The sequence below is a fragment of the Schistocerca nitens genome, chromosome 10, assembly GCF_023898315.1.
Source record: "Schistocerca nitens isolate TAMUIC-IGC-003100 chromosome 10, iqSchNite1.1, whole genome shotgun sequence".
NCBI lineage: Eukaryota > Metazoa > Arthropoda > Insecta > Orthoptera > Acrididae > Schistocerca > Schistocerca nitens.
The window spans coordinates 72,560,078-72,629,289 of record NC_064623.1 but is presented as its reverse complement, the minus strand read 5'-3'; the positions used below and the strand labels follow the sequence as shown (position 1 = coordinate 72,629,289).

At 40.7% G+C, this 69,212-nt stretch overlaps 1 protein-coding gene across 1 annotated transcript; it reads left to right on the top strand.

Annotated features, from left to right (window-relative positions):
- Positions 1-20,702: 20,702 nt before the first annotated feature.
- Positions 20,703-36,500, top strand: LOC126210169 (glutaredoxin-related protein 5, mitochondrial). Its single transcript, XM_049939326.1, has 2 exons — positions 20,703-21,099; positions 35,779-36,500. Exons 1-2 carry the CDS (start codon positions 20,850-20,852, stop codon positions 35,988-35,990), a joined length of 462 nt encoding a protein of 153 aa, XP_049795283.1. The 5' UTR covers positions 20,703-20,849; the 3' UTR covers positions 35,991-36,500.
- The last annotated feature ends 32,712 nt before the right edge of the window (positions 36,501-69,212 follow it).

Genomic DNA, 69,212 nt, shown 5'->3' with positions numbered 1-69,212 from the left:
AATGTTTTACATGTTTAACGACAGATATTTAACATATTAGCTAATTTGTGGAGTAATCAGACATTCGCGCCTGTTTTAGACATAGGAGTTCGATGCTTTAAGAAATCGTTGATCGTTGATGGTGGACAGTGAGCGGAACGGCTGGGCGGTAGGTGGGGGGGGGGGGGGCGGGGGCGGAATTCACACTCACTGTTGGGAAACCGTGATTGGCGGAGTCTTGCGCTATTTTTCAACTGATCGCGTTTTAGTTCACAGATGACTCACGATGAACACTGGTTCTAAATGGCGGAAACACCCTCTATAGTCGGCATGGAGACACGGAAGGACTGAGATGACCTAGTAGCAAAATACTGTGGGTTGGTATTAATGACTACGCGTGAAGAATACAAATCTTCCATGGTCGCCAGAATATGACGCAGACTGTGGCTCGTGTGTGTGCATTTTATGACCAGGTAGTGTCCATCTCGGATAATTTCTCAATCAACCCTAATTCCTCGTCCATCCAAGTGCTACTGTTTTTCGTTCGTCTTTCACGAAAGACGGAGATCATTGACAATTCCAACATAGCCCTAAGTCCCAGCTTTCTCCCTGAGTAACCTGAATCTGAGTCCTGGTGGGGATAATTACGCAGCGGTGTCATTTCCGTTCCCACAGTGGAACTATTTACATAGTTTACGCTAGAGAATCACGAACAAAATACAAAAAAAAAAACAGCCAACTATATCAAACTGAAACGGTGGGAATTCCAAAATTCATCCAGTTGCGTGTATTTCTCCACACTGATGATCAGTATTTGCACACCTGAGCTACATCCCATACCCTTACACCTCTGATCTACACCTCTCCTTTGATAGCTCTGTTTCAATTAGCGCGCAACCATGCCATATCAGTGTCTACTTATTTACATGAGTTCTATGTAGAACTATATGAAAAAATGTAAATTGGTTACAAACTACGGCGCGTACACACTTTAGTCAACATGTAAATGTCGCTACAGATATTCGGATTTAGGTTATGACATGTTAGATATGTCACAGCTCAGCAGCGCTTTTGAGGTTATTGCTGTACACCTTGTCTTTAATATAGCCCCACAAAAAGGAGTCGCTTGTGTTCAGATCCATGTCAGCGGCTTCTGGACACCCCAGAGACAGAATGCGGTCTCCAAAGTGCTCCTCTAAGACATCAAACACTCCCCTGCTTCGATGTGGTCAAGCTCCGTCTTGCATGACCCACATCTTGTCAAAATCAGATCACTTTGAATAATGGGGATGAACTCATCTTCCAAAACATTCACTGTTCCATCAAGGAAAAAAGCACCGATTATTCCGTGACTGAATTTGCGATACCACACAGTCATCCGTTGAGGATGAAAAGACTTCTCGATCGCAAAATGCGGATTCTCAGTCCCCCAAATGCGCCAGTTCTGCTTACTGCTGGCCGAAGTGGCCGCGCGGTTCTAGGCGCTGCAGTCTGGAACCGCGAGACCGCTACGGTCGCAGGTTCGAATCCTGCCTCGGACATGGATGTGTGTGATGTCCTTGGGTTAGTTAAGTTTAACTAGTTCTAAGTTCTAGGGGACTGAGCTGTAGGGGAAGGAGTAGAAGAAAAGGTTACAGGAGAATATGGGCTTGGGACAAGGAGGAGGAGGTATACTTGGAAAAGGCCGGGAGATACGGGAAGATTTCAATTAGATTATATCATGGTCAGACAGAGATTCCGAAATCAGATACTGGATTGTAAGGCGTACCCAGGAGCAGATATAGACTCAGATCACAATATAGTAGTGATGAAGAGTAGGTTGAAGTTCAAGACATTAGTCAGGAAGAATCAATACGCAAAGAAGTGCGATACGGAAGTACTAAGGAATGACGAGATACGTTTGAAGTTCTCTAACGCTATAGATACAGCAATAAGGAATAGCACAGTAGGCAGTACAGTTGAAGAGGAATGGACATCTCTAAAAAGTGCCATCACAGAAGTTGGGAAGGAAAACATAGGTACAAAGAAGGTAGCTGCGAAGAAACCATTGGTAACAGAAGAAATACTTCAGTTGATTGATGAAAGGAGGAAGTACAAACATGTTCCGGGAAGATCAGGAATACAGAAATACAAGTCGCTGAGGAATGAAATAAATAGGAAGTGCAGGGAAGCTAAGACGAAATGGCTGCAGGAAAAATGTGAAGACATCGAAAAAGATATGATTGTCGGAAGGACAGACTCAGCATACAGGAAAGTCAAAAAAACCTTTGGTGACATTAAAAGCAACGGTGGTAACATTAAGAGTGCAACGGGAATCCCACTGTTAAATGCAGAGGAGGGAGCAGATAGGTGGAAAGAATACATTGAAAGCCTCTATGAGGGTGAAGATTTGTCTGATGTGATAGAAGAAGAAACAGGAGTCGATTTAGAAGAGATAGGGGATCCAGTATTAGAATCGGAATTTAAAAGAGCTTTGGAGGACTTACGGTCAAATAAGGCAGAAGGGATAGATAACATTCCATCAGAATTTCTAAAATCATTGGGGGAAGTGGCAACAAAACGACTATTCACGTTGGTGTGTAGAATATATGAGTCTGACGAAATACCATCTGACTTTCGGAAAAGCATCATCCACACAATTCCGAAGACGGCAAGAGCTGACAAGTGCGAGAATTATCGCACACTCAGCTTAACAGCTCATGCATCGAAGCTGCTTACAAGAATAATATACAGAAGAATGGAAAAGAAAATTGAGAATGCGCTAGGTGACAATCAGTTTGGCTTTAGGAAAAGTAAAGGGACGAGAGAGGTAATTCTGACGTTACGGCTAATAATGGAAGCAAGGCTAAAGAAAAACCAAGACACTTTCATAGGATTTGTCGACCTGGAAAAAGCGTTCGACAATATAAAATGGTGCAAGCTGTTCGAGATTCTGAAAAAAGTAGGGGTAAGCTATAGAGAGAGACGGGTCATATACAATATGTACAACAACCAAGAGGGAATAATAAGAGTGGACGATCAAGAACGAAGTGCTCGTATTAAGAAGGGTGTAAGACAAGGCTGTAGCCTTTCGCCCCTACTCTTCAATCTGAACATCGAGGAAGCAATGATGGAAATAAAAGAAAGGTTCAGGAGTGGAATTAAAATACAAGGTGAAAGGATATCAATGATACGATTCGCTGATGACATTGCTGTCCTGAGTGAAAGTGAAGAAGAATTAAATGATCTGCTGAACAGTCTAATGAGTACAAATTATGGTTTGAGAGTAAATCAGAGAAAGACGAAGGTAATGAGAAGTAGTAGAAATGAGAACAGCGAGAAACTTAACATCAGGATTGATGGTCACGAAGTCAATGAAGTTAAGGAATTCTGCTACCTAGGCAGTAAAATAACCAATTACGGACGGAGCAAGGAGGACATCAAAAACAGACTCGCTATGGCAAAAAAGGCATTTCTGGCCAAGAGAAGTCTACTAATACCAAATACCGGCCTTAATTTGAGGAAGAAATTTCTGAGGATGTACGTCTGGAGTACAGCATTGTATGGTAGTGAAACATGGACTGTGGGAAAACCGGAACAGAAGAGAATCGAAGCATTTGAGATGTGGTGCTATAGACGAGTGTTGAAAATTAGGTGGACTGATAAGGTAAGGAATGAGGAAGTTCTACGCAGAATCGGAGAGGAAAGGAATATGTGGAAAACACTGATAAGGAGAAGGGACAGAATGATAGGACATCTGCTAAGACATGAGGGACTGACTTCCATGGTACTAGAAGGAGCTGTAGAGGGCAAAAACTGTAGAGGAAGACAGAGATTGGAAAACGTCAAGCAAATAATTGTGGACGTAGGTTGCAAGTGCTACTCTGAGATGAAGAGGTTAGCACAGGAAAGGAATTCGTGGCGGGCCGCATCAAACCAGCCAGTAGACTGATGACAAAAAAAAAAGGGGGACTAATAACCTCAGAAGTTGAGTCCCATAGTGCTCAGGGCCATTTGAACCATTTTTTTCTGCTTACTGACGAACCTATCCAAATGAAAGTGGGCTTTGTCGCTAAAGCAAACCGTAGTGTGCATGGTGATCCCCATCATTCCCCGCGGCCAACTGTGCAGTTTGAACGTCCCAACGCAAACCGTTCAGAAGTTATGACGATTTTATCTCATATAGTTCAATAATTGTGACCCTGTGAGATGCCTCACTTACTCACACACACACACACACACACACACAAGTAACTACTTCTTAGTGTCAAAGCTAGTTGGTTATAACTTCATATAAATTATACAATATAATCTAAACTATTCCAAATCCCTCTTAAAGTAAATTATTTTAAACTCACTTCGCTATTGATTTATTGTAGTCATACACTGAAGCAACGTGCTGTTCAGAAGAGATCTCCACCCAGTCGTAGTCTTATGGAGTTATGGACAGCCCTGCAGGATTCATGGTCTCAGTTCCTTCCAGCACTACTTCAGACATTAGTCGAGTCCATGCCACGTCGTGTTGCGGCACTTCTGCGTGCTCGCGGGGGCCCTACACGATATTAGGTAGGTGTACCAGTTTCTTTGGCTCTTCAGTATATTATCACATGCCCACAAAACTCTTTTCAGTCAGCACATTTGTTGAAAGAGTTGGAGGTAAGGAAAATATGTGCTCAAGAAGGAAGCTACGCAATGCCTTTCTGGCATCCGCGTAACGAAACCACGTGAGCAGCGTGGTTACCCATCAGCCGCTTCGCATGTGCATGTGCAAACACGCTGCCGGCAGTTTCCATACTCTATATCACGCGGTTTCACTCGGTATCAAGGCACAAAGGAATTACGGACGTTAGCTGCCAATGGGCATTGAGTTATATCAATGGGGCGTGTGCCGGACCAGAATTCGAGCCCAGGTCCCCTGCTTAGTAGGCAGATATGCTGACCACTACGCTCTGTGAACACAGTGGTTACCGTAACTGCACAGACTCCTGATGGACGCCTACCGTCAGACCCAAATCCACTAGTTCTATCATACACTGCTAACGTAGTGGCCCTAACCCACTATTATCATTACCTGTGCATGTCACCAATCCCCATAAGGGTTCCATTGGCAATGTCGTCACGGGACGCTCAAGTTTCACGCACCTTCAGACAGTACGCGTGTTTGTAATAGGGCCCACAGGCGAAAGCCGACTTACGCGCTGTATTTTGGTTGCAAGCAGCCAATCAACGTTCATCTGCCGAGATCTGATTGATAATACACTCCTGGAAATTGAAATAAGAACACCGTGAATTCATTGTCCCAGGAAGGGGAAACTTTATTGACACATTCCTGGGGTCAGATACATCACATGATCACACTGACAGAACCACAGGCACATAGACACAGGCAACAGAGCATGCACAATGTCGGCACTAGTACAGTGTATATCCACCTTTCGCAGCAATGCAGGCTGCTATTCTCCCATGGAGACGATCGTAGAGATGCTGGATGTAGTCCTGTGGAACGGCTTGCCATGCCATTTCCACCTGGCGCCTCAGTTGGACCAGCGTTCGTGCTGGACGTGCAGACCGCGTGAGACGACGCTTCATCCAGTCCCAAACATGCTCAATGGGGGACAGATCCGGAGATCTTGCTGGCCAGGGTAGTTGACTTACACCCTCTAGAGCACGTTGGGTGGCACGGGATACATGCGGACGTGCATTGTCCTGTTGGAACAGCAAGTTCCCTTGCCGGTCTAGGAATGGTAGAACGATGGTTTCGATGACGGTTTGGATGTACCGTGCACTATTCAGTGTCCCCTCGACGATCACCAGTGGTGTACGGCCAGTGTAGGAGATCGCTCCCCACACCATGATGCCGGGTGTTGGCCCTGTGTGCCTCGGTCGTATGCAGTCCTGATTGTGGCGCTCACCTGCACGGCGCCAAACACGCATACGACCATCATTGGCACCAAGGCAGAAGAGACTCTCATCGCTGAAGACGACACGTCTCCATTCGTCCCTCCATTCACGCCTGTCGCGACACCACTGGAGGCGGGCTGCACGATGTTGGGGCGTGAGCGGAAGACGGCCTAACGGTGTGCGGGACCGTAGCCCAGCTTCACGGAGACGGTTGCGAATGGTCCTCGCCGATACCCCAGGAGCAACAGTGTCCCTAATTTGCTGGGAAGTGGCGGTGCGGTCCCCTACGGCACTGCGTAGGATCCTACGGTCTTGGCGTGCATCCGTGCGTCGCTGCGGTCCGGTCCCAGGTCGACGGGCACGTGCACCTTCCGCCGACCACTGGCGACAACATCGATGTACTGTGGAGACCTCACGCCCCACGTGTTGAGCAATTCGGCGGTACGTCCACCCGGCCTCCCGCATGCCCACTATACGCCCTCGATCAAAGTCCGTCAACTGCACATACGGTTCACGTCCACGCTGTCGCGGCATGCTACCAGTGTTAAAGACTGCGATGGAGCTCCGTATGCCACGGCAAACTGGCTGACACTGACGGCGGCGGTGCACAAATGCTGCGCAGCTAGCGCCATTCGACGGCCAACACCGCGGTTCCTGGTGTGTCCGCTGTGCCGTGCGTGTGATCATTGCTTGTACAGCCCTCTCGCAGTGTCCGGAGCAAGTATGGTGGGTCTGACACACCGGTGTCACTGTGTTCTTTTTTCCATTTCCAGGAGTGTATAAACTTGCAGGTTATCGATACTCGACCTCTGTTAGTAGATGCGTTTGAAACTTCTTTGACGTCCGTGTCTCGCAGATTTGCGCATTTCGAGCTTAACAGCGCATGGAAGAACGCTCGTGTCTGGCTCAATGTTTCGAGAGTTTACGAACCTTCACGAAACATCGGACTATGCCCAAGAATGTCAAGATAAATCAAAACATCGAACATTTACAGTTGGCAGATCCCACTGAACGTGAATGTGACGACCCTGCAGAATTACTTGTCGGAGCGGAATAATGGACGACGCAGCACCAATACGCATTTCTCCGCCTCATGTATCACTTCTTGTGATAACGTTCCCAAACTAATGGGTAGGAAAAGTAGATTAGCGTCCATAAAGAAAATAACACTTACTAGCTTGAACTGCTAGCAACACTAACAGGTGCCGGAATATTACACTACTGAAATGATAAGTAAATGAAGACCCTAAGCTGCCGATAGGTGTTGATGTACATCAACTGGGACAGTTGAAAATGTGTTCCCCAACCGGGACTCGAACCCGGGATCTCCTGCTTACATGGCAGACACTCTATCCATCCGAGCCACCGAGGGCACAGAGGACACCGCGACTGTAGGGATTTATCCGTTGCACGCTCCCCGTGAGACCCACATTCCCAACTTAATGTTCACACACTACATTCGCAGTGCCCCTGCCAATTACACTCATTGCTCGCTGCAGACAATCTTACCGAGTCCCCGCAATGCGTGTGCATCCGCACAGAAGAAGGTCAATGGCCGGTTAGCCTTAACTATATGAAGATGGCATCTTCATATATTCATATATTACACTACCGTCGCCGGAATATTACACTACTATCGCGAAGTGACAACTTCTAACCTTAGCAGAACGATACTTTGGATTAATTCTGTTGTTATCCTTGGATGGATAAACCGTGATCCCGCCATTGGAAAACGTTTGTATGTAACGGAGTGACAGAAACACAAACACTCACCACACCTTCTGAGTGGAGACTCTTTCAGGGCAAAGACAACTCAGCAAATTTGGTTTCAAGAGGAGACACATCTCAGACGTTGCAAACGCTGAACATCTGGTAGAGTATTCGACTATGAACTGTGACGTCGTCATAGTCACGGTGATCCAATCATCACGCATCTACTACTCCTGAAAATTTTTTGGAAGCTAGGAAGTTTGAAAGTTTGTCGAGTCTGAATGAGTAAAGTCTGATTAGATTTATCTCTCATAGACGTAAACAGATTCAGCTCTTACCGGAAACTGTTACGAACCAGTGCTTCAGAAAAAAGCCTTCACTGCAGAAGAGTTATCAGATGCTCGTCTTTATTGGATAAAAAGATAAAAACTGCAGCAAGAAAGATTCTCCTCGTGATAGGTTGTAACATTTGCGACATAGTATTTGAGTTACTTCTTTAGTCGTTATTCTCCTTATCAGCGCCAGTTTCCTCTGACACCATAGCCAGAGCTTCTGATTTTCACTACAGTGATACCTGTGCTGCAGTCTATCCATGTCACAGATGTTGCATTTGTCGGTGTCTGTCAGTTTCACTCTGTGAAGCTTTTCCTCCGAGGCAGTTATTTAATTCATGACCCTATACCAAGTGAATCTGACTTCCGTATCCAGAAACTTATTGTTTACGTTTTTCCATACTGTAGGCCACCGTATATGTGGATACTTGGTTTGCGTCCTCTTCTCACATTGTCATTCATATACGAATACAACTCTACAGTGGTTATATTTCCTAAAGTGTTGGCCTGCGTACGAAGGATATCGCTGAGCTATTGAGGGATGTTAGCCACATTGATAGGGGTCTGTAAACTAATCGGTCTGTAGACATTTATAAACGCGCTATGTGGGTGTTCGTGATAAAATTTATGTGTCCTTCTGATCAAGAGCGCTCTGAATTTTGTGCCGACATCAACCACTTAACGTCCTGTTTTACTGAGTGGCAGTGTCGTTACATTTATTCCTGCTCCAAAGGTTCCCCCTTGCCAAAGGTTCCACCCCACAGCCCCCATCACTCTGCTTGCTATTTTGTCGATTATCGATAGGATGCGGCGTACATACCACATTTCTCATAAGATTTTACTTTTGATGAAATTTACTTTTTCTATTAAAATTTTTAGCCAGCTGTTGTTCTGATGCAGGCACGCTCTTGTCACTGTTAAAATATTCTTCCAGGCTGCAGCCGTTCTTTTCAGAGCACAGTTATACATGGTTATATTAAGGGGCTCAGGGTGTCAGTTGGATACTATTCTTCGTGCTCATGGGTGACGAATCCTTTCCGTAGTGGTATTAATTCTTTCCTGTATACATAGTCTTGATCCCGACGCTTGTTCAGGCGTATCCTACAACCTTCGCGTCACTTAGGTCCTGTGCAGAATTAAGCGCTACATCCACATCGTCGGCATAAGCAATGAATTTGATGGGACTGCCATTTATATTTATTCCAGGGAGTTTTTGTTTATACCTCCTCACTAGTGGTTCTGACAAGAACAAAAAGCGTCAGGGACATTGGACAGCCTTGACGAACAGATTTCTCTATATGAACTGGTTTTGTGAGATATTCATTTACGCTGATCTTCGATGTAGCTTTCTGGAATAGATTTTTAATCATCTGCACGAATTTGTCCCCAAATTGTAGATAGGTGATTACTTCAAACAGGTAATAGTGCCTGATCCTGTCGAAGGCCTTGTTAAGATGTGGCGTCAAGTGCTATGTTCACTGACTGTGGACAGAAAAAGGAAGTTCCAAGTCACTTACAAGGGTTTTATTACAAGTCAAATTGCGAACCAAAACGATTCTTCAGACACACATAGTCATCGTTCTACTAGCCACTTCTGAGGCCCACAATAAAGCAATTAAGTAAAAAAATTGTTCCAGTTGAAATACGAGTTACGCAAGACGGAAATTTGACATTTCCGTAAGAATCAACAAAACAGTTACTCGAGTAAGCCTGGATGGGCACCGTTTCGATGTCGTTGACGTGAAGACTTCCAGGGGGTCGACGTGACGGCGCCTCGGCTGCTACCAGAAGCGGCTCACACGATGTGAACACTTCCCGTGCCTCGGCGCCGGCCTATATCGTACACTCACTTCAAGATGCATTGCTGACTACGCCCCGTTACGTGGTGTGCGGAAGAAAGTAGGACCTTAGATATCGCGACCTCTGCTGAGGCACGTGAGACCGCCTAGTGGCCGCCGATGAGAGTTTGCGTACACCGGGGGAGCGGCAAAGCTAACCCCTGCTCGGTCCGGGACCCACTTTACAGGCCCGTTCCGCGGGTGGCGGGCGTTGCAGGCGCTCGGCGTAGACACGTTACTGAGAGTGCTGCTTCTTCACTTCCGGCAGAGCAGAAGCCTATAATGTCTCTGTAGTCGGTCAAGCTTTTAAGGGTCGTGCGTCCGGGAATCGCCGCTGTCTGCCTAGTGCGTGTTATTTTATGAAGCACTTGTTTGATTCTTGCTGCCATGATGCACACTACAATTTCGCAGTCTGTGTTGAACAAGGAATTGGGACGGATTTTGTTCAAGTCATTAGAGGGGTATGTTTTGGGACGAAGACTATGATGTCTTGCTTAAAACTGTCATTGTGTCCTTTTTTAACTTTGTCACATGTTTCGAGGAAACACGTTTCCAATAAGTATCAAAACTAAAATTCTATTGGACGTCCATCCACTCCAGGTGATTTATTTCCCTGCGTAGCTTCGATCGCTGTTCTGATTTCTTGTGGGGTTACCTCCGGCACATCCCGTATGTCCAGTCTCTCAGGTGGGCTACTTTGCATCTGTACCAGTATAACAGACTCTGCATCGCTGGGTTACAAGGCACGGGGCTTTTTGTAGTATTCTGCTACACACGTCTTTATTTCTCCTCGATCATCCACCTAATCCTCTGTTTGGATCACGAATCAATCTGCGCTGTGCGTGGCGCTTCTCTTTCTCGAGTTGCTATACCAAAGACGTTTCTTCTGCCATGCTGTGATGGACTCCTGAGCGGGTTACAATACACGCTATTGTTCCCTAATTTCGCTTTGACTGTTTTTAATTTTTTTTAACGGTTTTCTGATGGCTAATTAGTGCTGTCATATAGTTCCCGCAGGCAACGTAAGTAAAACTCGAACACATACTTTTCGTCACTGTTTCATTCATAGCAGTACCTTTTTAGGCAGCTGACTATTTTGGGTTTCACAGCTTTATGCCACCACGGGCACCTTCTATTTCTGTATTGTGCTAGGGTAGTTTCGGCGGCATCTGCTGCAGGTATCCCACGGGTCTTCCACTTGCGTTCTCAGACTATCGTCTTTAAGAACCGTTAAATTGAGTTTCCACGTATTTCTAATATGAAAGACATTTTGTCTGGTCATTTTCAGTAGACAGTGAGAAGCCAGGTGATCAGAGAAATACACAGGCCATGTTTTCAGTACCGCTAACATTTGCATTTAAGAATTGCACGACATCAATCCTATCAAGTCTACTAGATGATGTCGAGGTGTGGAATGTAAGATGTCGATATTCTCCGTTAATAAGTTCTTATGTATCAACCAATCGCACCTCTCGTACTGTGCGGTCCAACTCCGCGCTTTTGTTAAAATTGCGGACTTGATCTTTTGGTTTGAGCACGGAATTAAAATCTCCAGCCCAAAAATATTTGGTCTCTGGCCCTTCGTATTAAATAGAATAAGTCGCGGTCGTAAAAATGAGAACATCCGTGCCCATTTTGGCGTCCTGAAGAGGCGTAGATTTTTTTCAAATGTTATCCCACTGATTAAACAAGACATTCTACGGCCATTTTACATCCGTTGAATGTTAGATGCTATGATTCCATCCTTAATTAACATTGTGGTGCCAGATGCGCCACTTAACGTTGTGCTTAAGATCGATTCATAACGAGTGATATATGTCTGTAGCCCACTGTCAACCTGTTGTAACATAGCGATATCAGCCTCAGCAATGTGTGTATAATTTCTTAGACTATCAACCTTCTGTTTCGACGTGATTTTATTTATGTTTAAAGTTAGATATAGTGGGAATTAGTGAAGTTCGGTGGCAGGAGGTGGTGGTGGTGGTGGTGGTGGTTAGTGTTTAACGTCCCGTCGACAACGAGGTCATTAGAGACGGAGCGCAAGCTCGGGTTACGGAAGGATTGGGAAGGAAATCGGCCGTGCCCTTTCAAAGGAACCATCCCGGCATTTGCCTGAAACGATTTAGGGAAATCACGGAAAACCTAAATCAGGATGACCGGAGACGGGATTGAACCGTCGTCCTCCCGAATGCGAGTCCAGTGTGCTAACCACTGCGCCACCTCGCTCGGTGTGTCAGGAGGAACAAGACTTCTGGTCAGGTGACCACAGGGTTATAAACACAAAGTCAAATAGGGGTAATGCAGGAGTAGGTTTAATAATGAATAGGAAAATAGGAACGCGGGTAAGCTACTACAAACAGCTTAGTGAACGCATTATTGTGGCCAAGATAGATACGAAGCCCACACCTACTACAGTAGTACAAGTTTATATGCCAACTAGCTCTGCAGATGACGAAGAAATTGAAGAAATGTATGATGAAATAAAAGAAATTATTCAGATAGTGAAGGGAGACGAAAATTTAATAGTCATGGGTGACTGGAATTCGAGTGTAGGAAAAGGGAGAGAAGGAAACGTAGTAGGTGAATATGGATTGGGGCTAAGAAATGAAAGAGGAAGCCGCCTGGTAGAATTTTGCACAGAGCATGACTTAATCATAGCTAACACTTGGTTTAAGAATCATGATAGAATGTTGTATACATGGAAGAACCCTGGAGATACTAAAAGGTATCAGATAGATTATATAATGGTAAGACAGAGATTTAGGAACCAGGTTTTAAATTGTAAGACATTTCCAGGGGCAGATGTGCACTCTGACCACAATCTATTGGTTATGACCTGTAGATTAAAACTGAAGAAACTGCAAAAAGGTGGGAATTTAAGGGGATGGGACCTGGATAAACTGAAAGAACCAAAGGTTGTACAGAGTTTCAGGGAAAGCATAAGGGAACAATTGACAGGAATGGGGGAAAGAAATACAGTAGAAGAAGAATGGGTAGCTTTGAGGGATGAAGTAGTGAAGGCAGCAGAGGATCAAGTAGGTAAAAAGACGAGGGCTAGTAGAAATCCTTGGGTAACAGAAGAAATATTGAATTTAATTGATGAAAGGAGAAAATATAAAAATGCAGTAAATGAAGCAGGCAAAAAGGAATACAAACGTCTCAAAAATGAGATCGACAGGAAGTGTAAAATGGCTAAGCAGGGATGGCTAGAGGGCAAATGTAAGGATGTAGAGGCTTGTCTCACTAGGGGTAAGATAGATACCGCCTACAGGAAAATTAAAGAGACCTTTGGAGAGAAGAGAACCACTTGTATGAATATCGAGAGCTCAGATGCCAAACCAGTTCTAAGCAAAGAAGGGAAGGCAGAAAGGTGGAAGGAGTATATAGAGATCTATACAAGGGCGATGTACTTGAGGACAATATTATGGAAATGGAAGAGGATGTAGATGAAGATGAAATGGGAGATACGATACTGCGCGAAGAGTTTGACAGAGCACTGAAAGACCTGAGTCGAAACAAGGCCCCCGGAGTAGACAACATTCCATTGGAACTACTGACGGCCTTGGGAGAGCCAGTCCTGACAAAACTCTACCATCTGGTGAGCAAGATGTATGAGACAGGCGAAATACCCACATTCTTCAAGAAGAATATAATAATTCCAATCCCAAAGAAAGCAGGTGTTGACAGATGTGAGAATTACCGAACAATCAGTTTAATAAGCCACAGCTGCAAAATACTAACACGAATTCTTTACAGACGAATGGAAAAACTAGTAGAAGCCGACCTCGGGGAAGATCAGTTTGGATTCCGTAGAAATACTGGAACATGTGAGGCAATACTGACCTTACGACTTATCTTAGAAGAAAGATTAAGGCAAGGCAAACCTACGTTTCTAGCATTTGTAGACTTAGAGAAAGCTTTTGACAATGTTGACTGGAATACTCTCTTTCAAATTCTAAAGGTGGCAGGGGTAAAATACAGGGAGCAACAGGCTATTTACAATTTGTACAGAAACCAGATGGCAGTTATAAGAGTCGAGGGACATGAAAGGGAAGCAGTGGTTGGGAAGGGAGTAAGACAGGGTTGTAGCCTCTCCCCGATGTTATTCAATCTGTATATTGAGCAAGCAGTAAAGGAAACAAAAGAAAAATTCGGAGTAGGTATTAAAATCCATGGAGAAGAAATAAAAACTTTGAGGTTCGCCGATGACATTGTAATTCTGTCAGAGACAGCAAAGGACTTGAGAGAGCAGTTGAACCGAATGGATGGTGTCTTGAAGGGAGGATATAAGATGAACATCAACAAAAGCAAAACGAGGATAATGGAATGTAGTCGAATTAAGTTGGGTGACATTGAGGGTATTAGATTAGGAAATGAGACACTTAAAGTAGTAAAGGAGTTTTGCTATTTGGGGAGCAAAATAACTGATGATAGTCGAAGTAGAGAGGATATAAAATGTAGACTGGCAATGGCAAGGAAAGCGTTTCTGAAGAAGAGAAATTTGTTAACGTCGAGTATAAATTTAAGTGTCAGGAAGTCATTTCTGAAAGTATTTGTATGGAGTGTAGCCATGTATGGAAGTGAAACATGGACGATAACCAGTTTGGACAAGAAGAGAATAGAAGCTTTCGAAATGTGGTGCTACAGAAGAATGCTGAAGATAAGGTGGGTAGATCACGTAACTAATGAGGAGGTATTGAATAGGATTGGGGAGAAGAGAAGTTTGTGGCACAACTTGACTAGAAGAAGGGATCGGATGATAGGACATGTTTTGAGGCATCAAGGGATCACAAATTTAGCATTGGAGGGCAGCGTGGAGGGTAAAAATCGTAGAGGGAGACCAAGAGATCAATACACTAAGCAGATTCAGAAGGGTGTAGGTTGCAATAGGTACTGGGAGATGAAGCTTGCACAGGATAGAGTAGCATGGAGAGCTGCATCAAACCAGTCTCAGGACTGAAGACCACAACAACAACAACAACAACATGGGTAAATTTGGAGAGGATATGGAGGCCAACAGGAACGGGAAACAACTCTTGGATTTCTGTGCCAGTATGGGCTTAGTAATCACAAACTCCTTTTTTAAACATAAGAACATTCACTGGTATACTTGGGAAGGCAGGGGAACCAGATCTGTCATTGACTATATATTAAAAGATCAGGAATTCAGGAAGGCTGTGAGGGACACACGTGTATTCAGGGGATTCTTTGATGACACTGATCATTATTTAATCTGCAGTGAAATTGGGATTGTGAGGCCGAAAGTGTAGGAGGTCAGGTCCATATGTAGGAGGATAAGAGTGGAGAAACTTCAGAATAAGGAAATCAGGCACAAGTACATAACAGCGATCTCAGAAAGGTACCAGTTAGTTGAATGTAGTCAATTACAGTCATTGGAAAAGGAATGGACAAGGTACAGGGACACAGTGCTAGAAGTGGCTAAAGAATGTCTTGGAACAGTAGTGTGTAAACGTAGGATGAAGCAGTGAAGGCAGCCTGTAAAAGGAAAAAGAAGGCTACATATTAGAACTAAGTTATGTTGAAGAAAGAAACAAAGCCAAACAGATAATTGCAGCATCCAAGAAGAAATCTTGGGAAGACTTTGGAAACAGGTTGGAGACTATAGGTCAAGCTGCTGGAAAACCATTCTGGAGTGTAATTAGCAGTCTTCGAAAGGGAGGTAAGAAGGAAATGAAAAGTATTTTGGACAGGTCAGGAAAACTGCTGGTGAATCCTGTGGATGCCTTGGACAGATGGAGGGAATATTTTGAAGAGTTGATCAATGTAGGTGGAAATACGATCAGTAATGTTTCAGATTTCGAGGTACAATGGGATAGGAATGATGATGGAAATAGGATCACATTTGAGGAAGTGGAGAAAATGGTCAATAGATTGCAGTGCAATAAAGCAGCTGGGGTGGATGAAATTAAGTCGGAACTCATCAAATACAGTGGAATGTCAGGTCTTAAATGGCTACACAGGATAATTGAAATGGCCTGGGAGTCGGGACAGGTTCCATCAGACTGGACAAAAGCAGTAATCACACCAATCTTTAAACATGGAAACAGAAAATATTGTAGCAACTGCAGAGGTATCTCTTTAATCAGCGCTGTGGGTAAAATCTTCTCTGGTATTGTTGAAAGGAAAGTGCGAGTGTTAGTTGAGGACCAATTGGATGAAAATCAGTGTGGGTTTAGGCCTCTTAGAGGTTGTCAGGACCAGCTCTTTAGCTTACAGCAAATAATGGAGAAGTGTTATGAGTGGAACAGGGAATTGTATCTATGCTTTATAGATCTAGAAAAGGCATATGACCGGGTTCCTAGGAGGAAGTTATTGTCTGTTCTACGAGATTATGGAATAGGAGGCAAACTTTTACAAGCAATTAAAAGTCTTTACATGGATAGTCAGGCAGCAGTTAGAGTTGACAGTAAATTGAGTTCATGGTTCAGAGTAGTTTCAGGAGTAAGACAAGGCTGCAACCTGTCTCCACTGTTGTTCATATTATTTATGGATCATATGTTGAAAACAATAGACTGTCTGGGTGAGATTAAGATATGTGAACACAAAATAAGCAGTTTTGCATATGCGGATGACTTAGTTGTGATGGCAGATTCGATTGAAAGTTTGCAAAGTAATATTTCAGAGCTAGATCAGAAATGTAAGGACTATGGTATGAAGATTAGCATCTCCAAAACGAAAGTAATGTCAGTGGGAAAGAAATATAAACGGATTGAGTGCCAAATAGGAGGAACAAAGTTAGAACAGGTGGACGGTTTCAAGTACTTATGATGTATATTCTCACAGGATGGCAACATAGTGAAAGAACTGGAAGCAAGGTGTAGCAAAGCTAATGCAGTGAGCGCTCAGCTACGATCTACTCTCTTCTGCAAGAAGAAAGTCAGTATCAAGACTAAGTTATCTATGCACTGTTCAATCTTTCGACCAACTTTGTTGTATGGGAGCGAAAGCTGGGTGGATTCAGTTTACCTTATCATTAAGGTTGAGGTTACGGATATGAAAGTAGCTAGGATGATTGCAGGTACTAGTAGATGGGAACAATGGCAGGAGGGTGTCCACAATGAGGAAATCAAAGAAAAACTGGGAATGAACTCTATAGATGTAGCAGTCAGGGCGAACAGACTTAGATGGTGGGGTCATGTTACACGCATGGGAGAAGCAAGGTTACCCAAGAGACTCATGGGTTCAGCAGTAGAGGGTAGGAGGAGTTGGGGCAGACCAAGGAGAAGGTACCTGGATTCGGTTAAGAATGATTTTGAAGTAATAGGTTTAACATCAGAAGAGGCACCAATGTTAGCACTGAACAGGGGATCATGGAGGAATTTTATAAGGGGGCTATGCTCCAGACTGAACGCTGAAAGGCATAATCAGTCTTAAATGATAATGATGATGAATGATGATGATCTTGTCTCGAGTATATCTTGTGACACTCTCCCTGTACATTTTCATCATATTCGCATAGTCGATCGTTCCTTCTCTTGTTTGTGACATAATTTCCTAATAACTGTAACATGACATTATTTTTAGGACGAGAAAGTAACTTCTTCCAAGAATGTTGTAACGTTCTTAAAGGAAAATCTTCTTTGTAATTCATTGAATGAATGTCTGAACTGGAATTGCATACAAAACTGGAGTTATCGTGTACCATATTGTAACTGCAAGCGGTGTACTTACTCTGTGTTAATGTTAGCAAAACCTTTATATGTACTGACTGGGCAATGCAACTCCCAATACCAATAAAGAAATACGGTCACTGCAAAATACATTCCACCCCTTAAGCACTGAGTCCTCTGGCCCTGTTCAAAACTGACAACTTCAGTCCCTGTGCACATAACAAATAAATTAAATTGTCTTACCTCTAAAGTAGCAATAGTGGATTGCGATATATTCTGCTGTCTCATGAATAAGAATGACATATACTAGCTACAGGCTCAGTGGTGTGCAATCCTGGCCATATTACTTTGAAATGTACATGAAATTTCTTCGGCTGATAAATGAAAACATTTAGGAAAAATTCAATGTCTTTGAAACATATATGACCTGGACAGGGAGGTGGGATACTGAATTGGGTGAATTACTAAGACTGACATTTTCAGCAGTGAAATTGAATTCGAAGTATGGCTTTCCAAAACATCTGGCTATTGAAATTACATTACTCAGGAAAATTACAACCTTTTTCCTAACTGAGTCATGAACAGTGACATTTATACAGCAAGTATTATCTAAGCTCACTAAAAAAAAAAAAAGCATAAAGACAACTCATCAAGTTACATATACCTGCGTTAACAAATCTGAGGAGCATTACAAAAGGGAAATATCTAACTAGCCTTTACATCAAATCCGTTTAGGTTCATTCTGGGGTTACTCAACAATTGCCAATTATCAGCCGACTCTTCTACACTAAAATGCTGGCAAAACGAGAGTCATAAATATTTAACATCTTTACCTTACTTGTGGGAAGACTTCTGCTTCCACATTTGTATTTCCAATAATACATGTACTCATAATTCCTACATTATAATCCAACACTTGGTGGCTTCACAGAGCACACCACAAAAATTGCCTACTCGATCCTCCATCGCTCACAGCCAACTATCCACTGCTATGAGCCAAGTGCTCTCTTACTCCAACACTGCAACCTTAGACCAGAAACAGAATCTTTGGCTCTGCGGTCGTGCACAGTCAGCGATCCACTTTATAGAGACCATCAGAGACATACATCACTTATAATTAATAGTTTCATTTCAGTTTACATTAGTGTCATTACAATATTGAGGCGCCACATATAAGTGTATGTCACTAGACTCCTTTCGATGTTAAGTTATTTAAGCTGATTTCCCTTCTGTTGCTTCTCTTGAGGAATGTAGCACGTTTCTTCACTGTGTTCCACATATCTCAAAAGCACTTACAAGTGAAATTATGAGTTAACATATCAATTGCATTGCATTTGGGACAAGTAGCAGTGTCAAGCCTATTGACTGCAGCTTCCCAATAGTACTAACTATATTATTTATAAGATGGTACTGTGCCACTTTAACATCCATAAAAAGTAATTTGTTAGTTATATCCCTCCATATGAATTTCCAGTTTTTGCTTGGATACTTGATCTCCACCTTATTTCGGTTATCTTTTGATTTCAGTGCATCCATAAGCTATCTGCTGTCCCTTCTGTTTTTTCCTCTATAATAATTTCTAAGTAACTTAAGTCTACGAAAATGTGCTAACGTGTTTGAACTTATAACTTTCTCTGTTTACATTTGCGGGTGATACTATACTTTCAGGTTTAACTATTTCGAAAATTTCTGCTGTTATACTATCCTGATCAATCACATGGGTAGATGGCTTAATAAATAAGGCTGCACTTTTGCTATGAATGTCAGTGACACCGAGACCTCTGTATTCAGGTAGTAAAGTAGCTCTACTCGCTGCCGCTCTAAAAGTTTGCCCTTACCTGATATATCTGCAAATTTAACTGATGATACTTCTATTTCTTATGGGCGTGTGTCCTACATATACTGGTCTAGACAGAACTGCTCAGCTTATAATTTCAATCTTTTGCGTGATGTTCAGATTAAGAGTTTGATATAGTGTTGATGCCCCTGTAATTTGCTTCAACATTATCATCCAGTGGAAGGTGACTGTATTAAGTGGGAATCTATAGAACATCACTCATAATGATATACTTGAAAAAAGAGACAGCATTGGTCGTATATTTTTTTTTTATGGTGGTCCACATTATTTGCCCATTCCAATTGTGCATCCCTGAAGCCACTGAAGCTTAAGAAGGAACTCTTCATCTCGTTTATTTGAGTACCTGTCGCACTTCAGTAGAGTCATCCAGTTGTAAGCCATCGAATGTCTTCCTCACTTCTTATAACAACTCCTACATCCTCAGTATACGCAATGGTCACTCTACTGGCCCCAGAAAATGCCCTCTAATTTTCAGTAGCAGTTCCAGTGCAGTTATACAAAGTAACATTGATAATGGGTCTCCTTGTGGGATACCGTAGTTAATATCAGCCGGTCGGGCATATTGCCCATTTATTAATATTCTTGTTTTGATGAGTAACGTTCAATTAATTACTATTGAACTTCTAACTTGTTCGAAGCTTCTGGTTTCCAGTACAGTAGCGGTTTCTGGCCACAGATTCCGAGTCATATCCCTGTTATTATATTTCTTATCCTTACGATGCCACAAACTCTCTCTTTTTAGTAGTCAACTTAAAAATTTATCACAGTTCACTTTTCGTTTGCGGGAACGTCACCCAATCCAATCTAAGAAAACAACTCATTTGAATTTCACAGATTTTCGACCTGTTCGGGCGATAAGATCGGCTGGACTGAGACCTTGTGCGAACTAGTGTACTAGTTTGAAAAGATTGGCCATCTTCTGCCGATGCCGGAAGTCTGTGGAGTTCCTCAATACAGGTGCCATTGTGAACGCAGTCTAATTTGAAATTAAATTCGGTTATACTTTTTTTAATTTCAGAATGTATTACGTTACCGGGATTAGAAGTTTTCTTTAAGAACTGAAACCACAACAGTCGAGAGAGTGATTACATGAGTAGCGTTAGACAGTTATGGTTACCACTGCTGCTCATAGGGTAACATAATACAGACAGCTGACACTTTCTGCACTCGGTATAAAACCATGTTTTTCTCACTCCCTTTGCGGAATTTATTTGAATTTATCGCTGTGATGAACGCACTTAGCACAGCATTACAAGCATATCGACTGTCGGTATTCTGGTACTACACGCGTCCTAAGTATAAATAAATACAGCAACTCCGGATAAACACGTTTTATTAACGATATATGATAGAACAGAACGGGCACATTTAAAGCAAGTCAATAACAAATTTGTGAAAGCCATCGGCCTCGGAGAGATGCTCGAGTTGGTAAGGTCGATAGTCGATATAATGTCAATCGCGGCCATAACACAAAGTTACACTATGTTTACTTACGTAATGTTACATTACATACACTGATATTGGCAGTCAGCTGTGTTGACCGGCAATTGTTCAAAAATAGATGTTAAATGTGTGTTGTGTAAAGTTGTTGTGGGAGAATCGTTGAACAGATCGAAGCAAAATGAATGCAATTCTTCGTGCCACGCGTATTTCGAGACAAATTATTTTCAAACCAGCTTATTTTGCCACAAAACCGGCATCACAACCAGATATTGAAAAACTCGTGAAAAACAATAAAGTAGTTGTTTTTATGAAAGGCATACCAGAAGAACCGCGGTGTGGTTTCAGCAACGCTGTCGTCCAGATTTTGAGGATGCATGGCGTCAAATATGATGCTCATGACGTGCTTCAGAATGAAGATTTAAGACAAGGTGAAGTAAAAAAAAAAAAAAATAGTAGTAGTTTATTCACGCGTAGAAGGTTATATAATATGGATGAAAACAACTTAATCAATAAGAAGCCAGTTGAACTATAGTTTGTCACACAATAGCACCTTTTGAGGACTGCAAATGTTGTGTGCATTAATAATTGTCTTTCATTACAGATATGCTATTTGACAGTCATTGCCATACTCTGTTTCGCAATTAACAGACAATGCATTAGTTTTTGACATAATATCTAAAAACGCCTGTGTTTCCAGAAAGGTTGTTTTTCCTCAATTATTCTATCCACTTTGACGCTTTATGAATTTTTTGTCAGTTTCAACAATCTCTGTTCCTTTTGAGTGTCAAGGCCTTGATCCAATCTAAGTTAATATACTGAGGAATGTAAAAGTCAGTGCTACATTTTCCATTAAATTTCATAAGGATAATTGGCAGTTCAGAGCAGTCACTCATATACCATTTCCCGAAACTGCTCACAGCACCTGTGTTTAAAGTATTCAGATACCATAACACAAAGAAGTAATTTCTGTTATGGGAATGAAGATGTAACATCATACATTTTGCTGGTGACAGTGTAGTTGCTTCTAGTGCAAAAACACCTTTACTGGAATCAACTAATAGAGGAAGTCTGAAAGTTGGCTGCAGCAGCAGTGTAAGGTAAACTTGTGTTACACATTATGTCAACAAATAATATGCAAAGAATGTCAAACTGTTCCAAATACGAAGTTTTTCTCACCTCTCATCAGGTGTTAGTACCCTCTCATTAGCTGTGTGGTGCAGATGAACTGCAGAGGGAAAGTGCCTCTGTTCTAAACTTTAGCTGCTCCAAAACAGGTTAAAGTTAAAGTAAGAACTGTGTATCTGTAGGCACACCATGTATCTTGTCATTTTCAAGTGTTCACGATGAAGGCTCTTATCTTTTATTCAAGGTTCTTCCTTTTTTTTAATAAATATGACTGAAATAATGTTTGTTTACAAACTCAGTCCTGCCACACGGAGAGCTGGAGTATCAGTTCTGACATTGGCAGAGAGGGGACAAGGGTTCAAAACGTGTCCTGGCCATCTGGGATCTAGGATTCGTATGGTTTCACTGAACCACTTGAGGCAAATCCTTTGAAAATGACATGGCTTGTCTCCTTCCCCAAACAGTGCACATTCACAGTGTGTGTTGTGTGCAGTCGTCAAATTATTTACCTGAGTCAGAATGTCTACTAATAAGTAAAGGTCAATGCCACACACTAAATAGATGCAAACTGCTGTCAAGAGTTGCTTGGGAACCCACTGTGTACACAGCTTATAAAAAGAGTAAAAATGTAAAAATAATGTCACATAAAACATGAAATGCTAGAGGATAGATAAAAACATAATTAACAGATCAATGCACCCAGTAATGAAACATTAAGGACAGTGTAGCACACCCAGTTGTTCATCTGATTACACTGATAGGTTGACCTTTTAACAGCACCACGTACTGAAACCGTCAGTTGTTTGACAAATTAAAAGTGCAACAGTGGACTAATTTTTTTTCTCCGTGCATCTGTTTTACCTAGGACTGTGGGACAACAGCTGTTGCTATATCTTTATGTAGTAGGGATGATACCATTAGCTGTATTTGTAGGTGCTACTTTGAGTCAGTTTCAGTGTTACATTACACCATCTTCCGGTCTCTCTGTGATACCACATGTTCGTGTAGATCTGGATAATCGTCATTATGCATCTTATGGTGGGTACAAAATAGCTATGGTCCATGGTGCTGAACATTCTTTTGTGCCACACTGTGTCAGCACATTGGCAATCTCAAATGTTCGACATAGTGTACTTAGATTTTTTATATCCTCTATGAAATGTGCGGCGATGATTACTCGATATCCACATGATCATCTGTTACTGTAAAGAGAACTAAATATGGTGTAATATAACACTGAAATTGATTGCATGTAACATAAAACCTACGATTACAACCGAAACTGTCATCCCTGCACGCAAAAAGAAACCATTCCCCCACCACCATAATATAGTACTAAAGGAATCTTTGTTTCTGTCTTTGTTCTATTGAGGCTGCCATTCATTCATTCAGCATGTTTTGTATATTCCATAAAGAAGAAAGCACTTCAGGTGTGTGAATCAAGTCAAGATATACGATACAAAGAGACAAGCAGATCATAAAAATTTAGTCTATATACTGTACTGATTATAAATCAGCACCATACTGCTGAATACTTCTGCCTGCTAAATTTAATCAACCAAATTGGAAAAGAAAGCTGCTGATACTATGTCTTTAGTTTACCAAATAACTGCCCCAGAATGAATTTCCGCTGTGCAGTGAAGTGTGAGCTAATATGAAACTTCCTGTAAGATTAAAACTGTATGTTGAACTGGGACTTGAATCTGGAACCTTTGCCTTTCACAGGCAAGTGCTCTACCAATTGAGCTACCCAAGTACAACTCACAACCCATCCTCACAGCTTTACTTTCACAAGTATCACATCTCATACCTTCCAGACTTCACAGAAACTATCCTGCATAACTTCAAGATGCAAATTGCGTAGGAGAATTTCTGTGGAACTTGGAAGGTAAGAAACAGGTACTAGTGGAAGTAAAGCTGTGAGGATGGGTTGTGAATTGTGCTTGGGTAGCTGAGTCGGTAGACCACTTGCCTGCGAAAGGCAAAGGTTCCATGTTTGAGTTCCAGTCTGGCACACAGTTTTAATGTTTTAATAGGTGCTGTTTACTTACAGCCCTCAGCTCAATACATTTTCTTGATTCCAATATTAAAACAGTTTATGAAATGAGTGGCTAATAAAGTATACTTTTAATTTTCTTTTGAATGGATAGGTATCCCCAATTTCATTTTATCTATTTCATCTTCTGCTGCCTTCACTACTTTGTCTCTCAAAGGTATCCTTTCATCTGCTATTGTGTTTCTTTCCCTTATTTCAGTCAGTCGTTGCCTAGTACTTCCTTTGAAAACTATCAACTCTGGTTCTTTCTGTTTATCAGGGTCCCATCTCCTAAATTTCCTACCTTTATGCAATTTCCTTAGTTTCAGTCTATAGTCATAACCAATGTCCGTACCTGTCCCTAGAAATGTTTTGTAATTCAAAATCTGGTTTCAAAATCAGTGTTGTACTATTATATAATCTGCCTCAAACCGACTGGTGTCTCCAGTCGCCTTCATGTATGCAGCCTACCCTTGTGATTCTTAAGCCAAGTGTTAGTGATGACAAAATTATGCTCTGTGCAACATTTTATCTGGCGGCTTCCTCTTTCATTCCTTTCCCCCGTCTGTGCCTCCTACTATTTTTCCTTCTCATCCTTTCCCTGCTATCAAATTCCAATCTCCCATCATTTAAAAATTGGTTTCTTCCAAATATTAGAGTAACTTCTTTTCTCCCATCATACATTCCCTTAATGGGTCGACAGAAGCGTCCGATCCCACGCATCGGCTTTGACCCGTGACGTAAGGGTGTTGTCGTGTGTGACGTCATGACGGCGCGGAGTTTGGTTTGAGTGTGGCTGTCTCCAGTTCTGTTTTATCTTATTTTATTTACTTTTCTGATCTGTTCGTTCTATCCCGTGAGATTTTTTTTTTTAAAAAGACAAAAAACACTAATCAGCTACTGAAGCATCTTTATCTTCTATGGGTTGCAGGGGTTACGACCCCTGGGGAGGTGGGTGGGTATTCATGCATGGCTGTCTTCACTTACACGTTGTAGCTACGCAAGGCGTCTAAATTTGTTTATATTTAGTTTGCCCCCCACCCAAAACACCCCATTTCCCGCGCTTGTCCCGGTAGTGTCATTAGGCTTCTTGTGGAAAGTGTGTGTTTTTGTTTCCGCCATATTTGTGACGTCATGGGTCAAAGCAGACGGGCGGGATCGGACGCTTCCGTATTTCCCCCTTAATCTCTTCATCTGCAGAACTAGTTGGTAGAAACTTGTATTACTGTGGTAGGTATCAGCTCCATGGAACTGTCTTCACTGTGCTGTCTGTAGTCGCTTAGCCACATTTCTGTTTCATTATTCATTATTAGACCTCCTTTGCTTTTATATCTATACCATGTACAGAAGTCCTGTTCTTCATGCTACCACAATTCACTAATTCCCACTGTATGTAATTTCATCCTATCTGTTCCAGCTTTTAAATTCTGTAATGTACCTACTTGCTTGATGGAGCAAATATTTTATGCATCTCCAGGATATTTTATTTGAAAGGAGGCCATCACCATTTAACAATAAAGTAGTGCTGCATACCCTCAGGATAAGTAACAGCTCTGTAGTTTACACTCACTTTCAGCTGTTGGCAGTACCAGCACTGTGAGGCTGTGTGGGGTAATGTTACGAGGCCAGATCAGTCAGTCATCCAGCCTGTTGGTCCTGCAACAACTGAAAAGGCTGCTACCAAGAATAGCTGGTGGTGGTGGTAGTGGTGGTGGTGGTGGTCTTCAGTCCAGAGATTGGTTTGATGCAGGTCTCCATGCTATTGTGCAAGCCTCTTCATTTCCGATCTGACTAACCACTGCAACCTACAGCCTTATGAATCTGCTTGCTGTATTCATCTCTTGATCTCACTCTATGTCGGGTGATAGTAGGTCTTTATTGTTTGTTTGAAATTGGATAGTGTGAGTCTTTGTGGGATTAAGAACCAGTTGCAGACCTGCTCAGCTATCATGGGTATGTTGCAGCTGAGTTTGATTACTATGCATGTATCGTTACCAAACACTACATTTTTGAACTGTCGTTTGAAGTTACTGGAAGTTCAGTTATTTGCGTTGAGTGGACCCAGTATCAATCTCTGAGGCATTCCACATTTTTGCGATCCAGAGATTGGTTTCATGATTGTGGCTCCGTCTGTTAATGAGACAATTTCTATTACGAATGTAAGACTTCCCATGCAAGAAGTATTCCATTTATGACCATAATGCTTTACTTTTCCAAGTAGAATTCTGTGAACCACACAATCAAAGGCACACAGGATGGTATATTTTCTTTAGTTGTGCTAGCCCTTCGTCTGTGAGATCTTGCTGTGCTCTCTGTGTAGAGACATCTCTACAAAAGCCAAACTGAGAATTGGTTAACAAGTTCTGCTCAATTAAATGAGTCAGTATTATATCATACCTTTCTGAAACACTTTTGAAAGGACTGGAAGTTGTGAATATGATAAAATAATAGGACCAATGTTCTCACAGAGTAAGCATGCATGCGCCAAAGACGAATGACCAGTAGCTGTGAAGCGTAAGCCTTCTCATTAAAATGTGGTATCTCTGGTGTCTGTAGACAAATCATTGTTGCCCCAGCCTGCATTTAGAGCTGTTATGACGTTTTTCTGAAGGAATGATAAGTATAATAATAGAGCAACAAAATTATCATAGAGTTTCACATGGAACTTGGAAAAACTATTACTGAAACCTATCTTTTGCTAAAAGACGTGTATAGTGAAGATGTCTAACACAAACACGATCATTTGAGTGCTTCAAGCATTTCCAAAGTGGCCGAGAAGACGTTAAAGATGGTTCACGTCTGGTACATCTTTCAACATTAAAAACAGATGAAAATATCAGAAAAGTAGGTAATCTGATTTGATCTGACCATCAGTTTAGTATTCAATAGATTTATGAAATTGTAGGAAATGACAAAGAGTGTGCAAGGCAAATTTTACACAACCAATTTAACACAAGAAAAGTATGTCTGAAACTGGTACTGAAAATTCTCACAATCAATCAAAAATAAGCTCATCAAAATGTGATGAATCTTGGTTGTCCACTAAGCACCAATCCATGTATTAGAAGGCCCCAACTTCATCAAGAGTGAATAAAGGTTACATGAGCAAATGAAGATTCACAGTTGAGGTAATTTTTGTTTCCCCCATGGAATTGTGTATCTTCACCTGGTTCCTGAAAGCCTAACTATTAATCAGCATTACTGCCTTGAGGTTCTTGCTCAACTCCATGAGAAAAAAAGATCAAAAATGAGGAAGAACAAATCATGGGTTCTGCATCAAGACAACACTGGGCTTATACCTCATTGTCTGTTACGAGGTTTCTAGTGAATTACAGCATCCTCCCCAGTAAAAGGAACAAGATTTCATTCTGTTGAAACAGTGAAAGCAAAAGCCCTATGCATCATCCAGAATCTCACAGAGGAAGACTTCAAACACAATTTGCATTACATGTAGCATTGTAGGTGTATAGGAGGGAAGTATATGGAGAGTGTCAACAACTAAATATGTATGTTTTTGAATTAAAATGTTTTACAGTAATAGAACAGCTATTTTATGGCCACGCCCCATAAATCTATAATTAGAAGTAGTTTTCTCATCTCCAGTTTTATAGATAGACGCTACTCCAGCATATTTAAGGCTGTCAGGAAATGCATTCTGATTCATTGACTCATTATAAAGAAAACATCAGGATAATTCTGTCAAGTCAGCAGAAGATTTTAATATTATACTAGAAACATCATCATACTGAACACATTACTACTTTTTAGTGACATACTGAATTCTGTAAACATCTTAGCCGTTGTATTCTTGGAATTACTGTCTGATGGTGATGCACACAGTGTCTGCACAAGCAGATCTAATGCGTCTGTATTTGGTTGTTTAGTACTGGGTGCAGTGTTTGCAGCCACTGTGGAGAAGTGATATTTGCAGTTGGTTGCCAATGATTTGAAAATGTCCACCATTTCTGCCAGAGCTATTCCCTGGGGGCTCAGTTGCATTTGTGTCACTATGTCTGCATATTGTATGTTTAATAATATTCCAAATTGCTTTTGCCTAATTCTTGGAGTGTATTATTTCTGAAGCCTTGTGTGTGAGTGTGGCATCCCAGCCCAGTGAGTTCAAAGGCCCCGAGAACGCATGGACCCAGAAGACAGCTGCTAGGCAGTCTGCTGTCACCACCTCAGCACTAGGCATGGGCAACACTCCATGCGCCAACCTATTGGCGCCCATGGCTGTGCTATAAAGCTAGCAGTGCAGCGGCTCGGACCTCAGTCACGTTCTGACTGCCCTCTCATATTAATTGTTGTTTTGGTTCCCGATATTACTACGCACCTAGGGTCTTCGTTTTATCTCTCTCTGGACTTGTCATTCTGCACTGTTATCTTGGTTGTCCATCCATTGCTATTGTTGTCTTTCTGTATTTATTGGAAACTCACCATCGACACTCTCAGTTGGTCAGCCAGTGCCTCCTGGCCATTTCCGATTTTGGTTATGGGCAAAAAGGTTAATGGATGCAAAACTCGTGGAACAGCAATAGCAGCGACTGTTCCTGCAGCAACAGTCGGAGCAGCAAACCAACTTATTATGTCAGGAAATTCAGCTTTTATTTGGACATTTGCAGGTTCAGGGTTCACAACTTATCCAGGCTGTGGTCGCTTGCCAGGCAGAGTCCTGCCCACCTGCATTTCCACCATTTAATGACACAAAGAAGATTGGGTCACAGATTTTCAGCGACTGAGTATGTGCATTTGAGGTTCCCATTTGATTCGTCTCACATTTAGGCCTCAAAAGAGCCAGACATCTGACTTGAAATAACCACAAGCAAAGATTGCAAATTTGTATTCCATCTGTACTGTCTGTTCAGAGGGCAATGGCTCACTACAGCTCTTACTCTGGTGGCAGCACCGTACTTATGGTCATTCTGCATGGCTCGGAAAAGTGGTATAACATAAGGTACCGCACTCTCTAGAACAAACCTTTCTGTATTTTATCAGTTATGACAGCCATGTCCTCGTCCCAGACATTAAAACATTGGGCCTCATTGAGTGCAGTTTTCTGTCCACTCCCTGAGTCAGGAAAAATCAGTAAACTTTTATGAGAAATCATAATCTCTTCCCATGACCTTATCAAAAATTTAAGTGATGAAGTCGTGATTCTTCTTTTAAAATATGGAAGTCGAACCTCGCATGACGCTTAAGAACTTAGCAAACATCTCAGTGCATTGCAAATGGACAGATGGCATTCTTTCACCAGAATTTCACATTCTACACTCCCTGGGGCAGTTTTATAGTGAAGTATGTATGTATGGGAGGGGTGGTGGTGTATGTGTGTGTGGGGGAGCGGGGGGCAGCTGGCCTTCTATCAGTGGCACTCAGGTGTAGACTGTGTCGTGAGTGATGTGAACAACAACGCTGATAATTCATTCTAACACATTACTGCTCTGCCCCACCCGTAGACCAAACTACCAACTGGAAAGAGGAGGGAGGGGGGGGGGGATTGCTACATTGAAGCATTGCATTTCTAATCGCTGGCCAGCCATCCAAATTTACGTTTTCCTATATTTCCCTCAACTGCTCGAGGCAAGTGCCAGGATGGTTACTTTCGTATGTGTGTGGCAGTGGTAACAATGTGGAACCATCACTCTCAGCACATATGTAACTATACCAGCCAGCTGTGGGTCGACTAGAAGCTGGGCAGCTGATTCCCTGAAGAGGAATGAATCTCAACACGAGTCGATCCATAGTGGAGCAGGGAGTCTGGACAGCACGTAGAGAACATGCACAGAGGAAAACACAACACCCTAGTGACAACTTCTTAGCATACATAACAGAGCACTGCACGATGCTAAGGCTCGGTCAGCAGGCATTGACATCAGCATCAGAATTGCAGTGCCATGCCAGTCATTGCTGGCAGGTAAACACCCAGATCATTGGTTCTGGTTGTGCCACAGTTTGCTCGCATCTCGTGTGGCAGTGTTCTGTACTATTCCACTGCAATAACTGCACCAGCTCCTGTGCAGCCATCTCAATATTTGCTGGTGGGGATACTGAAGTTTCCTTGAAAAGGGCAGAGCCAATCTTCTTCCCCATTCTTTCATAATCCGAGCTGTTACTCCATCTCTAATGACCACACTATCAATGGGACATTTAATTCAAATCTCCCTTCCATACTTCCTTCATTAAATTTTCATCTGGCATAAAGTATAACATTAGGGATGCAAAAATGAATAAAAACTTATTTTATTATGCACTCTTCATCCAGATTATTTGGTTATGCACAGAATTCCTGTCAGCTGCATGAATGATGTATTGCAACCGTCTATCTATTCTTACAATGAAAGGTCCCCAGCAGTGCAGTCGACTTTTTTGAAACTATACAGTGATGCATCACACATCGCAGCCTTTCACCCTGGTGCGTCCTTGTTTGCGGGTAATTGACAAAAAAAATTGGAATTTTGCTTGACATTCACTAGACTTAAATAGTTGCAGTATATAGTCTGGTTATGTGGTGTAATGAATAGTGTAACAGCTTCGCATGTAAGAGATTGTGGATTCGAATCCTAGGAGATGCAAAGAATGTTCTTTTGAATTTTTAAATCTTTATCGAAATGACTTTACTTATGATTTTTATTCAATTAATTGATTTAAATATAATTTTTTAATTCCATTTCTTTGTCACATAATTTTAATTATAATATAAACTTATTCATTTGCTCTCATTTTTTTCCTACCATTCTTTCTCCACTTTAAATCTTTTTTAATATGTTTTTAATTTATTTTATGTATTAATTTCAATTTAATTTCTTTTGTTTTATATGAAGACAGTAAATGTTCTCGAAAGAACAGATACTGTAGATGACTGTGCAGCTTTTCCCTGGAATAAATGATGACTAACTGAAACCATCAGCTGCCGACAGGTGTTGATATACCTCGATGTGGAGAGCTGAAAATGTGTGTGCCGACCAGGACTCGAACCTGGGATCTCCTACTTACTTGGCAGATGCTCTCTCCATCTGAGCCACCGAGGACACAGATGAATAGCGCGACTGCAGGGACTTATCCCTTGCACACTTCCCATGAGACTCACATTCCCAACTGTCTGCAATTGTACCTGTGTAATGTACCTTATAGACATTTGCCCATTCACTCATTACTCGCACACGCTTTGGCGATTCCCGTAAGAGTTTGGGCAACCTGTGCGCATTCGCATAGATGAAGGTCAATGGCTGGGTAGCCTATATATATATACATATATATATATAAACAAAGATGATGTGACTTACCAGACTAAAGCGCTGGCACGTCGATAGACACACAAACAAACACAAACATACACACAAAATTCAAGCTTTCGCAACAAACTGTTGCCTCATCAGGAAAGAGGGAAGGAGAGGGAAAGACGGAAGGATGTGGGTTTTAAGGGAGAGGGTAAGGAGTCATTCCAATCCCGGGAGTGGAAAGACTTACCTTAGGGGTAAAAAAGGATGGGTATACACTCACACACACACACATATCCATCCACACATATACAGACACAAGCAGCCAAGCCATCCTTTTTTCCCCCTAAGGTAAGTCTTTCCACTCCCGGGATTGGAATGACTCCTTACCCTCTCCCTTAAAACCCACATCCTTTCGTCTTTCCCTCTCCTTCCCTCTTTCCTGATGAGGCAACAGTTTGTTGCGAAAGCTTGAATTTTGTGTGTGTGTTTGTGTTTGTTTGTGTGTCTATCGACGTGCCAGCGCTTTCGTTTGGTAAGTCACATCATCTTTGTTTTTAGATATATTTTTCCACGTGGAATGTTTCCCTCTATATATATATATATATATATATATATAGACAGTAACTGTTCTGGAAAGAACAGATACTGTAGATGACCGTGCAGCTTTTCCCTGGAATAAATGATGACTAACTGAAACCCTCAGGTTGGGGCACACATTTTCAGCTGTCCACATCGAGGTATATCAACAACACCTGTCGGCAGCTCAGGGTTTCAGTTAGTCATCATTTATTCCAGGGAAAAGCTACGCGGTCATCTACAGTATCTGTTCTTTCGAGAACAGTTACTGTCTTTATATATATATATATATATATATATATATATATATATATATATATATATATATATATATATATATATATATATATATATATATATATATAATAGAGGGAAACATTCCACGTGGGAAAAATATATGTAAAAACAAAGATGATGTGACTTACCGAACGAAAGCGCTGGCAGTTCGATAGACACACAAACAAACACAAACACACACACAAAATTCAAGCTTTCGCAACAAACTGTTGCCTCATCAGGAAAGAGGGGAAGGAGAGGGAAAGACGAAAGGATGTGGGTTTTAAGGGAGAGGGTAAGGAGTCATTCCAATCCCGGGAGCGGAAAGACTTACCTTAGGGGGAAAAAAGGACAGGTATACACTCGCACACACGCACATATCCATCCACACATATACAGACACAAGCAGACATATTTAAAGACCAAAATATGTCTGCTTGTGTCTGTATATGTGTGGATGGATATGTGCGTGTGTGCGAGTGTATACCTGTCCTTTTTTCCCTCTAAGGTAAGTCTTTCCGCTCCCGGGATTGGAATGACTCCTTACCCTCTCCCTTAAAACCCACATCCTTTCGTCTTTCCCTCTCCTTCCCCTCTTTCCTGATGAGGCAACATTTTGTTGCGAAAGCTTGAATTTTATGTGTGTGTTTGTGTTTGTTTGTGTGTCTATCGACCTGCCAGCGCTTTCGTTCGGTAAGTCACATCATCTTTGTTTTTACATACATATATATAGTTAAAGGCTACCCAGCCATTGACCTTCGTCTGTGCGAATGCGCACAGGTTGCCCAAACTCTTACGGGAATCGCCAAAGCGTGCGCGAGTAATGAGTGAATGGGTAAATGTCTATAAGGTGCATTACACAGGTAGAATTGCAGACAGTTGGGAATGTGAGTCTCACGGGAAGTGTGCAAGGGATAAGTCCCTGCAGTCACGCTATTCATCTGTGTCCTCGGTGGCTCAGATGGAGAGAGCAGCTGCCATGTAAGTAGGAGATCCCGGGTTCGAGTCCCGGTCGGGGCACACATTTTCAGCTCTCCACATTGAGGTGTATCAACAACACCTGTCGGCAGCTGAGGGTTTCAGTTAGTCAAAATTTATTCTTTTGTTTTATCACCCTGTTTTTTCCGTCCACTTTATTGTGTTCATTATATCTACTTCTCATTTTGCTTCAATTCTGTTGTAATTATAAAGCCATCTTTCTTTTAAATTTTCACCAGCATTATTTTGTCCATAGTGCAGGATGTATTTAGGTTAGGCTTTAAATGATTTTATGATGGTTACCATGCAAAAAATTTGCACATCTGGTAAAAAAAGTACATTTTTCTCACCATTGCACAAATATAAATAGATTATTTCGTCTTTTATTTTTTAACTGATAGATGGGAATTTTCAAATAATTGAATATTATAGAAGATAAACATAAGGAAATTCATATTCATAAAAATTCCGATTGTCAAAAGAATAATATAAAGAAAAAATGAAGCAAATGAAAAAATTCATACTATGATTAAAGTTATGTGACAAAGAAATAGAAATGAAAAATTACATTTAAACCAATTAATTGAATAAAAATAATGATCAGAGTCATTTTGATAAAGATTGAAAAGTAAGAAAAGTCGTTGCACCTCAGGAAATTCAAACCCACAACCCCATGAATATCAAGCTGTTACACTATCCATTACACCACACAACCAGATGATATATAATGCAGCTTTCTTTAACACTGTTGAGTGTCGCACAAAATTCTGAATTTTTGTTTGGCAGTTACTCACAAACGAGGGCCCACCAGTGTGAATGGCTGTAATGTGTGATACCTGGGATTGTAACCTACATCACCATATGCACGGTTTCAAAAAGTGGATCACACTGCTGGAGACCTCTCCTCATTATAATGTGTAGGTAATTGTTATTTGTGATAAAAGATAATTGTGTATGTAATAAATGAGCTTTCCAACCAGTTTCACTATGTTAAATTTAGCCTGAGTTCAAATAGTTTTTGCAGTTGCATGCTAAATAATTATTAATGCAGTTAGTAGCAGTTGACTCGATTCGACGGAACCCCAAGAATCCAGTGGCTCACTATGCTGCGAGTTCACACAACAATGACTCTCCAATTCTTACATGTCAAAAACAATGAAACTGACTGATTTTCATCTAAGTGACAGTTGTTTAAATTTATTTGACAGTGTAGCACAGTCCACACATTCAAAAGCCCGTAAGTCATGAGAAACCATTAATGTTTGCAGTCTTTTCAGTCAAAATCTTTTGTTATCTTGTGCAAGTAGAAATGTAACTTTGGCAGCTTACGAGCTGTTGCTGCATCCAGACTGGAAGTTTGCTGAGCTGATCAAGTTGTGGCTGCCTTTTCGGGCATTTCTGAGGACACAGCTGATAGAGATGCTGGCATGTCCTTGTAATATTTGTGAACGTCCCCTTTCTTGTGGGAGGATATCGTCACTGAGTATTTAGCTCTGTCTGCAAAGAGAAGTCGGCCGCTGTGGTCGAGCGGTTCTAGGCGCTTCAGTCCGGAACTACGATGCTGCTACGGTTGCAGGTTCGAATCCTGCCTCGGGCATGGCTGTGTGTGATGTCCTTAGGTTATTTAGGTTTAAGTCTAGGGGACTGATGACCTCAGATGTTAAGTCCCATAGTGCTTGGAGCCATTTGAATCATTTTTTCGCAACGAGAAACCTGAAATGGTGTGTTACATAAGGAACTCAGTACACTGACAACGTTGTTTGTATCATCCCTTACACTGCATTGATTCAGTAATTGTTTCAGTTTCTTTGCTAGTTGTCCACAAAGACCCATCTGAGTGGTTTCTGTACAAACTGTTTAATAATAATAATAATAATAATAATAACAATTATTGTGAAAAAGAAATTGTGATCCGATTTACCGTCATTTAAAGGGTCTGTGCAAGATTTCACATGTTTCTGTAATTTAATTCAAATCTTTATTTTTACATTTCATCCATTTCTTGTCCTGACAAATTCATCATCTTATTTTATTCTGAGACTAGTATAGTGTTTTGCTGTGACTTGCTCTCTTAACCTTCTAATAACATTTGTTAGGATTTTAACACTATTATCTACAGCTTTGCTGCAATTCCTGCTTTATTTATTTATTCTCCACAGACAAATATGAAATATGTTTTGGATTGTGGATTTGTGCCATAATGCTCTGGGAATAATTACAAAACACACTACATCTCAATTGCTTATAAATAATAGAGTGCATAAGGAGATAATACACTCTTATAAGAGGTATTTTTAATACTGCATAAACTCTTATTAATAAGATACTCCCTCAAGCAGCTTCCCTCTCAGTGGTTATCATACATTTAATAAAGAAGTTGATCCTGATATCATAGGGGCTGTTGCCTGCAGTTATGTCTTACCAGGTAATAGTCACAATCGTTTCTAGTGTTACAGACATGTACATCTTTCTTCAAGTTGTACTTGTTCGATCAAATGATGGAAACTCACTGTTGGAATATCAACAGTATAAAGAAAAGATAGATTGCTACTCACCATAAAAATGACTCACTGAGTTGCAGACAGGCACAACATGTGAGAAGGGTGTGTGTGTGTGTGTGTGTGTGTGTGTGTGAGAGAGAGAGAGAGAGAGAGAGAGAGAGAGAGAGAGAGAGAGAGAGAGAGAGAGAGAGAGGGAGGGAGGGAGGGAGGGAGGGAGGGAGGGAGGGATTCGTGGTTATCGGCTGAAATATTGAAAGGTGATGTCTTGCTGTCCCAGATGCACACCTGAAAGATGACAGAATGTACTGCTGTCGTGTTTTGAGCATCTCAGTGAAAATGACCCATCATAAATAATTGTATGTTGCAGTATCTAATAAATACTTTGTTAATTTTCAGGCATCAAGGAATATTCAAACTGGCCGACTATTCCTCAAGTGTTCATAAATGGAGAATTTGTGGGAGGCTGCGACATAATGCTGCAGATGCACCAGAACGGCGAACTGGTGGAAGAACTGCGCAAGGCTGGAGTCAAGTCTGCCCTCCTCGAAAAAGCCCAGAAGGATGCCGCAGCATCCGACAGTGGGAAGGGTCACTCTGCTGACAAGTAGTTACTTAGCTTCTAGTACGGTGCAAGCGTATTTATTTTACATGCTTGTGCGCACTTTCCCTGCTGTGGTGTGTCAGTTATTAAGAAACTTTGAATGTGTAGTCTTAGGGAAATTTAAGACTCAGAATGCATACATATTACTTTGATGGGAAGGGTATTTTTCCCAGTCTTTCTAAACACAAGTAATGTGTATATTAACTCAAAAAGTCAGTATCATATTACCTTCTGCCAAACATGTCCTTCAGTCGGAGATTGGTGTGTACAAGCAGTGATGTGCACAAAATGGGGTTCCCAATAAACTCTCCTCTACAGTTGTGGAAGCTATTGTGTTTTCTGAGACGTAAGGTTCTTTCTGATCTGGCTCAGTATGGACACTATAGTAAAATGTCATCAGAGTGCAGCTATTTTGTTTGATTAACGAATTTGTACAAGGATCTGTGAGTCACTGTTATTGTTGAAGACTGTATGAACTTAATATTTATTGCGTTAAATAAAAGCTGATAAACTATTGCATTTGTTCCCTTCAAAAGTTCATCACACTGTCTTCACCTTCCAGACTCTTAATATATATATTAAAAAAAAAAAATTATTGTGTTTTTCAGCCTCGAGTGGCAATGTAGGTATACTTACTTTTGACTGAACTGTACAGAAACTGGAATGTAAGAAACCATTTATTAGTGTACAGAATGTTCTAATTCATGAGTGTAATGTAGACACAAATAAAAAAGAGCCATACAGGTTATGCGAGTGAGCTGAGGAGGTCCATTACTCGGATTACACCCACAGTATTTAATGTTAGCAGGTTACTAGGCACATTACAGTGTGGACTTAGCTGCTTGGTCCTCTCCCAGACAACCATTAACATGAAAACATTGTGTACACTGTTTCATTACCTCTGCAGAGATCTTTATGCGCAGAATTGGTACATTAAGTACCACATGAAAATTCTAATCTGATAGTAAATTTTTGCTGTTTAAAATATATTGTAATTAACTAGAGCTGGTGTGGGCAAATGTGCTAATGTGAGTGCAGGCGTTCTTTTGCACCCGTACTGCTTGTCAAGTGGCACTATGAGCCAGCAGGTCCCCCTCTACCTTGCTGCTAACATCACTTGTTTGTTAATGACACACATGTGGCAAGGTGGGCCCCTTTCCTGCTTTGTGTTGTTAATGTCAAAGTCTCATTGGCATTTGTGTAAGAACAAAATTAATGAGAAGAAAATGGCTGAGGAGGGGCTTAGATCCTCAAAACGGAAATGATGACCCTCAAGAGGCATTAGTCCTGCATTTCCAACTGACCTTACAGTGTACCTGAATGTCAAGAGTACAATTTTGCAGGGTAGCCACTAAATAATCATCAGTGTTTTTGAGGCCATTTTGTGTTTTAAATGAAAACTGCTGTGGTGGATAAAGCAACTTTCAGAAAGGTTGAGTGAACTGAAATTGATTTTAGTATTTTTACAACTCTTCCTGCAATGGGCACTTGAAGCGCACCTTTGATTTCCTTTCTTCACGACATAATTATCATTGATGGCACAACACAAGGTTGGTCTTTAAGGCTACATTTCCTCAAACATTATGCACATGTAATGTTGCGTCATACATATTCATTGTGCTCTTCTATTGCAACAATTACAACAATGCAAAGAATACTTCTAATGTGATTACAACCTTGAGTGTCAGCTGTTGATTGTCCATCAGGCAGTCTTCATTCCTGTATGCGAGTAAGAGAATGCGAGCTTTGCACACATGGTGCCTGCACGGCAGTACAAATGCCACACGCCTGCGGACAGCCTTGCCAGGAAGGTCGTGTGCCTAGCCTAGGGTGTCCATTCATCCCGTTTTTCCTGGGACAGTCCCGTTTTTTACCAAAATGTCCTGATGTCCCGAAAGTTTTTTTGGGACGCTCAAATGTCCCTTTTTTTAATGATTCCACTTGGCTAGAGTATTTTACGCTACTGGTTGTTTGACTTGCTATTAACTGCTCAATTATTTACGCTAGGAAGCGTGTGATGACTTTCAGCATACCCCAAACATGTACCGAACTGTCAACAATCGCAAGTAATTTTAAACGCACTATAGGTTACGAATAACAACGAAGATTCTTCTCTTCTAAATCGATCCACTGAATCCGTCCTTTCGGTCCAAAGATACTCTACACCACTGATACTTGCTCTCTGTCTTTCATCACTTCACTGTTTCATTATGCCAAAACGAAAGTGTAATTTTAACAGCAATATAAAAAGCAAGTTTCCTTTTATCACTGGTAGTGGAGAAACTGTAGAATGTACGTTGTGCAGATCAAAATTTGCTATTGATCATGGTGTAAGGTCTGACATTGTGAATCACATTAAGACTAAGAAACATCGCATGAGTGATCAAACGAAAAGAGCAAACAAATGCGTGAGTGGCTACTATGTAAACTTAAAATCAGTAGCAGAAATGGATAGGCAGTTGGCAGCACAAGAAGCTACGTTTGCATACCACAGTGCAATGCATAACCATAGCTTTAAGTCAATGGACTGTACTACAACAGTTGTTAAAAAACTTTTCAATCCTGAATTCTCATGTGGACACACAAAATGTGATGCAATCATTTCAAATGTTATTGCACCGTATGCAGCTCAGCAGGTTTTAAATGAACTGAAAAGTGCTCGATTCATTTCTGTAATGATTGATACATCGAATCATCTGGATTTGAAGCTGATTCCTCTCCTTATCAGGTATTTTCACCCTGAAAATGGCATCACGGTGAAAGTGCTCGAATTGCTTAATTTAGCTGGAGAAACTTCAGATTTACTTCAGAATTATGTGCTGGAGTTTTTAAAGAAATATGATCTTGAGGGAAAGGCGATTGTAGTTTCTGCAGACAACACTAACACCAATTTTGGTGGCAAGCAGAGGAAAGGAAAGAACACAGTGAATAATGTAGTAGGTGTTGGCTGTCCTGCACGTGTGGTGCACAATTCCTTACAAACTGGCTCAGATTGCCTACCCATCGAGTGCCAATTAATTGTAAACAAAATCTACCAGCATTTCCACATATATACAGTAAGGGTTGAATCTCTGAAGTAATTCTGTAAGTTTACTGAAACTGTATACAAAACTGTACTTGGGCACAGCAAGACAAGGTGGCTATCTCTGCTGCCAGCATTGGAAAGAATTGTAGAGATATTTCCTGCATTGAAACCATATTTCATTTCCCTTGATAAGTGTCCTGTTATCCTTAAACCATTTTCTGATAACATTGTGTCTATTCTTCTACATTTTCTTGCTAGCCAACTAAAACCTTTCTCCACAACAATTAAATGTATTGAGAAACAAGAAATCACAATAGTGGAAGTTTACCAAGAAATAATCAAATAATTGGGCAAATTGCAATGTAGAAAATCTGAAAGATTTCCCACATCCTTTGTACATGAGACTCTAAGAAAGCTGGAAGAAGAGGGTGAAATTACTGTAGAACAATTTCATATTTATGCTGACATCTTCTATGACTCTTGCATTGAGTATATTAAAGAATGGTGTGTACCATTTCTCACGTCTTTTAAAGCATTCGACTGGGTTAATACTGAAAAGGAACAGCTGCAGTAAAGGATATTCAGGACTGTTGTGTTTTTGTTAAAAGTATTTTACCAAATTTTCCTGTTGATGAAGACGAACCGTTTGATGAATTTTCATGTGCACAGAACTTCATAAAAAGTGAAGAAGGAGACAAAGAAAGTGTTAGTGCAACGTGGTCTAAAATATTTGCTTATTTCAAAAGTAAAAACATTAACATGAAAAACATGAGTCATTTGGTGGAGTTTTGTCTGGCAATTCCTGGGTCAAATGCTGCTGTGGAAGGTGTGTTTTCGTTAGTGAACTCTTTGTGGTCAGATGAAAAAACCAGAACGAAAGTTGAAACAGTGAGGGCCTTGCTCATTGTCAAAACACACTTTAATGGTGTATCGTGTATTGACTTTTATGATACAATTTCAAATGAATATGCACTTCTTGATAAAGTACGTAAAAGTGAAAAGTATGGTGATAGTGTGGCAGAATAATTGTAAAAAGTTATTTGGGGTCATCTGAGTGCATGTTTTAAAGGTAAACTTGTATGTGTATTAAATTAGCCTATACAATATTTATGTCCCGTTTTTTTTCTTCATTGTCCCAGGTTTTTCTCTAATTTATTTTAAATGTCCCCTTTTTCAATGAAAATGAAATGGACACCCTAGCATAGCCCTGAACTAGAGGTTAAACAGGATGATTTTGAGCAATGTCTAATGAGTGCAGGAAAATACTCCTGAATGGAAGAACCAATGACCATGTGTCCAGAAATGCATTGTTTCTGTGTTACTTTATTTGTACTATGCATCGCAATGTAAGTGTATTCTAGTGGATCCACACTGCTGTGTGGCCCTCCCACATCTCAAGGCACCGCAGCTGACATTTCGGCCAAATTCCTCGACTCCCCACACTCATGATCTCTGTCAAGCTCGCCTCTCCCAGAACTGCCCCACAGATCACGCCTCCTCTCACACTCTGCCAAATACAGCTCCCACTAGTCAGGTAGCTGGTGTTACTGCACCTCAGTAAATTACTCCACTGAGGTTAAGACTTTCCCACAGAACGAGATCCTTTCTCCTCGATGTTCTCGCACTGTCCGGTCATCCTCTGTGACACCATAGTAAGATTTATGGCATTCTCAGACTGTTATTCTACTCCAATGTTCCTGAGCCTGCAGCTGTGCCCTACTGATGTAAGACCTGCCTGTCCACCTGCTCACTGTCACTTTGGACCCAGCAGTGCCTAAGTATGCAACATCAACAGCAGAACAACAGATAAAACCACACATGTTGTTTAACCATTAAAATTCGTTCACTGGGTGGCTTGTTATATGGGAACAACCAACACTAAGTACAGTGGGAACAACCAACACTAAGTACAGTGTAGACTCGATTAACCGGATTAATTATTATTGTAAGTCATCTGGACAATCGAAAATCCATATACCAATTTATGTACAAAAGCGATTTTTGTATTATTAAGTCTAGAAAGATAACCTAAGTCGTTTTATGTATGGTTATCTTTTAGCTATGTTGTAATAAGATTATCTTTCTAGGGTTAATACATAATGTTTAGGCATTAATTCACAAAAAAATAAACTTATTAAAATCAACAAAAATCAATGTTTGTTAAGAGATTAGAGACATTTCAATAGATATGTATATATTTTCTTAAAATTACTGTGGTACAACAACCTAAATCTAGAAATACTTAACAAAAGTCACATAGGACAGTCGATGTAGTTTAATTATGTTTAAAATATTTTTTCATTTGATGTAAACAACTTTTTCTCTTCAAAAATCAAACAAAGGAAAATCCAGATTGGAACATAACAATTTTATGAAAAGGAAAGTTGCTACTCACCATATAACAGAGATACTGAATCGTATATAGGAACAACAAAAAGATTATCACAAATAAAGCTTTCAGCCATTAAGGCCTCCATAACAATAAATGTAGACACACACACACACACACACACACACGACTGCACAGTGCTTGATGGGAGTGGTGACTTGGTGGGGGTAAGGAGGAGGCTGGGGTGGGGAGGGGAGGGGGAGGGATAGTATGGTTGGGGCGACCAACTGTGAAGTGCTGCAGGTTAGATGGAGGGCGGGGAAGAGGTGAGGGGGGAGGGGTGGTAGCAGAAAAGGAGAGAAGTAAAAAGACTGAGTGTGATGGTGGAAAGACGACTGTGTAGTGCCGGAATGGTAACAGGGAAGGGACTGGATGGGAGAGGACAGTGACTATTGAAGGTTGAGGCCAGGATGGTTATGGGAACATAGGGAAAGTTCCCACCTGCACAATTCAGACAAGTTGGTGTTGGTAGGAAGAATCCATCTGGCATAGGCTGTGAAGCAGTCATTGAAATAAGGATGTCATGTTAGGCAGCGTGTTCGGCAACAGGGTGGTCCACTTGTTTCTTGGCCAGTTTGTCTGTGGCCATTGTTGCGGACAGCCTGTTGGTTGACATGCCCACTTAGAATGCAGTACAGTGGTTGCAGCTTATCTTGTAGATCACATGACTGGTTTCACAGGTAGCCCTTCCTTTGATGGGATAGGTAATGTGACAGAAATGGAGTAGCTGGTGATGGGAGGATATATGGGACAGGTCTTGCATCTAGATCTATTACAGGGGTATGAGCTGTGAGGTTAGGAGTTGGGAGCAGGGGTTGTGTAAGGATGGACAAGTATACTGTGTAGAGTCTCTTTGTTGATGCTGCATCTCGAATTTTTTATAGTTGTAGGAATCAGTGTGTCAACACTCTGTTTTTCAAACCATTTGAAACCTCTTTCCAGGGCTTGAAATGCTTCCACATTAAATGGCCCTACATCATTTTATGCATCCATGTTTTCTTCTGGTTTATCCTCTTGCATTTCCTACTGTTCATTTACCGTGCGGCGGATAGTACACAAAGTAAATAGTAGATATACTTGCGCATGGTTGACACACTGGATAATCGCGAACCTGTACAACTGAGTTCTGGATACTCGAGTCTCCTTTGTACAACTGAACGTGTGAGTGGGTGGAGAAGAACTATGCACCATGGGGATGCCCAATACTCAGTTGTGGAGCTCGCTCTGTAGGCTCTGAGCACCTGCTGTGTGCTGCTGCTGTGCTACACAAGACATTTGGATTCTCTCACCCAATAGTAGTTACCCTGAACACAGGAGGTGGGATCTGAACAAACTGATAATGTTCAGATACAGCATCAGTAGGGTACTGCTGGACATAGTCACATCATTTAAATATCTGGACATAACATTGCAATGTGATATGAAATGGAATGATCACAGTAGGTTTATTGTGGTAGGGCAGGCGAATGGTCAGCTTTGGTTTATCGGAAGAATTTTGGGAATGTGTGGTTCATCTGTAAAGGAGAGCTCATATGGGACACTGGTGCAACCTATTCTTGAGTTGTTGGGATCTGTACCAGGTCAGATCAAAGGAAGACATCGAAGCAGTTCACAGGCGCGCTGCTAGATTTGTTAGTGGTAGTTTCAAACAATGCACAGTTGTTACAAAGATACTTTGGAAATTCGAATGGGAATCGCTGAAGGGAAGACATTCTTTTCGAGGATCACTGTTGAGGAAATTTAGAGAACTGGCATTTGAAGCTGATTTCAGAACGATTCTGTTGCCTCCAACGTACATTGCACCTAAGGACCATGAACGTAAGATACGACAATTTAGGGCTCATACGGAGGCATATAGAAAGTTTTTCTCTCATTCAGAATTTGTGAGTGGGACAGGAAAGGAAATGACTAGTAGTGGTACAAGGTACCCTACACCACATACCGTAAGATGGATTATAGAGTATCGATGTACATGTAGATGTAGATACGTCTCCATTTTCTACAGTACCACCCTACATTTTGTCAAAGGCTGCCTCTGACAACTTGTTGTTTTTGCTGTTTTAACAAAGGTGGCTTTTATAGAGCTCTCCACACTACTGTACCCTGTGCAAACCTGTTCATCTCTGATGCAACCTGCATCCAATTGAGCTCATTTTTGCAGTCAGGCCTTCATCCCCCTCTACAGTTTTTACCCTCATACTCCTGTCCAATTGATGATTGATTATGCCTTTCCTTTCAGTCAAGTTATGCCATAACTTTCTTTTCTCTTCAGTCTTATTTAGTACCTCCTCATTAGTTATCTGATATACCCATCCACCCCTTCATTCAGCCAAGTTCTGCAATAATTTCTTTTCTCACCAATCTTACACAGTGCCTCCTCATGAGTTATCTGATGTACCCATCCAATTTTCAACACTATTGTATAGCACCAAATTTAAAAAGCTTCTTTTCTCTGCTCATCTGAACTGTTTATCATCCATGTCTCACTTCCGTACAAGGCCACACTTCAAATATCTTCAGAAAATACTTTGTACCACTTAAATTTATATTGGTACTAACAAATTTATCTTTTACAAACTCTTTTCCTGCTATTGCCAGTCTACTTTTTATATCCTCTCAACTTTGGCCAGCATCAGTTATTTTACTCCTCAAATAGCAAAACTCATCTACTACTTTCTGTGCGTCATTTCTTAATCTAATTCTCTCAGCGTCGCCTGTTTGATTTCACTACATTTCAGAGAAGAAATAAAAACTTTGAGGTTCGCCGATGACATTGTAATTCTGTCAGAGACAGCAAAGGACTTGGAAGAGCAGTTGAATGGAATGGACAGTGTCTTGAAAGGAGGATATAAGATGAACATCAACAAAAGCAAAACAAGGATAATGGAATGTAGTCGAACTAAGTCGGGTGATGCTGAGGGAATTAGATTAGGATATGAGACACTTAAAGTAGTAAAGGAGTTTTGCTATTTGGGGAGCAAAATAACTGATGATGGTCGAAGTAGAGAGGATATAAAATGTAGACTGGCAATGGCAAGGAAAGCGTTTCTGAAGAAGAGAAATTTGTTAACATCGAGTATAGATTTAAGTGTCAGGAAGTCATTTCTGAAAGTATTTGTATGGAGTGTAGCCATGTAAGGAAGTGAAACATGGACGATAAATAGTTTGGACAAGAAGAGAATAGAAGCTTTCGAAATGTGGTGCTACAGAAGAATGCTGAAGATTAGATGGGTAGATCACATAACTAATGAGGAAGTATTGAATAGGATTGGGGAGAAGAGAAGTTTGTGGCACAACTTGACCAGAAGAAGGGATCGGTTGGTAGGACATGTTCTGAGGCATCAAGGGATCACCAATTTAGTATTGGAGGGCAGCGTGGAGGGTAAAAATCGTAGAGGGAGACCAAGAGATGAATACACTAAGCAGATTCAGAAGGATGTAGGTTGCAGTAGGTACTGGGAGATGAAAAAGCTTGCACAGGATAGAGTAGCATGGAGAGCTGCATCAAACCAGTCTCAGGACTGAAGACCACAACAACAACAACATTTCAGAATATTTTTGTCTTCAATCACAATATGTAATTGTCATACGTTGGAACTGCAGTTTCTTGTTCGACGACCACATTGACATTGTTTGATCACTGCATCTGCTTCTGTTTCATCAGTTAGCAGTAAATGAACATCACAGTTGTTAGTCTTTACATGGAAAAATGTCTAAAAGAAAATAACAAACTAAATAAAGGATTTTTTAGTTATTAGTTATTATTAGGTCATAAAACATTCATCTGCTGCATTGGGGAAACAGCTCCACATTTGCACTTACACTTCAAATTGTGTTACATGTTTGTGGCTGTACTACATCATCCATATGGCAATTTTAATTTGACGTTCTAGGATGTATTATGCAAGCAAACATCATATAATTGTTGTATGCATAAAAGATGAAATGAAAGAAATTAAAGTAATTCAAGATAGTGCTAGTTAAAAATTATTTTCGTATTTTTGTATTCACTCCTTGCTTCATTCATTATGTTCTGTAGATCCCATCGATAAGAAGACCCTTCACAGACATGGAATGTGTCAATGTGTACATTACCATATGATAGAGACATAACAGGAACTTAATATGTGTACTGCATTGACTACTTTAATGCTTCATGTTTTTCACACTTATGCGACCTAAAATTGAGTACACTGGCAAGAAATCTTCTCCTTTTAAGAAAGCTGCCCCCCCCCCCTCAGTTATACTATAGAGCTGCTGTTTAGGTGCCATTAGTAGCTTAATATTTACTCGATTACAATGGTATTTTTCAAGGAAAATATTTTTACATCTGTAAGTACTGAGTCCTGTTTATAGTACGCAAGCAGCAGACAGGCCTAAAAGTAAACACAATAAGTGCTGATAAAAAACTAAGGAGAACTGCGAGAAAGAGAATCTAAGTATGGAAAAATATGTTTTGTTGTACACAGCTTCAGCAGTACCCAAGAGTACTAACAAAGCAAAAACCAATAATGTTCCTTAATATTTCATTACTAGCATAGTGCCCGCTGGATAGACTGTGTGGTCAGTACATATTTCCTTTGTTTTTTGTTAATAAAATTGTTATATTGTTCAAAAATTGCAACATCTAAACTTTCCATGCATATTAAAGCCATAGAAGCATGGTCTTTTGTGACTGTAATTGTGATCAAAATTGATTCTGGTAGCTGGAGTCTAGGGTTTTCATTAGTTGAGTTCTTGAGCTGATATTTCCATAGAAACTTTCGTCCCCTAATTATATTTCTTTAGACCTAGCCAAGAAGTCAAATACCAGTTTTTGTGGATTTAGCTGTAAAAATGTTTTAATATAATGAAATATTTTCTTATTAATTTTCATACCCTATTACACCACCTTAGGGGTTGAATTTCCTAAAACAAATAAAAAGATATATGTTTCACTGTAACTGAGAAATCAAATACCTATTTTCATAGATATAGTTTTAAAAATGCTTTTGTAGTTCTTTAATAGTTTGTTTGTGTGTGTGTGTGTGTGTGTGTGTGTGTGTGTGTGTGTGCGCGTGTGTGCAGAGGGGGCCCAAAAAAATGTATCCACTGTTTAAAAGTCCATAACTTGCATACTAATTGATGGAGTTGTCTCATTTTTGGTGAAAGTGTAGCTTAAAGTCCAACTTTAAGATATCACTGTAGGTGTTCGAAATGGTCACCATTAACATCCACACACAAACAATGCTGCCGAACTGCAGCACGAACTACTGATTGCAACGTGTTCAGTTGGATATTTGCACATGAATGTACGATGGATTCCCATACATTGCTACACATTGCCATATTCGCTAGTCTACTACATAGTTTCCACAAAATGTTGGCTCATTTCAACTTCTGCCTTGTGTCCCATATTTTGATTTATAATGCATATAAAAGATGTAGCACGTAACATCAGTTGCTTTGTGAGGCTGTACGCCGACAACCAGTAATATTACAATACCACAAGACCATATGAAATGCATCGAGAGATGAAGAGGACTACTGATTGGAGCAGGAATTTTTTATTTATTTATTTATTGTTTATTTATTCATTGTAGTCTACTTTCTTCATAACCACAATCAACCATTGCATGTGAATCATAATGACAAATACCACCACTCTAAGACTCTTAATATTTAGATGACTGTCAATACACTACTCTATATCCATCTAGTGGCAGTTTCTTCCACCTTTAGGCCTGTTCTTACCATGTCCAGTGAGGTAAGAGTAAGAATTAACCTCCAATAAACTTTACGGTCAGAGTAAACTTACAGTAAATTCACTTTGGTTCTTACATTCTAAAGGTAGAGTTTTACTGAATAAACCTGTACAAAATTTGTAGCAGTTAGTACAAATGTTCGCGGCATGTATATTATTGTGTACCAGTTGTTTTCATTGTTTTGAAAGTTTTGTGAAATATCTCACAACTGTTCGATCCAATGGCAAACTGTGAAAAGAGGATAAGGCTGGCTAATTTTGCTCCTAAGGAAGAAGTAATTCTACTAAAAGTTATAGAGAAGAAATGTCACATCACCGAAAATAAGAAAATCATTGCTGTAGCGTGGCAGTAGAAACACTAACTCTGAGATGAAGCGGGTGAATTGTTCGAAGCTCTAAGTGGCCCAAAAAGACGTATAAAAATATAATAGATAAATATGACAACACAAAGAAAAATGTTAGAAAGAAAATGGCAGGTAAAAAGAAAGAACTTTTTCTTTCGGGAGGGGTAGTAAACCAGCCACAAACATGACAAGATTACAAAAATGCTACAGGGCTTAATGAGTACTAGTGCTGTTGGACTGGACAATACATGTGATGGAGGTGCAGTAGATAAGTTTATTGTTACAGTTTCATTCATTTTGGTCAGTATTTTATGTTTTTGTCATCATCTGTCACTTTAAAGAACTAATACCTCACACCACTGTCTTTTAAATATTTGTGTATAGTGTTAGCTAATTTTATATTTTAATTTCAGATAGTGAAAAAGGAATGAGTGGTTGGTCTGCAAAAATGTTCAGCCCCACTGAGGTCAACAACAAGCCTATAAGTGAAGCTATTGTTATTGAAATGACATAGGAGCAGAATGAAGAACACGTGTGGTCACTCTGGTTACCTGCACACTTTAAGGCTGTTACAAGTCGCACACTAACAGTTGAGGGTGGCCTGAAAAAATGAATATTGAGGAAGCTAATAAAGATACTTTGCACAGCAGAAACGCATTTTATCAGAAGAAGAAAAGTGCGATAAAGAGAGACATTAATGGGAAAGGCAAAGACGCAAGTAGGAAAGAGAAAGCCATGAGTTGGCTTGGTTAGAATGTGAACAGAAAATGGAACTACTGAACATGAAAATTAATTTGAAAGGAAAGGCAACAATCTGTAAACAAATAATATAATCTACATTGTAATGGCACATCACTGTGCTATGGATAACTACAGATGTCAAACAATTTTATGTGTGTTCTAGCAAGATACGATTTCACAAAATTGAGTGGAATAGTCTTCAATCAGTGAAATCCTTGCCATATCTTGCTGAATGTCCTCGACAGTGGCAGAAGCGTGAATATTGTATGTTTGTAAGGTGATATTTGGCTCTTAAGAGGCTCATCGTCTACTTTTTTCTGAGCTATGTTGTGTAACACAGCACAAGCAACAATAATAGTCACAATTGTTTGTAATTTAATTCTCAAGCCTAGTGATAATACCAGAAATCTTTGCTTTCAAACACCAAAATACCTTTCTATTACATTTCTGGTACAAATTTGAGGTTCATTATAGAGCATTTCTGCTTCATTACTACAGACATCAAGTGGTGTCATTAAATAGGTTTTTAGTGGATACACACTGTCACCTAATATCTGTTATAGTCTCTTCTTTCTAAGTGTACTCTTAACCTTTAAATAAAGTTGTGCGGTCCCTGGGACTGCACGGCTTTCCACACCCCTGTTTCTAGAAACGATATTGAGCTGGTCTGCCCAGTAGCTTCCATATTCTCAGTCTGCTGCTTCTTGCCACAGTAGTCATTGTTGAAAGTGCTCTGTTAGCTTTCGTTTTGTTGAAACGATGTCCAGGGGACGGGAAGACTGTGTTACTGTAAGTCAGTGACAGACTGAATATTTTTCTTGTTTGTTGTGTTTGTTTGTTTTGTTCTTCAAGTCTCTTGGTGACAATATCTCTGGAACTATGTCAGGTAACCCTGGTCCATCATATGTGAGACCATGCAATCAATATTTTGAAGAAAAGCTTTCATGAATTATTGATGAAGTGGGGCATGACATTTCTGTCTTTATGGTGATTTTATACACAGCAAACATGGTTCAGAATCCAGTGTGTATGGCAAAATACTTTCATGGCAGAAATAGGTTCAAGTGGTCAGCAGTAGAACCAAACAGGAACATCAGTATTCCAACTCGTAATATACTGAAGATACCAGCACTTCAATACACTCTGAGAAGATACAGGTCGACCCACTCACTTCTTGGAGCTATATTTTCAGTGATGATATGCTGAATGAAATACTCACATGGACAAATGAAAAACTGAAAAAAATTGGGGGAAAATACATGGATATGGAGAGAAATTGGCCTTCTAATGTACACTGCTGTATTCAAACCGAATAACAAAGACATACCATTCTCCCTTTTGTACTGATGGGACTGGCCATGATATTTTCTGTGTAACTATGTCATCAGTAAGATTTACTGTAATTCCCAACTGCTTGAAATTTGACAAACATGATGATAGGGAGTTATGTAAGATTTCTGATACGGTGGCTGCTATAACAAACATTATACATAAATTCAATGAAAATCTGCAGTGGTCCTATATTCTTGGGGCTAAGCTATAGTTGATAAAATGCTCATCAGCCTTAGAGGATGCTGTAAGTTCAGAATGTGTATTCTATCCAAACCAATGAAGTATGGCCTGAAGTTTGAATGCCTTGTCTTCAACACCTATCTCTACTGTGAAAAAGATACCAATTGAGCAAGACATTCTCCCGATGAGAAGAAATAAGCCATTCCCACTCAGGTTGTCCTCAGATTGTGCAAGCCGACAGCACGTAGTAACCAAAACATTAACACTGATAACTGGTATGTGTCAATCAAACTTGCAGATGTGCTGTGGCAAGATGGTTTGAACATAGTGGGAACAATGCAAAAGAACTGCAAGGAAACTGCAATATCTTCCCATGGGCGTGAAGTTGCAACAATGCTGTATGCACTTACCAAACACTTCATGCTGTGTCCCACATGCCTAATAAAGGAAGAGCAGTAATTCTTATATCAACAATGAGCCTTCTTTACGCAAAAGAATAATGAATCAACACCTTCCACAAGAACTGAGATTTTCTATCGGTCGAGTTGTAGGAGCTGAGATACATCTCGACGAAGACATGGAAAACGAGGACAGACAACGTACGGACGGAAGGAAGACATGTCGCATTTGTCCACCATAAAAGAAGAGGAAGACAAGCTATTTTTGTTGCATATGCAATGTCCTGAATTGTTTGGAATTCTTAAGTAAGATGTGTGTGCAGTGCAGGTAAGATGATGCAAAATGCGGCCACTTTTAGTAATGCAGAGTTTTTTCTGTATAATTCACTGTGAAGAACACTGACTAATTTCAGCACTGATGGTACCTGTTTAACATTAACCTGCAACATCCGAGTTTCACGTAAGGAACTGCGATTAAATATTTCAAAATGTGTACATCACAGTAAATTTCAGTGAGAATATCAGTGCAATATGAATAGTTCTTGTCCAAAGCACCAAAACTATATCTTGTACACGTTTTACCATTTATGTATAAGTGAAGAATAAATATGTAGTACTAAATGCAAAAAGTAGTGTTAGATGGTGGTTTTTATGTATATTTCCCGTCTCCCTGAAAGCAGTCCACAGGACCGCACGAACCGTAAGGTCCCCTTAAATGGGTCAGGTGTGCACTACACGTCAGAGGTTGCTCCTCAGGTACCTCACTGTGTGTTGGGTGCACACAAGAGTTTTTTTAGATTAGGTGACTCTGCATCCAAACCAGATAACAATAGAGGTAGGAAACCCGAAAGTATCAATGTAAGATTGAAAGAAATACCTCCCACAGGCAAGAGTATTAACATCCTAATGGTAAACTCCTGAAGCATTTGCAACAAAGTGCCAAAGTTTGAAGTGCTCATGAAAAGCAGTGAAGCCCACATAATGCTAGATACGTAAAATTGGTTGAGACCTGAAATTCACGGCAGTGAGATTTTTGGGGATAATTTAAGCATATATCAAAAGGACAGGCAAACAGTAAATGGGTTTGGTGTATTTGTGTCAGTATACAAGAAAATCAAATCCACCAACGTCAAAATTGAGTATCAGTTCCATAAACTGATAACTGGATTCTTCTGTCACCCACCAGACTCATCTCCTAATGTAACCAAAAACTTCAGAGAGAACCTCAGTTCACTTGTACATAAGTTCCCCAATCATACTGTAATCATCAGTAGAGACTTTAATTGTCCAACAATTAATTGGGAAAATTACAGTTTTGTTAGTGGTGGGTGACTCCCTGTGACATCCTGTGAAATATAAACAAATACCTTCTTCGAAAACTACCTAGAACAGGTAGTTAGGAACCCCACTCATAATGGAAATGCGTTCAATCCAATGGCAACAAATAGACATGACCTCTTTGAGGCTGTCCACATCAAAACTGGTATCAGTGACTATGATGGGGTTCTGGTAACAATGATTACCAAAGTACAAAGGACAACTGAAACAAACAGAAAGATATATACTTTCAGTAGACTAGATAAAAATTCATAGTGACCTATCTTAATGAGGAACTTGAGACTTTCAGCACAGGCCAGGAGAAAATAAAGAAACTCTGGCCCAAGCTTAAAGGAATTGTTGGCCACGAACTGGATACCTATGTACCCAGTAGAACAGTTCACAATTGGAGGGAGCTTTCATGATATGTGGTCACTGTAAAGAAACTTCTACAGAAACAGAAATTACTGTATAATAGGTGCAAAACAAAGCATAGGACTATAGGTAGAGATAAGCTGAATGAAATGTGTTTGGTTGTCAAGGGAGCAATGCATGATGCCTTCAATGACTACAGTAGCAGATTACTGTCAAGTGATCTTTCACAGAATTCACAGAAATTCTGGTAACATGTAAAGGCTGTTATTGGCACCTAAGTTAGTGTCCAGTCCTTAGTGAATGAGATATGAACTAAAATTGAGAGTACCAAACCAAAAGCTGAAATGCTTAACTCCGTTTTCAAATGCTCCTATACAAAGGGAAACCCAGGAGAATTGTCCCAATTTAATCCCTGTACCATTGAAAAGATGAATGAAATAAATATTAAAGTCAGTGGTGTTGTGAAACAGTTGAAATCATTAAAACTGAACAAAGCTCCAGACCCCGATGAAATTCTTATCAGAGTCTATACTGAACCTGCGGCTGAGTTAAACCCTCTTTTAACTACAATCAATCGTACATCCCTCAAACAAAAAACAATGCCCAGTTCCTGGAAAAAAGCGCAGGTTACACCGCTCTATAAGAAGGGTCATAGAACTGATCCACAAAACTATGTCCAATATCCTTGACATCGATTTGTTGTAGAGGCCTAGAACGTATTCCAAGTATAATGAGGTATCTTGAACAGAATGACCTCCTCAATGCCAACCAGCATGGATTTTGAAAATGTCGATCATGTGAAACCCCACGCACTTTTCTCGCATGAAATATTGAAAGCTTTTGATCAAAGCATCAGGAAGATGCTGGCCATCACATCTGTAGTGGTGAGAGGTCCCTATCGAAATATACCAAACATCTCACTGAGGCCTTTACAGACCATAACTACCTGACCAATCTTGTACAGAAACAGATCTCCCACACCTTGTCTCTCCAGTCACCTCCTCCCCTCCCTTCCAAAGTCCCGCTCTCTGGCTACAGAGGAGCATTCCCCTCGTGAATCAGTACCACTCAGGACTGGAGGAGCTGAATCACAATCTCCACCAGGGTTTCAACTATCTCTGATTGTGGCCTGAAATGAGGAATGTCCTACCCACTATCCTATTCACCCCTCCCACAGTGGTATTCTACCACTGACCAAACCTACACAAGACCCTCACCCACCCCTACACAGCCCCTGCTTCCAACCCCTTGCCTCATGTCTCATATCCCTATAACAGATCTAAGTGCAGGACCTGTCCCACACATCCGCCCACCACCAGCTACTCCAGTCCCATCTAATTATCACCTATCCCATCAACAGCAGGGCTACCTATGAAACCTGATGTGATCTACAAGCTAAGCTGCAACTACTATGCTGCATTCTATGTGGACATGATAACCAACAAGCTGTATGTCCGCATGAATGGTAACTAACAAACTGTGCCCAAGAAACAGCTGGACTAACCTATTGCTCAGCATGCTGTCCACCACAACATTCCTCATTTCAATAACTGCTTCCAGTCTGTGTGTCCTGGATCCTTCCCACCAACAGCAGCTTTTCTGAACTTTGCAGGTGGGAACTCCCCCTGCAATGTATCCTACATTCCTGTTACCATCCTGGCCTCAACCTTAGTCAGTCATTGACCTTACCCATCTTGCCCCTTCCCTTTTCCCATTCCAGCAGAGCAGTGCCTTCTGTTCCATCAACACACCAACAGTATTTTTACTTCTCTCCTTTTCCATTACTGCCCCCCCCCCCCCCCCTCCTGCCCTTCATCTAACGTACCGACTGCACCTAGTTGCCCCACCCCCTCTCCACCTAATGCTCCCACAAGCAGCACTTTACCCTCCCCCACCCCAACCCTGCTACCCCTCCCACTTCCCACCCCAGCCTCCTCATTACCCCCACCATCTGGTAAAAAAAACCATCATGGGCTGCTGCTCCTCGCATCAGGCTTCAGCATCCAGAGACTGTGGTCGTGTGTATGTGTGTGTGTTTCCATTCTTTGATGGCTTCAAAGTGTTTTTCGCTTCCTAAGTGATATACACAGTCTATTATCTTATAGTCTATGTTTTCTTTTACATAAATGCAGCTTCCTCCAAGCTTTGATATTGATCTGCAAAAGTAGTTTGCCAGAGTGAAACCGGTTATGTTTGAATACTGTAAATGCTCCTTCTCTAGCCAGTGCTTGTTTGTGATGAGGATTGCAGCTCATATAACTCCATTTTGTATTATGGGAAAAGAATGGACAACCAAATACATATCTGATGCTTTATACAGTAATTGAACATGCATCGTTGTTTAGTTCTTAGTTTTTAGTTAGCCGGCCGAAGTGGCCGTGCGGTTAAAGGCGCTGCAGTCTGGAACCGCAAGACCGCTACGGTCGCAGGTTCGAATCCTGCCTCGGGCATGGATGTTTGTGATGTCCTTAGGTTAGTTAGGTTTAACTAGTTCTAAGTTCTAGGGGACTAATGACCTCAGCAGTTGAGTCCCATAGTGCTCAGAGCCGTTTGAACCATTTTTTTAGTTTTTAGTTGTAAGTTTTGTGACTGTTATTCTTATCACTATGATTTAAAATGCAGTCACCAGTGAGTATCTTGCTGATATAAGGTCGATTCACTCTTGGCAGAACAGAAGAAAACATAAAAAAAATATTACATAATGAATTTTAAATGGCGGCATTCTCACAGATCATAAGAGGAACAGAATGGAATGGAACGAGATGCCAGCATCAACATTTCTGGGAAGAAAGTTACATTTTCGAAGGTGATGAGTGGCATTATTTGCTAATGTTAGAGGATAAAGAAAGAAATTAGTTTCCTGTATTGGCTGTTGTTTTGATCAGAAATGTTGTTGCATTAAAGATAAAATAGCTACAAAAAGCAGCCACTGCAGGAGACTGACTTCTTTTAGGAAGGTTATCATGGCTGAGGCCTCTATTTCAGCTACATTTAAGAGCTAATCATTTCTCGTGAATCTAGTACTTTTATGTCTTCTTAAGAAGGGTCCAGAATGTGAGGGCTGCAGCGACGACTTGACAGCGTCCATCCATAGCATCTTATGTGTATATGACCGTAGACCATTGTGCATAATCATGGTTACCACCTAATGTCTCTAGACAGCACATGGGCGAAGTCTGGCCATGTGCTCGAGCACCGTTTGCAGTACATACGGGAATTCGGTCTGTCGTGCCCCGGTTGATCAGCGAAGAATTCTGAGGACATTCGTAAGCGTTTACCATAAATCAGTTCTGCAGTGGATGCTGTACAAAGGCCCCACAAAACCAGTGGCAAGGCTGACGATCAAGATCACGCGTGACACATTAATGCGGCTTTTAACGTCCTATGCCATTCCATTGCTTGTTGGGTGCGACGTCATGGTATGATCATGGTGGAAACTGCAGAGGTTCGCCAATTCTGAGAACAATGTTCATTCGAATTGACGCCCCTGATCTGTAGTGATATATGAAGAGCAGCTGAAACGCGCAATCCACGAGGAAAGAAAAAGAGGTGCCACAATTTTTGTGGAAATATCCGATAATGGAATCGCCTCCGCCCGTGTGGTGAAGCAGTCCACTGCAGTGAGGAGGTAACGGTATTCTACTGATGGCAACAGAGGTCCCACAATGTCCAGGTGCAGGTGTGTGAAATGTCGCATCGTAAGTTGGAGGTCCCCTACCGGTTTGTGCACGTGTCGTCCAACCTTGTCCCTCTGATGATCTAAGCACATTTTTGTCTAACTATAGTACTCCTTATTTATATTGGGCCACAAGAATCTGTCTGTCATCAGTTTGACGCTGGTGTTTATTCCCAAGTGAGTCAGCCTGTGGATGCTGTCAAATAACTGCCATCGCAATTTCTCAGGTGCAAAAGGTCTCGATTTTCCTTGTGATACGTCGCACAAAAGTCAGAAACGTTCACCGCAGACGTAACCTGGATGTACTATTGCAACGGAATTCAGAGAGCTGTTGGTCTGTCTGTTCGGAAGCACCTAACTCCTTGTAGTCAATAGCCTGAGAGAGCGGAACCAGCTGGTACAGAATATCCACCACAATGTTCTCAGTTCCTTTTATACGCTGCCGGTCTGTCGTGAATTGGACGATGAATTCAAGTTACCCAAACTGACATGGTGAGCAGCCGTCCTTCTTACTGAAGGCGAAAGCAATTCGCTTGTGGTCTGTGAAAACCGTGAATGGTCTGTCTTCCTCTTGTGGCCGGAAGTGTCTGGCAGTTTCCTAAATTGCCAGCAATTCGCTATTGGAAGCGCTCCATTTAACTTGTGATGACATAAGCTTAGAAGCCCAGGGGCTGGTGTAGTGCTATGCCAATGGTTTGCTGGCTAGCATCGACAACTATTGCCAGTCGCGCCTGAGAATCCGGCTGTGCCAACATTATTGCCTGATATAGGCACACCTTGACCTTATCGCATGCCATCAGCATCTCTGGTGTCCAATGCAAAGGTCGCTTGTCCATTGCGCCCTTGCCGGCTTGTGCTTACGTCAAAGCTGCCTGGATGGCTGCTGCATTAGGCAGATGTTGTCTATAGAAATTAATTGCTCCAAGAAACTGGCAAAATTGGTGATAATCGACAGGGTGAACCATCTCTTTGTTCATGGCTGCTGTCACTGAGTAGCCCAAGAATGGCACCTGACATCGCGAAGTAAACACTTTGATTCATTGACTGAAATGCTGTATACATCACTGGAAAACAGCCTTTAGATTTCGTTCGTGCAATTTCTCAGACACCTAAAAGACCAGGATTTCGACGAGGTATGCGCAATGGTACAGTAAACCTCTCAGTACTTCTTCGACAAACTGCTGCCAAGTTTCTGCCACATTTTTCAAACGAAATGGCATGCAGATGTGTATAAATAAGCCAAATGGTATGTTGACAGCCATCTTCGGAGCAGGTGCAGCTGGTATCTGGTAATATACTCTCTGGTAATCAATGAGACTAAAAATGATTGCACCTGCCAGTGCGTGCATAAAATCCCTAAAAACGGGTATCTGATAAAGTCAGGAACGGTACTGATATTGAGTACCCAGTAGTTCAAATGGTTCAAATGGCTCTGAGCACTATGGGACTTAACTTCTGAGGTCATCAGTCCCCTAGAACTTAGAACTACTTAAACCTAACTAACCTAAGGACATCACAAACATCCATGTCCGAGGCAGGATTCGAACCTGCGACCGTAGCGGTCGCGCTGTTCCAGACTGTAGCGCCTAGAACCGCTCGGCCACTCCGGCCGGCAGTACCCAGTAGTCTCCACATGCTTTCCATGTCCCGTTTTTCTTCTTTACTACATGTAATAGTAATGACCATGGATTGTTGGATCAACGGACGACTCCAGAGAGCAATAGTTCTTCAAATTCTGCCATTGCCACAGTGAAACGATCAGGAGCTAACTGGCGCAGGTGCTGAGATGCTGATTGACTGGGCATATCCCTGATGTAATTGTCCAAATTGTGCTTAACTGTCTGTAAACAAGTTTGCTAAGTGTGGCTTCACCCCCTATATGTCATCGAATGTAGGCAGAGAACCTATTCCTAGGGTACCTTTAGTGCACTGGGTACCCCGGCGGATGATCGACGAACCAATAGCTACTTCCACTGCTTAACGGTACAAATGGCTCTGAGCACTATAGGACTTAACATCTGAGGTCATCAGTCCCCTAGAATTTAGAACTACTTAAACCTAACTAACCTAAGGACATCACACACATCCATGCCCGAGGCAGGATTCGAACCTGCGACTGATATTGAGTACCCAGTAGTCTCCACATGCTTTCCAGGTCCCATTTTTCTTCTTTACTACAGTCACGCGGTTCCAGACTGAAGCGCCTAGAACCGCTCGGCCACAACGACCGGCTCAACTGCATAATGAAATAAGAAATCCGCACCCAATTTTGCGTCTGACAACAGCAATCACGAAAGTACATGGTAAACGTTCTTGGAAACTGAGGTCTACATGTATCTGGCATTTTCCATGAGTCATTATTGAAGTCTGATTTGCCACTGTGAGATTTGATTGGGCTGGAGGAAGATTCACATCACAACTTCCAACAGGCAGTGGACTGACATCCAAACCTGAGTCGATTAGATAAGCATGGCTGGATATAACATCTGCGGCAAAAAGTCGACGGGATAACGAGGGTAAAGAAGAAAAGTTACAGACCTGTAGTTGCCCGTCATGCCTCTCATCTCACAGTGGTAGCCGCTGGTACTCGAACTCGCGATACGCCGAGCCAATCACCGGCTGCTGTCGCCTATTGGGGTGGGTGCAGTGTGGTGTGCACCACGTCGCCTTGTTCCTGAAGCGACGGTGGCACCAGCAGTTATGCTCCATAGGCACGTTACCATCTTCCCTGCTCTTCCTGTATATATCTGCATTGCCTCTGCGCAACGTTGATGTCTGTCGCCGCAAGCTGTCAATGTAATTCAAGCTCTTTCAGTTGTTGAGCAACGTTCGGTAATTGAAGTCGTCATGTCGCTGCTGAGGGTATGTACTGCTGAAACGTCACAGACGATGTATGCCCTGCATCTAACGAGGGACAGACCTTGTCAGCTACTAAGAGCTATGATGAAATATTGCATGCTCTGGAAAGCACTACAGCCGTTCTAACTGCCTCTGGCAACTGTGCACCCCATAGATGTTGCAAGGTCGATCTGACAAGTCGGTGTCGTCGACTAAGCTTCCGAAAATGACTCCATCATGTAGTGCTTAGTGGGTATGTCGCTCCACCAGTCGATGCAGCCAGTCAAAGAGTAACAGTTTAAGATGCGTATACTTCTAGGTGTTGGGGGTGGGGAGGTGGCGGAGTATTACATCTGCACTGAGTGTTACTGTTTTATTCGACGCACACTAACGGCGATCATAAATTTGGTATCTTCGTTTACAATGCCGTGGTGCTGGTAGGTCAGTTCGAGGGTTGCAAGCCATAATTCAGGTTTATCAGCAATGAACTGCGGTGGGCGTATTTTCATTTTGCTACTGTTATCCACCGAAGGGCCGTTCTTTGATGCAACAGAAAAGCTCAACGCAACGTTTTCCTTGTTTTCAATGTCGCGTCGTAAATTTTCGATGTACTGAACGTTGTTGCATTTTTTCGTTTACAACGAAATTCAATATACTGGGTAACCACTGTAGCTAACTACAGCTTATCTCTGTACACTAAAGAGATTCAACAAAGTAGTTAGGGAATAACTTTTTATTTTAAAGTTCAAAAACCATGAACTGAAAAATCTATGTCAATACAAAGAATAGTAACAAAAATCAAAGAGTAAAGAAGATTGTCCATGTGCTCATCGCCACACAATAATAAAGCACTTCGCTGTGCATTCACAGATGTTCTTCTGGCGACTTCCGCACCTACACTGAAATAAATAAAAACATAAATGCATGAAACAATTTGCATTATACAGTCTTTTTATAAACAGTGGAGGAATCAGCTCTACTATAGTATAATAATATGTTTTGAAATTATTAGGTGGTTAAGAAGAAAGAATACAATGGATGTGCTAAAAAGGTTTTATGCATTACCTACTAAATTCAGTGTAGTGTATTTTTTTGTATTTGTTTTCTCTGTCAAATAAATGACAGTATTCCCAGAATGAAATTTTCACTCTGCGGCAGAGTGTGCACACATATGAAACTTCCTGGCAGACCGAGACTCCAGTTACAGCACACAGTTTGAAAAGTCTGAATGAGACTTTTTCGATTGTTTCGCTTTTCAACAGTTTACCAGTAGAAGTTTCTCCACTAGATCTATTGTAAATTTTGCTTTAGCCATGAATAATCTAGATCATTGCTAGTTTCTTAATTCTAATATTATTTTCCAACAGTTCATATCATGGATGGTATCTCAAAACCTCTCATTCACTCTTTGGTGCTGTGCTAAGTGAATTGATGTGTTGACATTCCATCTAGTGTGAACACATGTCCACATCACGGTTACATAGCGATCTATTCCGTTCTGCCTATGTTTGTGCCGTGTGGAATCAATCTATATTAATACATTTTTGACAAAATTGTATTCTGCACAACAGAGTTAATTAACACCTACCATATTCATGCAAGATTGTTCGAAGTAGAATCAGTATGAAAGATATGTATAACTGATAAGTCCATTCTTCTACAAATCCACAATGCACGCCAGTATGCATGAAATATTCTGAGAAAACCTCTACTCGGTAATCCATGTCTCCCCTTGTCAGTGTCATCGTTGAAGGATAGCTTAATGCTCCAACACTCGATTGAGGTAATCACAGTTTTTTAATTGGAGAGTATCAGAAGATATTCTGTTAAACGATACTGAATACTTCTTCTGCAAACGAGACTTAGAAGTCTATTCATGAGAGAAATATATTACATTAGATAGCAACAAATAAACTTGACCTCTCTGAGGTATCAGTGACCTTTAGGCAGTTGTAGCAACAATGGCTGTCAAAATACAAAGAGCAACTGAACTAAGTAGAAAGATTTTTTACGTTTCCAGTGAAATACGTCTCAAGTTTAAAAACATAGTTCATGAAAGATATGTATCTAGCAGAAAACTTTGGGATGGGAAAAACCCACCTTGGTGTAGTTTTTCTGCGAAGAAACAAACTACTACACAAGAGCTGTAAAACAAAATGAATGGCTATAGATAGAGAGATGCTGAAATGAAGCTAGTTCAGCTATCAAAACGTCAAGTTTTTAACAACTACTATAGGAGAATGTTATTAGAAGATCTCTCACAAACCCTAGGAAATTCTGGTTACATGTAAAGGCTGTCGATAGCACCAAAGATTGTGTTCAAAGAGCCATGAATGACAGAAGAACTAAAACTAAGGGTAGCAAACCAAAAACAGAAATAAGAATGATTAAAATTTACAGCTGTTACCAACCACAATACGGTATTGGTTTACTATTTTGAGAAAGAACGGTCACTGTTTTCGAATTTACACAGTCATCATCAAGTGGTTTGTATATTTTTATTAAAGTAGATGGTAATGAATTTATAGGCGATTTGCCATGAACTGACCACCTGAAACATTTTTTTCATTGTCTGCCACCAACAAATAATATTCGCATTGGTCTTGATGTTTTTAAACTCACTCTCAGTGATAATTATTTATGCACATTCGTGGGCAACAAGACAAATAACAGAGATCCACCACTTGCGCTGACTGACCAATATTAGATAAAAATAAATACGTAATGCTTAATTTGGTTTCCAAATGTACCTTCACAAAAGAGAATCAAACAATACTGCCACAGTTTAATACAAATAGTAATGTCAACAGTTTGAAGAGACAGCTAAACTCGCTGAAATTGGACAGGATAAGATGACGAGATCAAATCCTTATCAGATTCCACATAAAGTTTGCAGCTATGCTAGCCTCTCTTTTATCCACAGTACACTGTAGATACCACAAACAAAAAACTGTAATTAGTAGTTGGGAGAAAGCACAAGAAGAATAACTAAAGTAATCCACAAAATTACCAACCAGCATTCCTTATACTGTTGGAGAAGCTTAGAAAATCTTCTAATCTCAAATGCAATAAGATATCTCAAATAGAATTACTTCCGCAGTGTCGACCAACATGGATTATGTAAACATTGCTCATGTAAAACTCAACTCGCGCTTTTGATACCTGACATCACTGTAGTCATGAATCGAAGCATTACACAAATGCATCATCTCTTCCCTTCGAAAAAGGTTTTGGCTCAGAACAAAATCCTGTGGTATATCAAAACAAATTTGTAACTGGATTGAAGGTTCCTTAGTAGGGAGAGCATAGCAAATTATTTTGGGCGGAGTAACTTCGGGTGTGCCCAGGGAAGTGTGTTAGGAGCCTGGTTCTTCATGATGTATATTAATAACCCGGTGGGTAATATTAGCAGTTACCTCAGATAATGGAAGATGATACAATTATCCACAATGAAGCATTGTTTACAAAAGTGACTTAAATCTTTAGGCATGTCTTGATAAGATTTCAAAGAGATGCAGTGACTGACAGTTTTGACACTGTCCAATAATGTAAAATTGTGCACTTCACAAAACACATCATATTGGGAGGAGGTGCAGTAAATTATTTATTGTTTTATGTTCATTTATTTAAATGTTTAGTCTGTCCATCCTAGTTATGGTTTATTAAGGCATGTGCAATTCAAGTTGAGAAACAGAAATAGATAGGAACGACTTTTATTGTGTACCCAATTACAAAGGAAAGTGTATTGAATGGCAGACACCACAAAAAAAGGGGGGAGCTAAGCCAAGGAACATCAAAAGAAATGTGACTGTGATACCATCAGTATGTTAGGCAGAGAGACTTTAAAAGCGAAAATAACGTTTCAGCTTTCTCCCAGTGTTTGAGTATCTTAAAAACTCTTTCTGATAATGTTCAAGTTTTTGCACAACATTACAAACCTGTCTTTGCTCAATGGCTTGGTGAAAATGGCACCATACTGCTTTTCCCTTGGAACATACTTGATAACGATTGCTCCCTCTTTATATCTTTCTCTTATGAAATGATATCCGATATCAGTATGTTTCGATATTTTAAGGTATTCGGGCTTTTTTAAGAGTCTTATTTTGTCTTCATTCTTTCTGTACAATATACCAAAGTTTATCATGACTTGCGTGTATTTGAAAATTCGTATGACGGTTTGGCCGTGACTATCATCGTAATTGTTCAAGTATTTGCTCTCTGTATTCACTTCAAAAGCCAGATCTAGTCAACTAGCTCTCACAAGAAACAAAAGTGAATCAGCTGCATCCCTGAATGGAAATTTCCGTATAACTGACACATTTTCCTCCGGTGAGTGCATTTTCATATTTGGATCAGCTGGAATGGATACAGGATTCGAATTTTCCATGTTAAAACGTTTCAGGGTTTGCGTCTTATTCTTTTCGTGTCTGGTTCACTCAGTTTCCATTCCACAAAAGATTTTCACTTTGGAAACAGTTGTTACAAGCTCGTTTACGAATTTTTTTATTGATCTGAATCCCTTTAATTGACATTTAATATTATCTCCAAGCGAAATTTCAACCTTTTGCCATTCGCGAAATTCACTGAACCATTCCCGCAGAATATGTGCCACAAGGCCTCGCCCTGGGTAATCCAGATATCACTGACATCAGCATTCAGCACACTCTCACAAATCGCTTTATCATGGGGAACATTTTCGGGTGGCCCTCCTGTGTTAACAATGAACGCATTTACTACATTATCGTTCTTTTGCTCAATATTTTGCTTCATCTCAGAATGACAGTTTCTCGACACAGGGTCTTCCTTCTATAGGTACAGCAAGTAAATTTGCGTCTTGAATTTGCCTGATTCAGGTTCTTCTTCATGCCCATGTAATCTTTCTTCCAAGGCTGACCAAAATCACTGCCGGAAAGTTCGATGACTCTTCCATGTCGTTCAGTTTTTATACTCGCGTTCATTCGGTACTCACGGCAGTTTTTCAAGAGTGAGACCTTGGTTCACTTCGGTTACTTGTTCCTGAAGCATACCCAAGTTCTCCCACATTTCGTGTCCATTAGTGCATGTTATCAAAATTTCGAGTAGTGTATACTCAAACACAGTCGAAATGCAAGTGAGCATTGTCTTTTATCCGTAGTTTACAAGCAGGTGTCGTCAGATCACTGGGTGTTTCTCTCTGGCCGTCCATAGGTATTGAACAAAGCCCAAATTGAAATTTCCATAGATGAGAATCAGATCCGCCGGATTTCACGATGCTTCTCGTGATTCCTTCATTTGACGCAGCACAGGAAACGACACACTAGGCGACTCAAATCGCATATCAAACAAAATATGTAATAAACTTCTGTGTAGAGATTTTGCGATTAATCTGGCCCAATAACCTTTTAAGGGTTATGGAATTCAATTCAGACATGGGAACATAAAGGAACTACTTTCACACTGAAAAGCCAAAGAAAGTGGTACACGTGTCTAACATTGCATAGGGCCCCCACAAGTATGCAGAAGTGCCACAACACGACGTCGCATGGACTCAACGAATATTTGAAGTAGTGCTGGAGGGAACTGACACCATGAATTCTGCACGGCTGTCCATAAATGTGTAAAAGTACAAGGACTGGAGATCTCTTCTGAACAGCAAGTTACAAGGCATCCCAGATATGCTCAATAATGTTCATGTCTAGGGAGTCTGGCGGCCAGCAGAAGTGTTTAAACTCAGAAGAGTGTTCCTGGAGCCACTCTGCAGCAATTGTGGAGGTGTGGCGTGTGCATCCCAGATATGCTCAATAATGTTCATGTCTGGGGAGTCTGGTGGCGAGCGGAAGTGTTTAAACTGAGATGAGCGTTCCTGGAGCCACTCTGCAGCAATTGTGGATGTGTGGCATGTCGCATTGTCCTGCTGGAATTGCCCAATTCCGTCGAAATGCACAATGGACATTAATGGATGCAAATGATCAGACAGGATGTTTACGTACATGTCACTTGTCTGAGACATATCTAGACATAACAGTGGTCCCATATCACTCCATCTGCACACGCCCCACAGCATTACGGAGTGTCCATCAGCATGAACAGTGCCCTGCTGCCATGCGGAGTCCATGGATTCATAAGTTTGTCTCCATACTCGTACACGTCCATCCTCTCGATACAGTTTCAAACGTGACTACTCTGAAGTTACAAGCCTTTTTGAAGAAGCATTTCCTAAAAAATCAGTGAGAGAAAACCTGTTCAAATCAGGAAACAAGCCTTGGATTACTAAAGGCATCAAAATCTCTTGTAAAACAAGAAGAGAACTATATGCTGCAGCCAGGAGTTCAAATGATAACAGTAGGATCACACACTATAAAATCTACAATAAAGTGCTGAATAAGACAATTCAGGCAGCAAAGAACATGTGCTTGAAGGCAGAAATTGACAACTCGAGCAATAAAGTAAAAACTATCTGGAAATTTGTAAAGAAGGAAACGGCGAAAAATGCAGTTTGTAGTGAAAATATCCAAATCAAAAGTGAGGGTAATCTTGTTAGCGATCCAAAAACAGTTGCAGACACATTCAACTACAATTTTTTAACAGTAACAGAAAAAATAGGTTTACAAGGGTCCATGAAGCAAGCCATCAATCTTTTGAAAGCTAGAGTACCTGGTTTAGTGCAACACATGAAGGTAAAAACAGTCACTGTTCAAGAAATTGAAAGAGTTATTAAATCCCTGAAAAGTAAAAACTCTGCTGGAATTGACAACATTTCTAACAAATTATTAAAATACTGCCCCAGCCATGTAAGTAAAGTCCTTTGCCACATTTTTGATGCGTCACTTAAGCAAGGAATAGTTCCTGAGAGGCTTAAGTATGCAGTTGTAAAACCGCTGTATAAGAAGGGGGATAAGACGGATACTGCTAACTATAGGCCAATATCACTACTGACAAGCTTTTCAAAAGTTTTAGAGAAACTAATGCATGCCAGGATAGTTAAGCATCACAGTGAACACAATAGCTTCAGCAAAAGTCAGTTTGGATTTCAGAAAGGTTTGTCAACAGAAGATGCAATATTTGCATTTACTGGCAAACTCTTGGAATCTATCAACAAAAAACTGAAAGTGATTGGCATATTTTGTGACCTAACAAATGCATTTGACTGTGTAAATCACCAAATTCTTTTACAAAAAGCTGCACACCTCGGTATAAGTGGTGCAGCAGGGAAATGGCTCGACTCATATCTGTCAAACAGAAAACAAAAAGTTGTAGTAGATAGTCAAGATGGTGTCCCAATATCTTCAGAATGGGGTACCATTACATGTGGAGTGCCGCAGGGCTCAGTTCTGGGCCCCTTACTTTTTATTATATTTATAAATGATCTTCCTCTCTCTACGGAATATTGTAGATTCACCATTTTCGCGGATGACACTACACTACTTATTGATAATTCGGAAGATAAGCTTGAGGTAACGGCAAATAAGGTTTTAAATGAAACGGTGAACTGGTTCAAGATTAATGGTCTTATTTTAAATTACTGTAAAACAAACTACATTCAGTTGCACAAAACATCCAAAGATGAGGAAATATTTGTAAAGGTAGGTGAGCAGACAATAACCAGGGTAGATTCCTCAAAATACCTAGGCTTGCATATTGATAGCAAACTGAATTGGTCCAACCACATCATGGATCTGAGCAAAAGACTAAGTTCAGCAACATATGCATTGCGCATTGTTTCTTCTTATAGAAATGTGGAAACCATGAAGTCATCGTATTATGGTTACTTTCATGCAATTATGGCATTTGGAATTATATTTTGGGGAAATCAGCCACTGGTTAAAAAAGTACTGTGTGTACAAAAAAGAGCCATAAGGATCATGTGTGGAGTCCATCCTAGAGCCACATGCAGGAATCTTTTTAAGAAGCTTGAAATACTTACATCCACTGCACAATATATATTCTCATTGATGTGCTTCATAAGGAAAGAAAAATCCATCTTTAAGCTGAATAGTGCATATCACAGTCACAATACTAGAAGGAAACATGATATCCACTATGAACAGCGAAATCTAAGTATGGTGCAGAAAGGAGTCCATTTCAGTGGCTGTAAGATTTTTAATGCCCTCCCTTCAAGAATTAAGTGTTTGGTAGATGATGATCTCCTGTTTAAAAAAAGCTTAAAGCAGTTCCTATTGCAAGGATCATTTTATACATTAGAAGAGTTCCTGAACTACAGTGTTTAACATCTCTTGTATTGTAAGTTGCAATTGTATGCCCAAATTTGTATTTGTAATACCGAATATTTTTATTGTAAACATATATTTTGCAATATTTATTTCTCTATAACACTTATTATTTTGTAATCTTTATCTCTCTCTAAAATGTATTTTTGTAGTGGGACCTAAGTCACTGTTTACTGTTTTTTGTTTCGTAATCTCTATCTATTTCTAAAATGTATTTTTTTTTGTAGTGGGACCTAAGTTACTGTTTACTTTTTTTGTTTTGTTTTATGTATTACCATAAATTCTGGCCGAAAGCTTGTAAAATTGACACGTTCCATATCCTGTGATACTGTCACAACATGGATCACCGGAACAAGAGATAAATAAATAAATAAATAAATCTGACCAGGCAACATGCTTCCAGTCATCAACAGTCCAATTTCGGTGTTGACAGGCCCAGGCGAGGCATAAAGCTTCCTGTCGTGCAGTCAACAAGAGCACAAGAGTGGGCCTTCAGCTCCAAAAGCCCATATTGATAATGTTTTGTTGAATGGTTCACATGCTGACGCTTATTGATGGCCCAGCACTGAACTTTACAGCAATTTGCGGGTTAGGTTGCACTTCTGTCAAGTTGAATGACTCTTTTCAGTCGTAGTTGGTCCCATTCTTGCAGGATGTTTTTCCAGTCACAGCAGTGTGAGAGATTTGGTGTTTTACTGGATTCCTGATATATGTGATGCACTTGTGAAATGGTCGTAGGTGAAAATCCCCACTTCACCACTACCTCGGAGATTCTGACTCCCATCGCTCGTGTCCCGACTATAACACCACCATCAAACTCACTTAAATCTTGATAATCTGCCATTGTAGCAGCAGTAACCGCTCCAACAGCTGCACCATACACTTGTTGTCTTATATGGGCGCTGACGACCGCAGCGCCGTATCTGCCTGTCTACATACCTCTGTATTTGAGTACGCATGTCTATACCAGTTTCTGTGGCGCTTCACTATATTACATTGCCATGTATCCTTTGTCAGGCAGCAATGAGCTAATATGAAAATGATAAACTCAGATGAGTCTGCTCAATAGTATGAAGTGCATAAACTAAAGGCTTGCCATCGAATGAGCACATCACATAAGCTATAGCATAATGTGTTGCATTGGCATCCAGATATCCGAAAATATTAATTACCTTGTTGGGTATTAATGTGAATTTCTGTAAAAAAAGGACAATGAAATCACTGTTGTTTACTGACTGGTGATTGTATCAGGCTGTGGTTGCTGATGAATGTATCATTGTTTGATAAGCAGATTGATAATGGAAATTCTTATTTCAATTTCCTCCATAAATAGTAGTACTAAAATTGAATTGGACTTCATATTTAAAGATGCAATTTCTCTTTGGAATGTAATAATCCTTCTTGACACACCATCTCTAAAACAGAAAACACACAATCTAAAAACGTATGTGAGGGATCTATAGGTGAGCACATTAATGGTAGATACTTTACATAAATACGAAAAGTTATTATTGAGGTCAATATAAAGTAAAAGATTTGCCAGTTACTCATACCAATGTTTACTTTGTGAGGATGGACAAATGAGAGTGTGTGACAGGAAGGAGCTTCTTCCCTCAACGAACTTCTACTGTTTGACAACTGATAGTTTTCTTTGTATATTGATATCTTGCCTTTTTACTATTATTGAATTGTCTCTTCTCTGTTGATTTCACACTTGGATGAGTGTACATTGTATAATAACAGTGTTGATAAATAAAATGGAATTCACAATATTTCAGTTCTTACACTTGAATGTCTTAACACAAAGCAAAGTGTATTGAATGACGGACATGCAACGAATAAGCAGGAGGCTATGCTCAAGGATGAAAAGAAATTCGTTTTTGGTGCCATAAATAAGGGAATAGGAAGAAGTGGCGGGATGCTATACCTAGTATATGCTCATGCCAGAATTTATTGAACAGCATGCTGATAGTGTTGCAGGGTTGAAATGGAAAACACAGCTCATGCTCATGATTAAGTAACTGATATATCCGTGTAGTAAAAGCACCAGTTCTCACTTGGAATAACCCAATACAACACGTATCTTATCATCTAATCCGTTGAAAAATGAATAGTAAATATTCATAAAATGTTCGATGATATTAAAACACCACTGCTCTCAAATGTCTGAATCTGTTAGTGGTGACATGCGATTTATATCCAACAGAATGAAATGCATATAAAATTGTCCTAAGTGCTTCGCTTGATTACATTTATCAGAATTATTTAGTTCTGGCTCGATGTAACTGCTTAAAAGCAAAGTTAGACACAGCTGTGATAAAGATTGCAGAAAAGAATTTGCAGCTCACCTCAAATAAAGTGTGAAACCAGCCAGAACATTTTAAAAGCACTTTTTCAACATGTCACTACTTAGCCAAAAATATTCAAACTCTGTAACTTTTTCAGTTCCCACAAGTCAGAAAATCGAGAGGCATGGGCTAGATCTTGCTTCATTGCTGACAAAAACCCTGCTGCTCTGGACTCCACGTCTCATATATACAAATGAGGTACACCACATACAAAACGTTTGTTGCTTTTTAGGCTTGCCAGAACTTGTAATGGTCAAGCATTTACAAGATGAAGCACACACTACCCAATTTGAACATAACCAATTCACTGAATTTC

Bases quoted from the DNA above. Each gene is read 5' to 3' on its own strand.
- LOC126210169 (XM_049939326.1), top strand. From the start codon at position 20,850: ATGAATGCAATTCTTCGTGCCACGCGTATTTCGAGACAAATTATTTTC. The intron at 21,100-35,778 runs GTGAAGTAAAAA...GTTAATTTTCAG, and splicing joins GAATGAAGATTTAAGACAAG to GCATCAAGGAATATTCAAAC.